This window comes from Bos taurus, chromosome 10 (assembly GCF_002263795.3).
Source record: "Bos taurus isolate L1 Dominette 01449 registration number 42190680 breed Hereford chromosome 10, ARS-UCD2.0, whole genome shotgun sequence".
Lineage (NCBI taxonomy): Eukaryota > Metazoa > Chordata > Mammalia > Artiodactyla > Bovidae > Bos > Bos taurus.
The window spans coordinates 4,333,245-4,405,333 of record NC_037337.1 but is presented as its reverse complement, the minus strand read 5'-3'; the positions used below and the strand labels follow the sequence as shown (position 1 = coordinate 4,405,333).

The following is a 72,089-nucleotide window of genomic DNA, read 5'->3' as shown; positions in this document are numbered from 1 at the left end:
ATCGTGCTCAATACTTTATACATATTAATACATTACCTGTTTAGGCTTTGCCATAGTTCAGTGAAGTGGGTGGTACAGTAATTTCTTTTTACAAATGATGAAACGAGAGGCACAGCTAAGATGCAAACCTGGGTCCATTTTATTCCGAGTCCAAACCCTTAAAAAGTTCGTGCTTTGAAGTTCCACACACTAAATCTTCTTGCTGAATACCTACTGGTAAGTTACTTCACCTCTTTAAGCTTTGATTTCCTGCTTTGTAAAATGGTGATAATTAATAACACCCGAGAACGCTGTCTGCCTCCTACCTGATGGCTACCTCTCCTTCCTTCTTCCATGCCAGTAGAGCTCACCTCCAATTACTAAAGCTGAACATTCCAGATGCTCATGTTCTCAGCTGCCCTTATAGCCAGGGCCTGGATGCATGACCAAATCCTGGCCCAGGGAACCTGAGAGGGAAATCAAGGGGAGGAACAGTTCATCTCTAATAAGAATTAATGCTAGGAATCTACTTTCACTTCCTGCGGTGAAGCCCGATACTACTGTAGCCAACCTGCAATCCTAAAGAGCCGCCATGGACACGCTGAGGAGAGCTCCCAGAAGGCGGTGAGCAGAGGAGTCCGTGTTAACATCATGGAGCAATATGGACAGTACATTTTCTTCCTTATTTAAACCACTTTTAATTGGATATTCTGTGACTCAAAGGTATTCCAAATTTATTGAGTTTTAGATGAGCTAAAGAGTGTACAAAGCACTTAGTATAATACTTGCATACAGTAAGTGCTCAAGAATAGAGGGTCTTATCATCTGCTTGGTCAAAGCTATCTAAGTATGGTTTGTGTTTTGTAGCTTTTGATCGTTAGTAAGATACAGAGTTTTCTTTTCTCTTTTTAAATAACCATTTCTAAATTGACCAAGTCTAGACTTATAAATAATATGTAAACCAAATCACTGATACTCTTTGACTCCTCAAGGGATTAAGCATAGTGCAAAGTAACAGCTGGGGGCTTCGGAGGTGGTGCAGTGGTAAAGAATCCGCCTGCCAATACAGGAGACTCAGGAGACTTGTGTTCCATCCCTGGGTTGGGAAGTCACTCTGGAGTAGGAAATGGCAACCCCTTCTAGTGTTCTTGCCTGAAAATCCCATGGACAGAGTAACCTGCTGGGCTATAGTCCGTGGGGTCACAAAGAATTGGACACAACTGAGCACACAGGCAGAAATTAACAACTGAGTTGGCCCAGACCATTGAGCTCTCAGATATGCTGCCGAATCAATCATTAAATCCAGATCCATTCCAGAACGTGTATGGAAGGATTATAGGCATCCTCATGCATGCATGCTAAGTCACTTCAGTCACGTATGACTGTGTGTGACGCTATGCACTGTAGCCTGCCAGGCTCCCCTATCCATGGGGATTCTCCAGACAAGAATACTGGAGTGGGCTGCCATGACCTCCTCCAGGGGATCTTCCCAACCCAGGGATCGAACCTGAGTCTTTAATGTCTCCTGCATTGGCAAGTGTGTTCTTTACCACTAGTGCCACCTGGGAAGCCCAGGCTACTCATAAAGAGGCTTTTCTGTTTTTAAGTTAAAATCATACACCTGACCATCAAGAACGCACCTGGAACTCCGCTTTCCACCAGGTGAGCACTGTAGAAGTCAGCAGTCTGCAACCTGGAAGAGGGCCCTCACCTGAACTCGACCATGTTGGCACCGAGGTCTCAGACTTCCGGCCTCCAAAATGGTGAGAAATGCATTCCTGTCTGTGCTTTGTGAACAAAAATAAGGATGCACCTATAGTTAGGCAAGGTGGGATTATTACTCGGTGCAGAGAGGGGAACACACATCATGGGGAATGATGGAGCACCTCAGTGAATGGATGTTAGGATAGTACTACAGGACTGGGACTTGGGTTGGGTAATTTGGAGACTCTAAGGAGATGGGGGTTTGTTCCAGATCACATGATGTAAGAAAGAAAGACCAATTCTATGACTGGGCATCAACCAATCTTATCTATAGAAAGGGGAGATTAGACTGAGGATAGAGTTGTCACTGACTAATAAGTAGCAATCAGTCATCTTGGCCAAGCAAGGAGATGTTTGGCATTTTCAGGTAATACAGTGCCTTTACTTCTGCTTGTGCTTAGACAAAATTATGTAGGGACCTTATTTGGTCTCATTTTATTATGATCTTGGCATAACCTTGCCTAAGGTTGATGTTCTGTGAGAGAGATTGACATCTAATAGTATGACATGGCCTCACTGTGAGTGTAATGCAAACTTTTGGATGTCAGGGACTGTCATTTTTGTTTTTATTTCGATGCAAAATGCAGTGATATTAGATGCACGTGTGCTTCTCTCTATGTAATGCTGTATTTTGAAATCCAGAATTAAAATCAGTATGGGGATGGTGTGTGTGTGTGCTCAATTGTGTCCGACTCTTTGCAGCCCCATGGACTGTAGCCCGCCAGGCTCCTCTGCCTATGAAATTTTCCAGGCAAGAATACTGGAGTGGGTTACCATTTCCTTCTCCAGGGGATCTTCCTGACCCAGGGATCAAACCCACGTCTCTTGCGTCTCCTGCACTGGAGAATTCTTTACCACTGAGCCACCTGGGAAGCTTCTACCTGGGATGGTACTTTACTGTAAAGGGAACAAGAGCAAAATCCTGTTGTTTCTATTAATGGTCCATGTTGGAAAGATTCTATAATTCTTTTTGGCTGATGTAAGGAAGTTAGGGTAGGAGTACCCCAACAATAGCAGGAAATTACTTCCCCAGAAAGGGTGTAGTCTCCAGCTAGCCACATCTTCCTTCATCGCTGGACAAAAGATAAAGGAGGAATATTCTACTTTATGTTTTATTCATTCACAATTATTTTTTGACAATCAAATCCAAGCTATCATTCTAAGTTGTTGGGTTTTTTTCAATCTGGTGTTTATTTTTAAAAAGATCTTCAACTGTCCTTGGTGTCTCCCTTTCTGTTCTTGTTCATATATTTAACAAGTGATTACAAAAGACCATGATAATGAGAATAACTTAAGCATTGTTCGGGAAATGGTATTATAAGTTAAGATGAGCTACAGTTGATGTGTTTCAGTTCTAGAAAAATTTTCATAACATGTGGCCAGTTGCAAACTGAAAATAAACCATGAAGACTTAGGGGTAGAAATAATGACAAAAGCTTCTGGATTACAAGTTGGAAAATGCATTTTCACAGGGAAGCGTCAAGGAGACACTTAATGAAAGCATGTTAGTAACTGTCATTTCTTAAAGAAATAAAAATAAATAGTGCTTGGATGATAAAGGGAATAGATGTTCAGTTACTGCCCCGAAATAAGCACAAAACTCTGTCTCACTCCCTCTCACTCCTAATATATGATTTTTAACTCAAGATTGTCTTACTTCATCTATGTTTCAAAAACAATTTTCTTCATTCAGAAGAACTATTGAAACACTTATATTTTATTTTTTATTTTTTTTGAAACACTTATATTTTGAAATCTTTTTCATGTGAGATATCCCATCCTCAAGGGTGAGGATTACCCAAAGTCGTTCTCATTCCTTTTTTTCCGTTTTTTGTGCCTGGCTATATTAAGTTACTGATTGTTTTTCCATTCTCTTCTGTTACATATTTAACTTAGATTTATTCCCACAATAATAATTTATAATCTATTACAAACTTGTCTTGAATTAATAGGTATATATGCAGCTCAACAATAATCTGCTTTATGATATATCCAAGTTGCAAAGCAAAATGAACAGCATTTGACTGTTGCTGCCTTTCCACATGTCCTGACAGAGAGGATCTAGTGTGAGAATAGAGGAAGCTGGTTTGTGAGGAAAGAGGAAGCTAGGCTATGGGCTTGGTTCTGTGCTTGTTAGTGGAAGGTAAGGGTGAGGGCACTACTGCTGGTTCTCACACTTTATTGTGCATCGAAATGACCAGAGGCTGTGTTAAAACATCGGATGCTGAGCCTTACCTCCAAGAGTTTCTGCTTCCTTAGGTCTCAGGGTTGGAGAATTTGTAATTGTGATGAATTCCCAGGTGATGCTGTTACTACTAATTCAGGGACCACATTTTATATTTAAAATTTATTTTATCAACGTATAGTTGATTTGCAATATTGTATTAGTTTCTCTTGCACAGCAAAGAAATTCAGATATACATATATTCATTCCTTTTCAAATTCTTGTCCCACAGAAGTCATTACAGAATACTGAATATAGTTCCCTATGCTATATAGTAGGACCTTATTGTTTAATCCATCCTATATATAATAGTTTGTATCTGCTAATCCCAAACAAATTCCGTTATCCTTTGGCAACCCCAGATTTATTCAATATGTCTGTGAGTCTTTTTCTGTTTCATAGATAAGTTAATTTGTGTCATACTTTGAATTCCACATGTAAGTGATATCATATAGTACTTGTCCTTGTCTTCCTGATTTCACTTAGTACAGTTATCTCTAGGTCCATCCATGTTGCTGCAAATGGCATTATTTCATTCTTTTTTATGACTGAGTAGTATTCCATTGTGTATATATACGTGTGTGTGTGTGTGTATATATATATATACACCACATCTTCTTTATTCATCTGTTGATAGTTGTTTGTTTCCATGGCTTGGTTATTGTAAATAGTGCTTCTATGAACACGGGGTGCATGTATGTTTTTTTTTTTTTTCCCCCATCTCCATCCCTCAGCCTCCTCTGACTCCGGGCAGGCGGGGTCCTCCTCAGCTTCCGGATACCGGGGGGGGTGGACCCAGTACCCCTCATCAATTAGGGGCGCGGACGAGGTCCTCCCCAAGCTCGGACGAGGAGGCGGAGCTTGAGAAAGGGGCGGGGCACGTGGGGGCCCCGCCCACTCCATGTATGTTTTTAAATTGCAGTTTTGTCTCGATATATGCCCAGGAGTGGGACTGCTGGATCATATGGCAATTCTATTTTTAGTTTTTTGAGAGCCTCCATACTGTTTTCCATGGTGGCTGCACCAATTTACTTTCCCACCAATAGTGCAGGAGGGAAGAACCACATTTTAAAAACCTTTACCCTTGTTGATAAATGTCTGTTGATCCCCCAGCTATGTGGGTTACAGGTTCCTCCTTTCCCGTATAACTTCTTACCATGCTGAGATAAGTTGGGGTGGCCTAATCTCATGTCTTCTCTGCTAGCTTGTTATCTGGACCTCTGGTCTAGAGCCTGAAGCTTAGTGTCTTCTTAGGCTGGGTCCTAGTTTTTCAGGCTCTTTGCTCATGTCCCTGAGCCTTCATTTCTCTCATAGCTTAGACTGGACATTGAATCACTGAAACATCTTCTCTTGGCCTTAACTTCTAGCCTGTCTCCCATACCCATGTGACTTACAGTGCCTGTCAACCCTTCTGTCTGCATCAATCATTCTTGGCCTGCCATGTAAATGGTAATCCAGTCCAGTATTCTTGCCTGGAAAATTCCATGGACAGGGAAGCTTGGCTGGCTACAGTCCATGGGTGGCAAAGAGTCAGACACAGCTGAGCATGTGCGCACATGTTCTGTTATCATCTAAGTCTCTTGTGAAACTTACCACCTACAGAATTCTGATTTCATTCAGTTCCATTACTATGATAAATATAATAAATTAGAGTTCCTTGGAACTCAAAGGACACAGAAACATGTGACCTGATTGAGTTTGAAAGAAGCAATATGTGGTTGTTAGTTATCATCAGACCTAATAAGACAATGAGAAATTCAGTTCAGTTCAGTTCAGTCACTCAGTCGTAGCCTACTCTTTGCGACCCCATGAACCACAGCACACCAGGCCTCCCTGTCCATCACTAACTCCCGGAGTTCACCCAAACCCATGTCCATTGAGTCAATGATGCCATCCAACCGTCTCATCCTCTGTTGTCCCCTTCCCCTCCTGCCTTCAGTCTTTCCCAGCATCAGGGTCTTTTCTAATGAGTCAGCTCTTCACATCAGGTGGCCAAAGTATTGGAGCTTCAGCTTCAGCATCAGTCCTTCCAATGAATATTCAGGACTGATTTCCTTTAGGATGGACTGGTTGGATCTCCTTGCAGTCCAAGGGACTCTCAAGAGTCTTCTCCAACTGCTCTGTGATAAATGACCATAAACTTGGTATCTTCAAGTAACACCCATTTATTAGCTCACAGTTTTGTCTGTCAGAAGTCTAGAAAGCAGAGCTGGTCCACTCCTGGGATCCACACAGAGGTGAAATCAAAATGCTGACCGGCCGCATGCTCTTATGGAGGCCTGAACAAGGAAGAACTTGCTTCCAAGCTCATTTGTGTTATTAGCAGAAGGCAGTTCCTTCTGGTTATAGGACAGAGGTCGGACAGAGGTCTTCCTTTTCTTGCTGTCAGCCAGGTACCACTCTCTGCTTGTACACAGCTCAATTCGTTGTAATTCGTTGATTAGGCCCAGCTGAACAATCTCCGTTTTGACATGTAACATAATCATAGGGATGTAATCACATTCTTAGTTTCCACCAGCACTTAAAGGGGCAGATGATTTGATTATACAAGATTGAAAGACACTGGGGTAGAATTCTGACTACTGCAGTCCACCCTCTCCCCCACAACAATCCACATCTGTTTCACACACAAAATACCTGTACCTGCTCCAACCTATCCCTTTTCAATATCAACTCAAAAGTCCAAAAAAAAAAAAAAAAAAAATCTTCTAAATCAGGTTCTGATGAGGCTCCGAGGGCACACTCCCTCTCTAACTGTGGTCCTGTGGAACTACAGAGACAAGTAGTTTGCCCCCACACTCTCAAGATACAATGGTGGGCAGGCACGAGATCACAGTTCAGGGATTCCAGCTCAAATGGGGTGAAAACGGAAAACACAGAGGACTTATCAGTCCAAAGCAGTTTTGACATCCAGCTTGGCTAACTCATTAGGCCTGAAAGCCGGAGAATAATTCTCCTTGACTTTTTGTTTTACTCTCTTGGCTCTTGGTTCTGCCCTCTGAGTAAGGGCTACTAGGGGTCATTCTTAGACTAATGTTACTGTAGTCATGATTTGATTTTTGGTGTAGACTGCATTTCAGGTATCTTGAGGAATTCATGGCAGATACATGGGAATGCATGAAATTTATATTAGTAAGTATAATTCAAACATTTATAAAGCTAACAAAATGGCACCCCAGTTTTTAAGCACAATGATATTAACCACCTATGTCAGTCATTCCCCAAGCCATGAGCTCATAAGATGATGACTTCTAGGAGTAAAGAGCACCCATTAGGAATGGTCACCTGATAGATGACTATCTCAGTGAAGAAACAGGAGGAAATCAAAGAACTGAGAAAACAAGTTTACAGTAAGGCTTTAAATAAAGCCTACTAGTATGTCCTTAAGCCGCCTTTTCTCTAACATAGTCGAATATCGTCAGGAAGAAAAAACCAACCAAAGGTCATGTATTTGGGTACTTGTTAACATCAAAAAAGAGACACCTAAGACCTAATTAAGGACCAGTGTCCAGTACATGGATGACTCTTTGAAGTTATTTTGGCAGTGGCCTCTAAAGCATACAACCTTGGAGACTTCTACAAGAGGCTGCCCTGAATGTGACCCTTAGACAAAGCCACAAGAAGGCTGCTACAGACAAAGACAAAGAGAGAGAAGACCTTTAGTCTAATGATTTGCAGCAGACAGGGGGAAGTTGAGGGAAAAGTTACAGTGATAATGTAGACACTTCACACTTCACATATTAAACAGTGGCCCAGGCCCACTGTGAGCACAAAATGTTCTTTGAGATGTTTTTCAAGTTGCAATTGTGGATTTGTGCTAATATAGTCATCATTTCTTGTCCAGTCTCTCCTGTGAACAAGGGCAAGTATTACAGTGGGTTATTGTTAGAATTACTGCAGTGATTGGGTCGTGTGAAAATTCAGTTTGTAGTGGGAGAGTGAGACCCACTCAGCCAAGCACAGATAGAACAGGAACTCTGGGTTCTGGCCTTGTTCGATAGCCTAATGGCCACCATTTGTGGCGTGCCCTCTGTGTGTAAGACACTGTTATGTGTTTTACAAATGTTATCACATTTAGTTCTCAGAGCAATCCTTAGGCAGCAGGAACTTTGATTCGGTTTCATATTTGTAGACACTGGGGCTCTGAGAGAGGTTGCCATTTGCCCAAGGACATGCAGTTGGTAGGCGATGGCTGCCTCTGGAGCACTCTGCGTAGTTTCCTCATAGCTTGCCCATCATGTTGAAATTACCTGTTCGAGTGTTGCCCACGCGACTATAAGGTCACAACAAGAGGGATTCTGTCTTATTTGGAACCTAGTGCAGGCAACATATGTGTGTTGAACTGAACTGTCAGCCCCTAAAGCCCATGCTCTTATCATCTGTCAGGATGTGCTAACTTCCTAACATGATAAAAATGTGGCAGAGAGATAACCAGGGCTTGGAGACAAGGAGGGTGCAGAGTTCTGGGGTTAGAAGACCTTCTAGAAATGACCTACATCTGTCTTTTCAGAAGAATTCATTCTTGGAAGTCTTCATTCATGCAAATTCTTGCTGATGAAAAACTATTTCCATGGACGATACATAGAGAACTGTTGTAGAAATTCTCTCTTCCTCTAATTTCTTCCCCCACCCAGAGCACACGGAAAGCAATAGAAATTGGACAAGCTATTTTTTACATTTTTCCTATGTTCCTGTCAAGGCTGCTCAAGAGAGCTTTGGTAAACGGGTAACAAGGCACAGAATAGGTCACGTATCTCTACCACGTGTCTGCCACCTGGACCCTGGGGCTATAGCCACCCCTAGGCCTTTTTACCTTGAGAGTGAAGTGACCTGGGCACAAAAACGTTCTGGATATACACTGACCACTGTCTGAGGCTTGACGTCCAGGCCATAAGCTAGTATGGACGCCCGTGGAAGCTTATAACAGCGGGTATGTTTTAGAGAGTGGAATTTCCTGGGTGTCGTATTTACTCAAAGAAGCCAGAAACAGCAAAATGAAAGGGGTCAGTGCAAACCAAAATTCATATGAGCCATCCACTTGCGTTCCAGGGAGACACGGTCACATGTCAGGTCTAAAGGTAAATCTATCTGCACGTGGACAGTAAATCCAGTTCTGGGGCCAGGCCTGAAAAGGCAAGTGGGAAGCAATTAAGGGATACAAACCATGAGCAGGACCCAGGGGGAGGTCTGTTCTCATGGGTGTTTCTGCGGTGGTAGAGGGACAGGCCTGCTAGCTCAAGGCTATGGGGCAGGCCCAGAGAGGCAGAGTCCTTGAAGGAACCAACTCTGTGTAGAAACTCAGCCCCAGGACCTAGAGACCCAGGGGGCTGGGCAAGTGGCAACTTGTAAAGGAGACATGCATTACTGAGAAAGTACCTAGGGGAGGCATGTATTGAGCTGGCCAAAAAGTTCACTGGAGTTTTCCCATAAGATTGATTTTTTTTAAGTCTTTATTGAATTTGTTACAACATTGCTTCTGTTTTCTTTTAATTGGGGGATACTTGCTTTACAATGCTGTGTTGGTTTCTGCCATACAACATGAATCAGCCATAGGTCTACATACGTCCCCTCCCTCTGGAACCTCCCTGCCACTCTCCTTCCCATCGCGCCCCTCTCAGTGGTCACAGAGCGTGGGGTGAGCTCCCTGTTATACAGCAGCTCCCACTAGCTGGTTTGCTCACGGTAACGTTTGCGTTTCAGTGCTACTCTCTGCATTCTTGTGCAGCTTCTCCTCCCCTGGTTGTGTCCACAAAGAGGCTGTGTCCTCTTTGTCTGCGTCTCTGTTCTTACCCTGCAAATAGGTTCATCAGTACCATTTTTCTGGATTCTCTGTATATGTGTTAATGTCCGATATTAATGTATGATATGTTTTTCTCTTTCTGACTTACTTAACTCTGTATAACAGGCTCTAGTTTCATCCACCTCACTGGAAGTGACTGCTTTCTATTTTTTACGTTTTGGTTTTTTTGGCCCCGAGACATGTGGGATCTTATTTCCTTGACCAGGGATGGAACACACACTCCTTGCATTGGAAGGCAAAGTCTTAACCACTGGACCATCAAGGAAGTTCTGGGTGTTTCCATAATATCTTAACAAACAAACATTTTGGCTAACCCAGTAGCATTATGATTCAGAACTTGAGTTCTGGATTCAGATTATCTGGATACCAAATCCACCTGCCACAACTGATCATGTGATTTTTCTTTAGTTATTCAATCTCTCAATCCCTCTGTTTCTCCACCTATGTAATAGTACTCACAGCATTCATTATTAAAAAAATAAAGCAGCAATCCTAAAGCTTTTTTGCACAACCCCTTGCACACTGAAGTACTAAATACATGCTTAGTGTATTGTCTACACTACATGTATAGCTATCAGGGACGTTTTTATAGTGTATTGTCAGTAGCAGCAAATTTCAGTACTAATTAGCAACAAAAAATATCCCATGGACAGAGGATCTTAGTGGACTACAGCCCATAGGGTTGCAGAGTTGGACACGAATGAGCAACTGAGCACACAGCACACACACACACACACACACACACACACACACGCACAATTAGCAACAAAGGAAACTTACGAACAAATTAGAAGAAACTTAGGAACAAATTAGAAACCCATGGTCAGCCCTGGAGCCCTCAGTGCTCTCTCAATGGCCACGCTTTGCATTCAGTGCTCTGGGTGCCTTCCCCAGGTCAGAGGCTCCTGAGTCGTGCTGGTGGGCTTGAGAGAAGGCAGCTTTGAAGTAATAGTCTGGAACTGATGCAGGATGTGAAAACACCAAAGAAGTGAAGGCTGTGAAAGTAAAATTCATCTCCTGGGCCCTGTGAGATCATATGGGTGTTCAGGGTGTGGCAGACAGGAACCTAGGAGTGGATCTGGGGCTCTGTCCCCAGGGCTGGGACAGAAGCCAGGAGCCCCCAGCCCAGGTTGTGGGGTGGTAGGGGACCTAGATGGACTGCTGCTTAGAAGCCATCCGATTCCTCCCTCTTCAATAAAGTGTGGCTCCTAAGACTTGGGTAGGGTGCCATATGCTTGTACCTGATAAGAACCTGTCCTGTCTGATATCAGTATAGGGGGTGACAGAGAATCAACACCAGGGTTCTTCACTTAGGGTGGGACTCATCAGGCTAATTCTTCAGTAAGCCATTCTTGAGACATTGCTGGGATAATCCATCAGCCATAAAGATGTATGCTTGGGCCTGAGCTAAAGAATTCTATAGTGGTTTTCTATAGTGGTTTTAGGTTTTCTGCCCAGTGAGTCCTACTGAGAAGACACTGATGTGATTAGAGGAAGCATGGCTGGGACCCACATGTGTGATGTCATCTCTTTAGAAAGCTGGAAGACAAAAACTTATATGACCGTAGTTCTCAAGCTTTGTGAGCATAAGAATGGTTTCTAAGATGGGTTTACAATGCAGACTCTTGTGCTTCACTTTAACTCTTAGTGAATCTGAATTTCTGAGAGTGTGGCCCAGGAAGCCTCATTTTAAACAACTTTCCTTGGTGATTCTTATTCCTGAGGTTTATGGGTCTAAGAAACAATGATGTAGAGGCTCATTCTGCTACAGCAAGTGGAGATGGATTTTCCATTTTATGAAGGCTGGATGAAATCCAGCCCGATTCTGTTCATCTATAATGGCTTAGATGTGGTTGTAAGGAGTTTGGAGGAGGTGTGGTCATCGGACTCTGCCATAACTGATAAAGATGAGAAAAAATGGATAGATGTTGATGGTAAAATTTCTAGATTCATCAGGCCAACTGGGGATGAGGCCAAGGATTACTGGCGAGGTGGAGCTACTTCTGGTTAAATGAATAGACATCCACATAGGCATGGGCAGCTAGTCAGGGGAATGGACTCAGGAAGGACTCAGACTGAAGCTGAAGCCAAGGCCATCAAACATGGGCTCTTTCCCAGCTGCCCTTAATGTGCTGACAGGAGTGTGCAGCTGACATGGGCCTCGTATCTGGGATGACTCTGGCTTCCTTCATCTGTCCGACACCTGGGAGTCTCTTTTAAGCTATTAAAAAAAAAACAAAACCCAAATGCTCAGAACAGTTTCCCAGCTCTGAGTTATCAACTACATCCTCATCTCTTCAAGAAACTTGAGCTTCTATGCCAGAACTGCTAAACAATACTCAGGTGGGATGGGTTGGGATGTGAGTGGGGAGCCTACCAGGGGCTGGAAGCTGAATCTTAAGAATGGTTGGAATCTTTCTCATCCATTGCTCCTGGAAAGCTAGAGCCCTGACAACTTCAGGAAGCGAAATGACAAAGAAACAGACACTTTTACAACAACGCAAGATTTCTAGCTTGTGATAATGCGACCCAGAGAAAACTGTCAGACTATGGTGACCTAGTTGCTGCCTCCTCTTCTCACATTGTTCAAGGAAGTAAAGACAGGCTCGACTGAAACACACTATGGGGGGTCTGGAAATTTCTCAGCTAAAAGAATTCTGCCCTGCACACTTCTACAATTTTAAGATTCATTTGAGCTTACAAGTTTCCTTTTTAAAATGCTAGTACCCCAAGGATGTCTTCTTGCTTGAAGCAGGTTACTTTCACCAGGCTGCACATCTCCTAAAACCTCTAGGAGGACAACTGCACTGAGAGAAAGTAAATTCTAGTTGAGCTGCAGAAACAGGAAATTGTGGATTATAATGCACTTCAAGGTGGGGAGTGGAGACTTTGTACATTCAGAAGGTCGCCTAGTTTTCCACTCTACCTGGACAGGAAGTGGGAAGAAAGAAAGGGCCATCTCTGGTGTTTTTTCAGCTCCTTGTTTCTCAGTGGGGTTTCTAGTCTTTCCTATTGCCTTTTGACTGGGCTTCCTCCCACTAATCCTTGAAGATCCTGTTTAACCATCACCTCCTTTCATATTTGCCCAAGGAGAATTAGAGGTTCTGTCCTTTGAGCTCTCACAGTTGTATACATATCTTTCACTCTGGTCTGTTTATTGCCACATTTCTCCCACCATGAATTCCTTGAAAACAGGGATCATACTCATTAGCATCTAACACACTATACAATAAGGCACCCCACTCCAGTACTCTTGCCTGGAGAATCCCATGGATGGAGGAGCCTGGTGGGCTGCAGTCCATGGGGTCGCTAAGAGTTGGACACGACTGAGCGACTTCACTTTCACTTCTCATTTTCATGCATTGGAGAAGGAAATGGCAACCCACTCCAGTGTTCTTGCCTGGAGAATCCCAGGGACGGGGGAGCCTGGTGGGCTACCGTCTATGGGGTTGCACAGAGTCGGACACGACTGAAGTGACTTAGCAGCAGCAGCAACAAGTGACATGAGGAATGAACTTACCACAAAATACGCTGGTAAAACAAATTATCAGTGTTAACAGATTTCTTTTATAAGACAGGCATTTCTAAATAGTTTGGGGAGCATATACATTACTATACTATTCTTGTATAACTTTTATATTCACTTAAGTAGGTTCGTTTCATACTTTTCTGAATTAAACTGATGTTCAGTTAGTTACTAAAAATAAGAAGTATTTTGTCATTCATTCTATCTTTTCCCTAAATTAGACCAAGTTAACAAAGTTTACCAAAACTGTGCAAGCTGACTCTTTCATTGAGGCTTCTGGTTTAAGCAGAGAGCAGCAAGAATTAAATATTTGAAAAATCTTCAAAGGAAAACTTTGTAAGGAATACTTCACTAATTATAGGAGATTACATGGACCCCCTCCTGCAAAATCACAAGGTGTCCAGGCAAATTTGGGAAATTTTAATGTACTATTTTACACATACCAAGCTAGCAAGAACTTTAAGAATTTAGCACACTCTCCTGCCACTAACATAGCAGATTGGCCTGACTCTTTGGGAAAATGATACAATATGTATGAGAAGCCAGAAATATGTTCCATAATCCAACTCCTGGAAATTTATCCCAAAGCAATATGTGAAAAGAAGAACACAGCTTAGACATCTTGAGCATGTCTGTCATTCTAGTAGTAAGAACACCCCTTCTCTTTTAGTCCAGTTCCTTTCCATCACCCTTTCAGGATGGGGTGATGTCCCCTCCGGGCTTACAGTGTCTTGGGGGCTTTGCAAGGAGGTGCCTTCAGAGGCACCTGTAATGTCTTGGGTCTCAGGCAAGACCAGTGAGTCAGAGCTGTGGATGCAAGGACACACGGCTTCGCCTCAGAGACAAACTGGGTGCTGGACTCTGCTTCTCCAAGTGCTTCCTCTTTTGACTGTCATCTCCTGGGCGCTTACCAGAATGGGTTTCCTCAGAGGCTGCATCTGGTCCTTTCCCTCCTTCTACCTCTCTAGTTCTCACCTGTACCACCTGCAGGCTCCTTGACCATGAGTCCATGGTTCTCCTTGTTAAATCCCTAAAAGCATTCTGCAGTTTTCAGGAAGACAGTAATTGCTGATTAAACCAGAGTCCAAAACCTTAGCGACCAAAGCAGTCCAAATCAAACCAAGCAAACCAAACAAAGCCGTTTTTCTTTCCAGTCATAGAAGGTGACCTAGGAGATAGGTGCTTAGGACACAACGTAAGATCTTTCCACAAAAAAGAAAAAGGAATTTTAGTTATCTCTATTTAAGAAAACAAAAAACTAAAAACAAAGTTTGGAAGAACAAATACAGACAAAATCTTTAGAAAGGGAGACAATCTCCAACAGGAGGTTGATGAGTAAATCAGATGTTTTTGTTCACATACATGAAATATTATTTACCCTCTTGCATATTTCTAGGCTAACATTTAAATTTTTTCATCTTATGTTTAAGCAGTTCCAAAGGATGAAATTTCCCGCGTATTGTAAAAATGACATTTTAAAGTCACTCTTTTGTACTTTAAAATGTCATTTTTCCAATACGGAGGAAATGGCGGGCTTCCCTGGTGGCTCACTGGTAAAGAATCCGCCCACCGATGCCGGCCTCATGGTTCGATCCCTGTGTCAGGAAGATCCCCTGGATTTTGGCAACCTACTCCTATATTCTTGCCTGGAAAAATCCCATGGACAGAGGACCCTGCCAGGCAAACAGGTAGACACAACTTAGTGACTAAACAACACAGCAAGTAACTCTTTCAAATGAATCCAGTGAAATCCACTATCATAGCAATTATGCCTGTTATCAGCCATTTACAAAATGTATGAACAAACTCTTCTTTACCTTCAGTACATTTTATGTAATTTATTTTTCTTTTCATACTTATAACTCCATTCTACATCCCCATCCCTCAAGAGTTTATCCTAATTTAATGTATATTTTTGTTTGTATTTTATTGATCATCCTATTATATTTCTCTGCATTGAAAATATATTTAATTTTAAATTTCCATTTTCTTCTAGATTGAGAATTATTATATTTACTAGTAATGATGAGGTATTCCAATAATACAAAGTATATTATAAATGTTTATGATTACTAAACATGTAACTTTTTACAATTAGTACACACAACTGCATCTTACAAGAATGAGATAGAATTTAGCATCAAATGTTTTTCTCAATTTTTAATTTTTACAAATCCAAAAAAATGTTTTTACATTAATAAATATATACAGTTGTGAGAAGTGTTGATATGTTGTCATATTAATGTCACTTAATTCTTTGAACTACTTCTAATTTATAAACTCACTTAGTGATCTTAAGGTCATACTTTGCTGTAAGCAATTACTTGCTGTGCAAATCAATCACCTGGCTTGCAGAAGAATTTGTTATCCAGTTAGTGAAGTATACTCTTAGTACAGTCCAATATTTTAAATTGATTAAGAACTGACAGAGGTTGCCTGAGGTTTTTACATTTTGGAACAATGCACTATTTTAAGATTCTAAGTGAGTGAAAGTTATGTCCTTTCTTTTTGACATTTGGGAAATATAGGGCTATTGTGAAAGAGTTGGGAAATGAAACAGGGAGACACCTTACTATATTCCTTTACCAGCATATCCGTTTTAGGAAGTCCTATAGATGCAAGTTGAAGATTTCAGAATCTGGTGTCCTTAAAACTAAGTGTACACCTATCCCTTGAACATCTCCTGGGGGATGCACATGTGAGATTGAAGACCACTGATGTCAATTTTTACATCCCCTTATTGAATTTGATAAGAGAGATAGGTCAGCTCAGGTTAGGCCTTGACTGAGAATCTGTACTCTGGTGTTTACTCTTTGGGAGTATAGAACTGTGGCCTGTAACACTAGAGATAAAACAGTCAATCCCTCTTGGTTGTTTCAATTTTTTATTGATAGCTGCTCTCATCCTTTCTACTCTGTCCTTCTGTACTTTTTTCTCAGTGGTAATAACTTTTAACTTCAATTGTGGGGTAGTGATGTTGAGTTTACATACTGACTGCCTGAGGCAAATGTAATGCCCCACTTAAAAATGATTATTAAGATCATAAAAACTATAAATCTTTAGAGTGTATTAAAAGGGAAAAAGCAAAGTTTGTAGTTGTATGAAATTTCAGTTCTACAAAGCTACATAAACTTCTGAATAATAAGTCAATGTGCAAAAATGAAGTTGTGATTTTTTTAAATAAAATGTCTTTAATGTTGCATTACTTTTAAAGTGATAATGCTGATAACATTTATGAAACTAAGGGGTCAGATAATTTAATTCTCTCTTTTTCTCAGTGGTACCAAGCAACTGTGAGTTTAAGTTCCCCAGGGGACTGAAAACTATTGTGTTTTTTTTTCAAAACTATTTTCTCATCATGATTCATTATGGATGTTATTCTCCAAACATATTTAAACTTCTCAACCGAGTTTAATACATCCCACGTGTTAACGTCACGAATTCCACAAGTTTACTTCCTGATGTACGAAGTAGTAATTCTTTTCTTTCACATTAACTTTTTAGCCTCATTTCCTGGTCTGATTGCTTAAAGTCAAGAACTCGACCATGTTGACTTACACTGGTCTCAAGTTTTATCACTCTTTGAATCTTTACAGTTTTTAAGAGTTTGTATTTTTAAAAAATAAGTTTGACACCAGCTAAAAGGAATCTCTTCCTCAAGTTTGTATCCTGCGTTGTTCTTATTTGGCTTTTTCGAACCCTCCCAACGAGCTCGGTATATTCCAGGGCCCACCAAAGGAATAAGCCGTAGAAGAGGCTAGTTTGAGACAGTTTATGTCTGTGAAAAAAGAGTATAACGGCTACCACCCCTCCGGAGGTTGTGGCCTTGGGACTCGAAGGCCCCCCGAAACTGGCACCCAGAAAGGCGGAGCGCGGAGAAGCCCGCGAGATCTCAGTGGCTGGTCCGCCAACCCCCGGCCGCCGCCGCCTACTTGGCCACGCCCCCTTCCGGACCGCCCCGCCCCGCCCCGCCCCTAGGCAGTTGCTCGCGGCGGCCGCCGCCTTCCCCCGGCCCAATGGCTAGGCTGCCGCGTCAGTGATGTGAAGCCGTGCTCTGGCTTGTTCGGCCCCCGGCCCTCAGCCCCATTACACCATCCGCCGCGGCAGCCGCTGCAACCGCTGCCACCCGTGCAGCCTAGGAGGGCGGGAGGCGGCTCGGCGTGGCGGGGCGGGGCGAGCGGCGCGGCCGGATTCATTCCTGTGGGGCGCGGGGCATGGCGGAGCGGGGCGGCCGCAGGCGGAGCGGGGCGGCCCGGACGGCGGCGCGGACAACGGTTTCACTTTGAAGGGACGGCCGGCAGCGGCGGAGAGGACTAGCCCCCGGGCAGGTAGTGGCGGCGGCGGCGGCCCGGCGGAGCCCAGGCTGCGGCCTGAGGGGCCTGAGGGGAGGCCTGGGCGGGAAGGGGAAGGAGGGCGCCCCCAGCCGCGGAATGCGGGAGGCGGGCTGGAGGCCACGGGCTGGGCGGGCGCCGGGAGCGGGTCGCGGCCGGTCGAGGAGCTTGGGGGTGTGGGGAGACTGTATCTGGATATGGTACAGGTGAAGGTTATGTAGGGGCGATCGTGGTTTGGGGAACTTACGGATCCCTTGGCGGGGAGGATCAAAACGGGGCGGATGAAGTTAGCTAAAAGGCAGCCGGATTTCCTGAGTCTCGAGTAGTTTTAAAGGGAAGAGAACCTTTCGGGTGAGGGTTTTGGCGTTAGCTGGCCGCAGTTTGTTGAGTCCGACCTTTTTTTTTGTTCCTTCTGGAAAGCCATCCAGGCGACAACAGGGCCTTCCAGCCTCGCGCCCTTGGCCCGCTCTCCTCTGCAGATGTGAGAAAGGGAAACATTTCTGCACCCGCGCCTCCTGCCTCTGTCGGTTGTACTCTCCCTGGGCGTGTGCAGAGCAGAAACTAGAACAAAGCTTGGCTGCTTAGGAGGCGAGAAAACCGGTTGCGTGTTTAAATTTACGGTATATAGAGAAGAGACTGCCTCCCACGAAAACATTGGGGTCTCTGTGTGTATCTTTTTGTATTCTCCTTTCCGACCTTTTTCGGGGCCGGGGGCGGGGGGTTGCGGAGTACTCCCTAAAGTATGGCTCCCTTCCCCAGAAGTAGAAATTAAGAAAACCTAGTGTTTCCGCCTTTACCTGTGGAAAATTCAAAACTGCTACTTTTTTTTTCCTTCTTTTTCTAGTTTGGTGCTCTGGTTGTCAGATGTTGGAAGGCAGTAGACAGAACATACTCGCCGTGGTTTTATATCCGTTCTGGGGTGCAGTGGTTAACACTGAACTTTGGTTCCTCTAACTCTTGCCTGGGTCGATAGAGTTAAGCTGGAGCGTTGCTTCGAAGGATAAATAAAGCACAGCCTCTCAACTGGACATAAATGGATCTAAAGACAGCAGTATTTAACGCAGCTCGAGATGGCAAACTCCGGCTTCTCACCAAATTGTTGGCAAGCAAATCCAAAGAGGAGGTTTCCTCCTTGATCTCTGAAAAAACAAATGGGGCCACGCCACTCTTGATGGCCGCCAGGTATGGGCATCTTGACATGGTGGAATTCCTCCTAGAGCAGTGCAGTGCCTCCATAGAAGTAGGGGGCTCTGTCAATTTTGATGGGGAAACCATTGAGGGGGCTCCGCCTTTGTGGGCCGCTTCTGCAGCAGGACATCTGAAGGTGGTTCAGTCTTTGTTAAATCACGGAGCGTCTGTCAACAACACGACTTTAACCAATTCCACGCCCCTTCGAGCTGCCTGTTTCGATGGCCATTTGGAAATAGTCAAGTACCTGGTAGAACACAAAGCTGATTTGGAAGTGTCAAACCGCCATGGGCATACGTGCTTGATGATCTCATGTTACAAAGGACACAAAGAGATTGCTCAGTATTTACTTGAAAAGGGCGCAGATGTCAATAGGAAGAGTGTTAAAGGTGAGTTCATCTTCTTCTTTTTAATTTTTTTAAGTGTTTGCCACTTATTTTCAGGAAGTGTGACACATAATTTTAAGCAGTGGTGTTGAGTAAGCCAACATTGACAGGCCTGTTTTAATTAGGTGTCCCTTCCTAAAAAAGACCTCTATCACTGTTAAGCAGCATTTTCTCTCTTTATTTGGAGTGACTTCCAATTCTTGGAGAGTGGGTTCCCCAAGTTTAGAGCATGTTAGTGGCAGTTGATCTGAGCTATTAGACTTGTGTTTACTTAAGAATATACTTTGATGTGATGCATTATTCTAGGTTTTATTTTTTTAGAGCACCCTTGGAGTAGAAACTACTATATTTAGTGAGTCATCCTTTTGTTTATCTTAGGTAGGCATTTCATTTGTTATTACATCAGGGAAGACCAGGCCATACTGACTTGGAAGGATTAGTATCATTGAAAAGAAGAAAATCTGTTTCCTTATTCCCTACTTATTTTGTGGCCAGTAGAAAATCCTTTCATTAAATATAGCAAGAGGGAAGGCAGGTTTTTTAAAACTGCTACAGTGCTGAGAGCAAAACAAGGACTAGGTTAAGCAGATGTGGATTTGTTGACTAGCAACAGTGTAAATATCTTTGTCCAGAAGAGGAGCTCAGGTTTATGGTTGTATATCCTTTTTTAGGATATTTTTTAACTGTTAAAAACAACTGCTATGATAGTATAATACTGATGCTTAATGTTATTTTCCTTACACGTTTGTTTATGCAAAGGAAAGTAATTCACTGTCTAATGTTGAAAAACTATAAAATTTAAAGGAGCATACATACATGATAAAAAAGAATCATACAATACAAATTGATTTGTAGTGTTTGCTATGAAAAATAAGTCTTACTACCTTTCATTTCTAGACCTCCAACCACTATTTAGAGTGCTTTGTGTGTCCTCAAGATAGTCTATGCAAATGAAAGTATATTTATATATCTCTCCCTCCTCCTTCTTTGTTACTTGATATATACTGTTCTTTCTTTTCTTTTTTTAATTTATGTTGGATATCATTCAACTCCAACACACACAATTATCTCATTCTGTTTCATGGCTACACAGTATTTCATTGTATGAGAGTGCATAATTTATCTAGTCCCGGTTGATGGGCAGTTAGGTCACATCCAGAATAAACAGTGCTGCTATGAATATTCTTGAACAGATGTGTGTCTTTGCACACTTCTGTGAAAACAGCTCTATTGTAAATAAGTGGATTTGCTGAATTAAAGTGAATGCTTATTTGTCACTGTGTTAGTGACTGCCTCTCAGAGCAGCTAAACCTCAAAATTACAGGTCTCTACAAAGTTACTGGACATATTTACTGAAGTTAGTATAATCTTTTAAAAAAAGATTTGTCATAAAAATGATACAATCTCATTGTGATTTTAATAATTTTTTTCCCAACCAAGTATAAAAATCTCACAAAATTCTAGCACTTAGAGATAATCCTCCCAAAGATACTGAATTTTGCGTTTAGATATATGTATGCAATTTTATTTTATATGCTCTTGTGTACCTATTTTTTAGCTTAATAAATGTTATCCTTAATGGCATTAATTATAGCTCTTTAATTTCAATAGCTGCTTACTCTTCTGCTAATGGAGTTTTACATTGCTTTGCTTCTGGCTTCTCACTATAAGAAATGTTTCTGTAAACATTCTTGTAGATTCATTGTTCCTGATTATCTTTGAGGTAGGTATTGAGTCAAAGGACAGCATGACTTATTTTCTGCAACAGTCACTATTCTTTTAAAGAATGATTGTTTTGAAAGAACAAATTACTGCTTAATTGGCCATGTTAGTACTGGGAATGCTTTGAAATCATACCTAGAAGAGAAAGGGTTAAAAGATATGGCTGCATGATAGGCTTGTTGAATTTTTAGTTTGTTTCGGCTTTTTATTCATCATCCTAATGATGTACAGATTGTTGGTAAACTCATGTATTTAAATCAATTTGGAGCATGTTTTAAACTCATGTCAGTGGAGGGATGAGTACTGGTACTATCTCCCTTCTGTTTTTTGAAATTTTTTATGCTTCTAAAGATATACTATTTGGGAGAACTGTACTGTAAATAGCCCATATTTTAGTGAGCATTTTTCCTTAGTAAACTGAACAATATTTAACTCGATTACCTTTGGTATTTAAGAAGACTATTCCTTTAAATACAGTCATCATACAGTTTTGTACTTTAGGATGTATATGCTCTCTGCTCTCTCTTGGCTAATTCTAGAGTTGTTTTTTTTTTTTTTTAATATACTTTTTTTTAAGGTACATGTAATTTTTTAATACCAAAAATTGTTTTATATAGCTTCAGTTTTATATACATATATATACAAACAAACACATATGTATTATTATATGTATATATAATATATCACTTTGTGTGCAGTATTTGAATTTTTGTATGGTGCCTTTAAATTTGGCAGTGAGTCTTAATTAATGAATGTTGGGAGCAGATTAAAGTACATTTGTACCTCCCCCACTCTGATCCTGAAGCTTCCATTCTTTGATAATTACTCTCTCATCTACTATTCAGATTTTTTTCATTTTTTAGTTTTATGGGTTTGGGGTAATAGAAAAACAGGAACCAGTTGAAACTGAGGCAGGAGCACTGTAGAAGGATCTGGTAGAGCATCAAGAAAGGATTTTTTCCCCCCACATTTTTTATCCTCATCCAAAAAATGGGAAAAACTGATAAGACTAGGGGTAAAATGGAATAATTTCTTAGGAAATTTTATTTTATATGTCAGCTGTTGGAAATGGTTCTGAAGAAAGAAAATGCCAGTAGATTATGCTTGGTCTGCTAAAATGTAAAATTCATGTGACTTCTACCTTCCGTTACTTTTTAACAGGCAGTTGGCATTTGAATATATTAGTTAACCTCTTTCCATTACTTTTTAACAGGCTGTTGGCATTTTGAACATGTTTTAACCTAAGGTGGAATTCATTCATTAATTGAGAGTATTTATTGAGTTCCTTGAGTGTGCCAGGCTGTTAGGAAGAAAATGGCAACACACTCCAGTATTCTTACCTGGAAAATCCCATGGACAGAGGAGCCTGGTGGGCTACAGTCCGTGGGGTCACAAGAGTTGGACCTGACTTAGTGAAACCACCAGCTTACAAAGATGAGTAAGACAAGATTCAGTCCTTGATTCCCTGCTCTTGAGGAGCTCATGGCTGGATTGGAGAGACAGGTTCATAAGCAGATACTTAAACCACAATATGGTAAGTGCAGCAGTAGTGTTTTCTTGTCTTAGATTTTTGGAAATACTTTATCCCCAACTAACCCGTTATCTGAAGGGGCAATGGGTTCCCATGGCATTTAGAAAGAGGAGAAAAACTGAGATATTTTATGTGCTTCTCCAGTTTAACACAGCAGTTGATTTTTGAGACAGGAAAGTTGGTTGCTATTTAAACAGAGTCCCTAAATGAGAAGTGATTAGACAAGCCCATCTTAGAGCCATCCACATTTATCTCAGTACTTCATAGTTATAGTCATTTTTGACTTTTTGACTTTAATTGGTCCTTTTTTATTTGAGTTTTTTGTTTTTGTTTTTTTGTTCTGTTTTTATTTGAGGGTTTTTTTTGTTTGTTTGTTTTCAAATGCCAAAAACAAACAAAAGGCTCTGAGTAGGACTTTGCAGATCTATGAAAAACTTAAGTCCTTAATTCAGCTGGAAATTGAGCAGCTGAAAGTGATTGAGTGCTAGAGACCTATAAAATGGCTCTGAGTTGGAGCTGGGGAGACTGGCCCCAGAGGACACACTATCCTTAGGCATGGGTCGATCACTTTTAATTATCCAGGATAATTAAATAAATTGGTAATCAGATAATTCCTGTGCATTTTCTGTCGGCAAGGTATTGTGTCAAGACATTGTGGAGGCTTTGAAAAGATAGAGCACATCACATGTGTTCGCTGTTAAAGGAATAGTATAAATTCATTCTATAGAATTTTGGAAGAGTAAGTGGAAAGGCTTCGTGGACAAGTTAACTGGGCTTTAAAAGGATTGCTGGAGTTCAGATCTGCAGAAGGAATCTGATACAGTTTTTAAGACTTAAGGAATGACGTAAGGAAAGGCACATTGAGAAATATGCTTGGAGGGTACAGAAATTGGAAAGTAGGCGTATTTGGACCAGTGGGCACTCAGGGCTAAACTTTACAAGACATTGATTTCCAGGTAAAGGACTTTGATTTTATTCTTTATGCAGTGGTAAGCCGGTAAATGTTTTTAGTAAGGAATGACTGAGGTTTTTTTTTTTTTTTTTAAAGAGAACCCTATCTTACAACATTCTAATTCTGTTACATTGTGAGCTCTTTGAGGTTAGAGACCTGGTGTTTGTATCCATGTGTTAGAAAGAGAAATCCCGACCACAATGGACATTTGGTCAATAAGCTTGTTGAATGAATGTGTTGCATTTAAGAGAGGAAAGAGTATGAGCTCTTTGATGGCAAGGACTAGTGTTTTCTAGTCATTTTAGTACAGAAACACACACATGAAGACATTGGGACAGTGAGTGAAAAATAAGTGGTACAGGTGGAGCTCTAGAGCCGTTCAGAAAACAGAAACTCATGTAGGCTCATAAGTATAGACAGTAGGTTGGTGAAAAAGTAACTTTGGCTTCAGACCATGAATTTTAAATCATTATAACTAGGCTCAAACACATCCTTGTTAATCAAAATAGGAACCATTACAGTCAACACATTTTTGCCAACGAGTTTGTTTATTCCTATAACATAAAAATTTGTGCTTCAGGACTCAGTGAACTCTTGGAAAGCACTTTCTGCCTCCTCCTTGTTGTGGAAGCATTTTTTCTGCAAAAAGTTGTGGAGATGCTTGAAGACATGGTAGTCAGTTGGTGAGAGGTCAGGTGAATTTGACAGATGAGGCGAAACTTCGTAGCCCAGTTTGTTCAACTTTTGAAGCATGGTTGTGTGACGTGCTGTTGGGCGTTGTTGTGGAGAAGAATTGGGCCCATTCTGTTGACCAGTGTCAGCTGCAGGCATCACAGTTCTGTGCATCTCCTCCATTTGTTGAGCATACCTCTCAGATGTAACGGTGTCGCCAGGATTCAGAAAGCTGTACGGATCAGACGGGCAGCAAGCCAGCAAACAGTGACCACGACTTTTTTTGGGTGCAGGTTTGGATTTGGGAAGTGCTTTGGAGCTTCTTGGTCCAGCCACGAGTCTGGCCGTCACCAGTCCACTTTTCACTGCATGTCACAGTCTAATCGAGAAATGGTTCATTGTTGCATAGATTAAGAGAAGACAACACTTGAAAATACAGCATTTGTGATTTTTGGTCAGCTCATAACGTATCTACTTATTGAGCTTTTTCACCTTTCCAATTTGCTTCTAATGCCGAATAGACCATAGAGGTGCCAACGTTGAGTTCTTCAGTAACTTCTCTGTAGTTTTAAGAGGATCGGCTTTGATGATCCTCTCAGTTGGTCATTGTCAGCTTCTAGTGGCCAGTCACTACGCTCCTCATCCTCAAGGCTCTCGTCGCCTTTGCAAAATTTCTTGAACCACCACTGCAGTGTACGTTCAATAGCAGTTCCTGGGCCAAATACATTGTTGGATGTTGCGAGTTGTCTCCACGGCTTTATGACCCATATTGAACTCAAATAAGAAGATTGCTTGAAATTGCTTTTTCTCTAACATCACTTCCCTAACTCTAAAATACTTCCCTGGTGGCTCAGACGGTAAAAGCGTCTGCCTACAAAGCGAAAGACCCAGGTTCGATCCATGGGTTGGGAAGATCCTCTGGAGAAGGAAATGGCAACCCACTCCAGTATTCTTGCCTGGAAAATCTCATGGATGGAGGAGCCTGGCGGGCTGCAGTCCGTGGGGTTGCAAAGAGTTGGACACGACTGAGCAACTTCACAATAAGTCATTAGCAAAAAACATAAAGTGAGAAATGCATATTAAAATGATGTATAACATAACCACATTTATTTAAGAATGTATTCCAGTATCAAATGGCAGAGTTCAACTGCAGTTATTTTTGCACCAACCTTAATACTTAATAGCTTTAAAAGGATTTGAGAGAGAGTTAGTTCAGGCAGTTTATTTGCCTGTTTATTATGGACATTTTCTGACTTAGGTGCAAGTGGAGAAAGTAGAGAGAAGAATACTTTAAACTGCTATGTACTTACCATCATGCTTCAACAATTATCCACATTTGCCAGTGTTAAAAAATACATTTCCTTCATCCACTTATTTTGTTATCTACAGTAGTTTAAAGCACACCCCAGGCATTATTTCTCTCCCACGGTATAGGCAGTTTTAGGTATAGATGTATTTCAATCAAGATGATTTTTTTTTTTTAAAGATCCTTTTTTTTTTGTTACCCACTGTAAATCCAAAAAGAATACATAAAAGAAAATCTCCACTGTAAATTAAGAATGTTTGGAAATAAGGTAATGGACAAAGATAATGACTTGCCATGTAAATAGGTTATTTGCATACTTTAGGACTTAAGCCCTGATAGATCAGTTGGTAAAGAATCTGCCTGCAGTGCCGGAGACCCCAGTTCGATTCCTGGGTTGGGAAGATCCCCTGGAGAAGGGATAGGCTACCCAGGCCACTATTCGGGCCTGGAGAATTCCATGGACTGGATAGTCCATGGGGTCCCAAGGAGTTGGACATGACTAAGTGACTTTCACTCTACTCCACTCAGGACTTAAGAGTGTTGGAAGCTGAAATTCTCTTTCTCTTTGAGAACTCTAGCTTAGCTCTTGGTTACCTCAGGATACACCTACTAGCAGAGAAGAGTAAAACAGAAGGATTTAAAATTTTCTACTTGTAACATTCTGTGTTTATTTTGATTTAATAATAATATTTACTAGTTGAATTTGTTAATTTTTTTTTTGGCCACACCACACGGCATGTGAGATCTTAGTTCCCTGACCAAGGATTGCACCCAAGTAGTCTTAACCACCAGACCACCAGGGAAGTCCCAAATTCATTAACGTTTTAATCACAGATCAGGTTACTCCCACAAGCCGTTTCTTGTTCATTCCTTTCCTTCCTGAATCCCCTGGCACACTTTCTCTGTGTCCTCAGGGAGACATGGCATCCTGGTTGGGGAAGCTGAGCTGTAGATGGCGTGTCAGTTGACTGGGGCTATAGGAAACTATCCATTGCATTCCTCTGTCCCTGGAGATTAGGCTGGGCGCTCTGCTCCTTTAATATCCTAAAGGGTTCCTCTCTACCCTCCCCACCTGCTCCCTTAACACATGGTGCTGTTGTTGATTAGTTGCTAAGTCATATCTGACTCTTTTGTGACCCCATGAAATGTAGCCCTCCAGGCTCTTCTGTCCATGGAATTTCCCAGGCAAGAATACTGAAGTGGGTTGCCATTTTCCTCTCCAGGGGATCTTCCCAAACCAGGGATCAAATTCATGTCTCCTTACCAATTAGCTGTTGGCATAAATAGCTAATACCAGGAATAAATACAGGAATAAAATGCTTGAAATCAGTATTTTTATGCAGTTGAACTACACACCCCTCTCCTAGTCTTCATAGGTAGACCTCTCTTAAAGACTCAGCTTAGCCCCAGCTGCAGGGTTGAAAAATGGATGCCAAGCACAGTAGGCTAAAGAGGAGGAATGAGAACTGTTTTTGTGCATTTCCAGATGAATCTATTACAGTGAAAGACCTTTTAATTGCTGCTTTTATCAGTCAAAATTTATACTTTACTAAAAACACACTGTGGTTTTAAAACAGCTTTGACACATAACTCACATACTGTTCACCCATTTAAAGGGCGCACTGATTTTTAGTATGGTCGTAGATTTGTGCAGCCATCACCAAAATTAGTCTCTCATCCCCCCCTCCCCCCAAGACCCCTTTCCCATTAATAATCACTCCCATTCTCCTCTTCACTCCATCTTCAACCCCAGGTGCACTCATCTTAGGCGACCACTCATATTTCTGTCTTTGTAAATTTGCCTGCTCTGCACATTTCTGATGAGTGGAATCATACTATGTAGTCTTTTGCAACTTTCACTTAGCATAGTGTTTTCAAGACATCCATTTTGCAGCATCAGTGCTTTTTATTGCTGAATAATCCAGTCTATACATACACTGCATTTATCCTTTCATCACTTAATGGGCATTGGGGTTGTTTCTGCTTGTTGGCTATTATCAATAATGCTGCTATGAATATTTGTGCACGAATTCTTATGTGGATATATATTTTTCATTTCCCTCAGGCATATATGTTGGAATAGGATTTTGGGGTCATACGGTAACTATTTTTTTAAGGAACTGCCAAACTGGGTCTTTCAAAGTTGCTGCATTCCTATCAACATTGAAGAAGGGTTCTAGTTTTTCCACACCTTTACAAACATGCTATTACTCTTTTTTAAAAACTAAGTTTCTATTTATTTTTGGTTGCGCTGGGCCTTTGTTGTCGCTCATGAGCTTGCTTAGTCTTGGCAAGTAGGAGCTGCCCTGCAGTTGCAGCTCGAGGCCTTTTCATTGCAGCAGCTTCTCTCACTGCGGAGCTCGGGCTCTAGGGTGCACGGGCTTCAGCAGTTGCAGTTCATGAGATTAGTTGCTCTGCTGCATGTGGAGTCTTCCTGAAGCAGGGATTGAACCCCTGTCCCCTGCGTTGGCAGGCAGATTATTAACCACTGGACCACCAGGGAAGTCCCCTTTCTTTTTTAACATAGTTTTTTTAGTGGCTCTGAAATGGTGTCTCATTGCGGTTTTGATTTCTTTTTCTCCAGTGGTTAATGATGTTGGGCATCTTCTCATGTGCTTATTGGTCATTTGTATATCTTCTTTAGAGAAATGTCTTCTTATCCTTTGCATGTTTTAAAATTGGGTAATTTATCTTTTTATTACTGAGTTGTAAGAGTAACTTACAACTTTTGTTGGAGTTGTAACATCACCGACTAGATGGACGTGAATTGGCATCATTAACTGGAGTTGGCATCACCAACTTGATGGACATGAGTTTGAGTAAGCTCGGGGAGTTGGTGATGGACAGGGAAGCCTGGCACGCTGCAGTCCATGGGGTTGCAAAGAGTCGAACACGACTGAGCAACTGAAGAGCAATTTATATATTCTGAGTACAAGTCTTTACCAGATATATGATTTACAAATACCTTCTCCTGTCCTGTGGATTTTCACTCTTTTGATGGTATTGTCTAGAGCAATTTGGATTTTCTTTTACAAATTAATTTTTTTTAAAATCTGACTTTGGATCACTTCAATTTGACTTATTGTTAAAAATAGTCTGCAGGGTTTACTGATACCTTTTACTACATGGATAAAAGCTTTCTGTGGATCAAACTATAATCTAGTTCAGTTCAGTTCAGTTGCTCAGTCGTGCCTGACTCTTTGCGACCCCATGAGTCACAGCATGCCAGGTCTCCCTGTCCCTCACCAACTCCCGCAGTTCACCCAGACTCACGTCCATTGAGTCAGTGATGCCATCCAGCCATCTCATCCTCTGTCGTCCCCTTCTCCTCCTGCCCCCAATCCCTCCCAGCATCAGTCTTTTTCCAATGAGTCAGCTCTTCGCATGAGATGGCCAAAGTACTGGAGTTTCAGCTTTAGCATCATTCCTTCCAAAGAAATCCCAGGGCTGATCTCCTTCAGAATGGACTGGTTGGATCTCCTTGCAGTCCAGGCGACTCTCAAGAGTCTTCTCCAACACCACAGTTCAAAAGCATCGATTCTTTGGCGCTCAGCCTTCTTCACAGTCCAACTCTCACATCCATACATGACCACAGGAAAAACCATAGCCTTGACTAGACGGACCTTTGTTGGCAAAGTAACGTCTCTGCTTTTGAATATGCTCTCTAGGTTGGTCATAACTTTCCTTCCAAGGAGTAAGCGTCTTTTAATTTCATGGCTGCAGTCACCATCTGCAGTGATTTTGGAGCCCCCAAAAATAAAGTCTGACACTGTTTCCACTGTTTCCCCATCTATTTCCCATGAAGTGATGGGACCGGATGCCATGATCTTTGTTTTCTGAATATTAAGCTTTAAGCTAACCTTTTCACTCTCCACTTTCACTTTCATCAGGAGGCTTTTTAGTTCCTCTTCACTTTCTGCCATAAGGGTGGTGGTGTCATCTGCATATCTGAGGTTATTGATATTTCTCCTGGCAATCTTAATTGCAGCTTGTGTTTCTTCCAGTCCAGCGTTTCTCATGATGTACTCTGCATATAAGTTAAATAAGCAGGGTGACAATATACAGCCTTGACATACTCTTTTTCCTATTTGGAACCAGTCTGTTGTTCCATGTCCAGTTCTAACTGTTGCTTCCTGACCTGCATAACAAATTTCTCAAGAGGCAGATCAGGTGGTCTGGTATTCCCATCTCTTTCAGAATTTTCCACAGTTTATTGTGATCCACACAGTCAAAGGCTTTGACATAGTCAATAAAGCAGAAATAGGTGTTTTTCTGGAACTCTCTTGCTTTTTCCATGATCCAGCAGATGTTGGCAATTTGATCTCTGGTTCGTCTGCCTTTTCTAAAACCAGCTTGAACATCAGGAAGTTCACGATTCACATATTGCTGAAGCCTGGCTTGGAGAATTTTGGGCATTGCTTTACTAGCGTGTGAGATGAGTGTAATTGTGCGGTGGTTTGAGCATTCTTTGGCATTGCCTTTCTTTGGGATTGGAATGAAAACTGACCTTTTCCAGTCCTGTGGCCACTGCTGAGTTTTCCACATTTGCTGGCATATTGAGTGCAGCACTTTCACAGCATCATCTTTCAGGATTTGAAATAGCTCAACTGGAATTCCATCACCTCCACTAGCCTTGTTCATAGTGATGCTTTCTAAGGCCCACTTGATTTCACATTCCAGGATGTCTGGCTCTAGGTGAGTGATCACACCATCGTGATTATCTGGGTCGTGAAGAACTTTTTTGTACAGTTCTTCTGTGTATTCTTGCCATCTCTTCTTAACATCTTCTGCTTCTGTTAGGTCCATAATCTAGCAGACCCACCCTATTCCTGCTATGGCATATAATGTTTAAATTTAGAATAAAGAGGAATGGAGAATTTTCATTTCTGTAAGATATAAAACAGGTCTGTTTTAAACTTCTATTCTTAACACTTGATATAGTTACTGGACATGTTAGCTATATGGCAAATATCTATGTAGCAAACAAGAAAATAAAGATTCTTTTTCTATTTCTTTTCTGCTCGAAGTAGCGAAGACCAGGAGTATAGTCATCACTTGGACCCATGTTGGCTCACCTGAATCAGAATCTTTATTTTGGTGTGATCTCTGGTGTTTTTTACTTTAAAGTTTGAGAAACACAACATTATTTGACTTATACAAAAAACATACACAAAGTTTGAACTCTGTGAAGACTTTTAAGAAAAGCAGAATCTGTTGAATTGATATTGTTAGAAAAAGCAGTTTAAATTATAATGGACATTTTGCATTTGTTAAATATTTTACAGCTTTTATGAAGACTTTTCAATTCATTAAAAAGATAAATTCTGTTTGCTACTTGGGAGTACTTTGAAAACTGGCAGTTCTGATCCTAGTGAATCTTAAGTAGTTTTACCCAAATTGAGATATTTATAATGCTGTATTGAAGTTCTTGTATAATTTAATTATGGTTGATGGTTGGTGACACCACTTATTTATTGTTTAGTCATTCCCTGAACATCTGGTTTGGAGCAAGGGAACTCTTCGGGCACAGACTAATCCTTACTCAGAATACTAATATGTTTTTGGATTATTAACTTTAGAAAAATCTTGACTCCACCGTTAGGTACCTTTCACAATTGAGCATAAATTCCTATCTCTTTTGAGCCTGCTATCAAAAATTTACAAGTCTCTTTAAAGTTACCAGCATTTAGGATTGGCACTTCACACAAGTCTTTTTGAGGAATACCATCATACTTTAATGTGTGAGCACTTCCCACAATCTCCTTCCCATAGTAGCCATCTCCAAAGTAGCCCAATGAACATGGCTGTGTTTTCTTCCTTCATGGTTTTAAAGCACTGTCTCTGTGTTACTATATAGTTGAAAGCTAGTGTATTTGGATGGTTACTATTTTAACTTTCTTTGGAAATAATTTTTAACACTTAATGTATCATCAGTTTGATTTTATAGAAATGTCCATATAATAGACACATCTTTTGAGAAATCATAAAAAATTTGCCATTATAAATTCAGTACCAGAAATTTTATTTTTTTCTCCAGAAATTTATTTTTTATTAATCAGGCATTGAGAATTGTATAATAAGGTACTGGTGACCCTTGAACAACATGGGTTTGAACTGCAGGGGCCCATCCATATATTAATTGTTTTCAATAATTATAATACACACTGAGGATGAGGAACCATGGATACCAAGGGCTGACTGTAAGTTGTCTACACTTGAATTTTCCACTGCATGGAGTGTCGGTGTCCCTAATCCCCGAGTTATTCAAGGGTCAGCTGCTCTTAATCTTTTTTCTTTAGCTGAAGGTAAATTCATTAAATTTTAATGCTAAATACCCTTTATTTCACTTTTTAGAGAAGATAGGTATTTTTAACTAGTTAACTTCTGACTGTGCTGGGTCTCATTGCTGCCCACGAACTTTCTCTGGCTGTGGCAGGTGGAGGCTCCTCCCAAGTTGTGGCGCACAGGCTCGGTAGTCGTGGCTCATGGGCTTAGTTGCCCTGCAGCGTGTCATGAGGGATCTTAGTTTGCAGACCAGGGATCCAACCCATGTCCCCTGCATTGATAGGTGGATTCTAAGAGGCACATAACCCAGGGAAAATGCCTGAGTTGAATCTTCAGTAGTACCTTCTGTAATCTTCAGTAATGCAATAATATTATGCATTAAAAGTTTAAATCAGTGAAGTTACCTAGCAAGAGTTAGATGTGATCTTACTGATCTTTGGCATATATAGTTTAACACAAACTACTCACAAGGCCATGGTAACTTGATTTTTAAATCAGCTTGTTATATTTTTTCACAGGACCTTGCATTTATAGTGTATCTAATTCTTGAATGAAAGAACAAAGGAAAATATATGCAGTAAATATAACAGACTATTATATACATATATCATTTTATAAAGTACTTACATGTTGAAAATCAGACTTACCCCAGAAATGGGAACATAAATATACATGTCCTGAAAGAAAATAAAGTTTGTGAACAGACATGGGAAAATGTTCTGGATACCCAGGTATCAGTTCAGTTCAGTCACTCAGTGTCCGACTCTTTGCAACCCCATGAATCTCAGCATGCCAGGCCTCCCTGTCCATCACCAACTCCCAGAGTTTACTAAGACTCATGTCCATCGAGTCAGTCATGCCATCCAGCCATCTCATCCTCTGTCATCCCCTTCTTCTGCCCCAGCATCAGGGTCTTTTCCAATGAGTCAGCTCTTTGCATGAGGTGGCCAAAGTACTGGAGTTTCAGCTTCAGCATCAGTCCTTCCAATGAACACCCAGGACTGATCTCCTTTAGGATGGACTGGATCTCCTTGCAGTCCAAGGGACTCTCAAGAGTCTTTTCCAACACCACAGTTCAAAAGCATCAATTCTTCTACGCTCAGCTTTCTTTATAGTTCAACTCTCACATCCATATGTGACCACTGGAAAAACCATAGCCTTGACTAGACAGACCTTTGTTGACAAAGTAATGTCTCTGCTTTTTAATGTGCTGTCTAGGTTGGTCATAACTTTCCTTCCCAGGAGTAAGCGTCTTTTAATTTCATGGCTTCAGTCACCATCTGCAGTGATTTTGGAGCCCCCAAAAATAAAGTCTGACACTGTTTCCACTGTTTCCCCATCTATTTCCCATGAAGTGATGGGACCAGATGCCATGATACCCAGGTATAGAGGTAATATAATTACAGTTAATTTCCAGTGCTAGAAGGAATACCGTAGAAGCATTCTTTTAAAGGAATTTATAATTCTTTTGAATTATAAAGATTCAAAAGAATCTTTTGAAAGATTTTATGACTCCTTTGGAAGTGAATTAAAGATGTCTCTTAAGCTGTCACACATTTCTGGTTCTAAGGTAGGGATTAATTTTTATGTCATTTGTTTATTGAAGTACACTTCATGTACAATAAAATCCATCCTATTTAGTATATAGTTCTCTAAGTTTTGATGAACATAAGCAGTAATTTAATATAGATGGAATGAAATATAGATGGAATGAAAAACTCCTGTATTGCCCCTTTGCATTCTCTCAGCGCCCACCCTCTGGCAATCACTGGTCCCTTATCTGTCCTTACATTTTTTTAGGCATTAGTCTTATAGTGAAAATTCTGAAGCAGTGCAAATGTCCATCAGCAAAGTGTTTATGTAAATTGATAGTATCTGTGTAGTTCATGTAGACTATGTACATGGAACATGACAGAATGACTCACATGTAGGTGAAAAGCAGGAAACAGTTGTATATTTTCTGATTACAACTTTAGAAAAATATACTATGTAAAAAGACTTGGAGACATGACATAGTTGCTTTAAAATTATGCTTTTCGGACTTCCCTGGTGGCACGTTGGATAAGAATCTGCCTGCCAGTGCAGGGGACATGGGTTCAGTCCCTGGTCCAGGAAGGTTTCACAGGCAGAGCAGTTAACTCTGTGGACCCCAACTTCTGAATCTGCTCCAGAGCCCGCGCGCGGCAGCTGCCCTGCCTGCGTGCCACAGCTCCCGAAAGCCGGTCCTCTGCAATGGGAGAAGCAGTGGCGGGCAGAAGCCCGCATGCTGCAGCAAAGAGCGGCCCCTGTTTGTGGCAACTAGAGAAAGGCCGTGCAAAGCAACGAAGACCCAGTGAAGCCAGAAATGAATAAATAAAACTAGGCTTTTGTTTTGGATTTTGGTGGGATTTTTTTTTTTACCTATTGTCTAAACTTGTAAGTAAAGAACTAGGCTATACTTTGAAGATTTTTTTAGGGCTCCTAGGGCAGGGGCATGAAAGTATGGTGGTTATATACTTGTTAGAATAAAGACTATATCCTCCTGCTAAGATTTTACTTTTTAAAGTTATTTTGTCCTTATTTGAAATAATGTTTTGTGATATCTGGTGTTAAAAATTTAAGAATCTACCTTAGCTTTGATATTGTGCTAACTGCTATCTGGGATGCAAAGGAAATACAGGCTCTGTGTACTTTAGGAATAGGCCGTTTAGGTCAGAAAACCTATTTGTGAGGCCAGAACATATGTTACTTCCCTTGTGGCCCAGAAAATAAACAATCTGCTTTCAATATGGGAGACTTGGGTTCCATCCCCGGGTCAGGAAGATCCCCTGGAGAAGGGAATGCCTACCCATTCCAGTATTCTTGCCTGGAGAATTCGATGGACAGAGGAGCCCGACAGGCTACAAACTTATATTGTTGCAAAGTCGAACACAACTGAACAACTACTACAACAACAACAACATATTATGTGGGCTTCTCCAGTGGCTCAGTGGCAAAGAATCCACCTGCCAACGCAGGAGATGTGAGCTTGATCCTTGGATTGGGAAGGTCCTCTGGAGAAGGAAGTGTCATCCCAGACCAGTATTCTTGGCCTGGGAAATCCCAGGGACAGAGGAGCCTGGGGGGCTACAGTCCATGGGGTCACAAAGAGTTGAACACGACTTAGTGCCTAAACAACAGCAGCAGCATACTATGTAATGTATTACACAAGGTATTATATGAGTACTTATCAGGATGAGTGAAACATTCATTCACCAGACAGTCTCAAAATGATAAATTAGTATAACCAAGAAAACCTCTTTGAGCAGCTAAAATCTGTTGAAACATGGCAGAAAAGTTAAAAAAGTAAAGAAGGAGGAGTATATTATAGGAAAATTAAGAGGCACGGAGGTGGAGATAAGCAGGGCTGTTTGTGGGGCTGGAAGAGGTAACGCAGGATAGAGGGATTGGAAGGCTAAGCAGCTTCTCTGTCTTGGGTATAGCAGGTATTGATAATGTCTTTTGGGTCAGAGTGGGTGTTGGTAAACTGTGTCCCAGAGGTCAAATTCTGCCCACCCCCCCAAAAAAAAAAAAAACAAATTCTGCCCACCCCCTGCTTTTGTATTGCTTGAAAGCTAAGATAGGGTTTTTGTATTTTTTAGTGGTTGAAAAAAATGAATAATATTTCAGGACACAAAACCTGTATTTTAGCTTCCATAAATAAAGTTTTGTTGGATAACAGCCATTCTGTTAATTTAACCAATTGCCTGTGGATACTTTTTGTTATATGGTAGAGTTGAGTGATTACAACAAAGACCGTATGGCCTGCAAAACCTTGAGTTGGACCATCTAGTCCTTTACAGATCAAGTCTGTGGCTCCTGGGCTAGATACACAGAGCAGCGTTCATATTGGAGGTAACGAGAAGTGAAGCTGGAGAAGTTGGGTAGGGAAATATTTCTCTTTTCAAAAATCTATTTCCTGTAGTGTTTCTTCTTATGTGTGTTTCCACTACCAAGATTAAACTTAACTTCACATAACATGCCTTCTGAAACTGTAGATGTCTGCTTTGTTGCTTTCTCACCCTCTCACAGATAATGATTTGAGAATCAGTGCTGTAGAATTTTGAAATCTTAAAGATTTTCAGCTGTTTCCTCAGAGGAAGCATAAAAGCTTTTGAATTGGAAAGTAATGTGATTGGTAGACGTTTTGTTACGAGGTTTGATTTTATTAGAAATAACTTATTCACAGGAGTATAGTATGACTATCATTTAAAATACCACCTTAGATATGTGCAGTACATTGAAATGGCAAATGGGAGGCATGGATTTTGATTTTCATACTAATTCCTCTGGTTTCTATTTGTAGAACAAGTTTATCTTCTCTACTTTGCATAGTTACTAATATAAGATTACAAGAGGGCTGCTGCTGCTGCTAAGTCGCTTCAGTCGTGTCCGACTCTGTGCGACCCCATAGATGGCAGCCCACCAGGCAAGAACACTGGAGGGGTTGCCGTTTCCTTCTCCAATGCATGAAAGTGAAAAGTGAAAGTGAAGTCGCTCAGTCGTGTCCGACTCTTCGAGACCCCATGGACTGCAGCCTACCAGGCTCCTCCGTCCATGGGATTTTCCAGGCGAGAGAACTGGAGTGGGGTGCCATCGCCTTCTCCGTACAAGAGGGCAGTGGTTAATACAGTGGTTAATACTGGTACCTTTTTTCTTCATTTATATCTGCTTTTTATTATTCACTTCTAGTTTCTCTAGGCTTACTTTACCTTTTTCTGTATAACTTCATGAGATGGAAACTTAGCTGTTTTTCAAACATCCTTTCTTTTCTAATGTACATTTAAGCATACTTTTAGACATATCCCATAAGATTTTTTATTTAATGTTTTTATGTCATCCAGTTAAAAATATTTTCTGCTATCCTTTGGGATTCCTCCTTTGACCCATGTGCTATTTAGAAGTATATTTTTAAATTTCAAGGATGTGGAGATTTTTCTAGGGTGTTTTTTTTTTCCAGCTGTGCTGGGTCTTTGTTGCTGTACACAGGCTTTCTCTAGTTGAGGCACTCTAGGGCAGGGGCTTCTCACTGCATCAGCTTCTTCTGTTGCAGCTCCCAGGCTCTAAAGTGAAGGCTCAGTAGCTGCGGTGCACAGACTTAGTTGCCTCGTGGCATGTGGGATCTTCCTGGACCAGGGGTTGAACCTGTGTCCCCCTGCATTGGCAGGTGGATTCTTAACCACTGGACCACCAGGGAACTCCCATTTGTTTTTAATCTAACTTGTATTGTGAACTTAGAATATATTCAGTGGTTTCAGTCCCTAGACGTTTATGTGAGTCTCATTTTATGGCCTAGAATGCGGTCAATATTTATATATGCTCCAAGTATCCTTTGCAAAAAAAATGAAACTCTATAGTGTTCATTATGCAAAGTCAAATGTGCCTTAGGAAGTATTACTACAAACAAAGCTAGTGGAGGTGATGGAATTCCAATTGAGCTGTTTCAGATCCTAAAAGATGATGCTGTGAAAGTGCTGCCCTCAATATGCCAGCGAATGTGGAAAACTCAGCAGTGGCCACAGGACTGGAAAAGGTCAGGTTTTGTTCCAATCGCAAAGAAAGGCAATGCCAAAGAATGCTCAAACTACTGCACAATTGCACTCATCTCACACACTAGTAAAGTAATGCTCAAAATTCTCCAAGCCAGGCTTCAACAGTATGTGAACTATGAACTTCCAGATGTTCAAGCTGGATTTAGAAAAGGCAGAGGAACCAGAAATCAAATTGCCAACATCTGCTGAATCATCGAAAAAGCAAGAGAGTTCCAGAAAAACATCTACTTCTGCTTTATTGACTATGCCAAAGCCTTTGACTGTATGGATCACAACAAATTATGGAAAATTCTTAAAGAGATGGGAATACCAGGCCACCTTTCCTGTCTCCTGAGAAATCTGTATGCAGGTCAGGAAGCAACAGTTAGAATTGGAAATGGAACAACAGACTGGTTTCAAATCAGGAAAGGAGTATATAACAGTAGTATATTGTCACCCTGCTTATTTAACTTACAAGCAGAGTACATCATGAGAAATACCGGACTGGATGAAGCACAAGCTGGCATCAAGATTGCTGGGAGAAATATCAATAACCTCACATATGCAGATGACACCACCCTTATGGCAGAAAGTGAAGAGGAACTAAAGAGCCTCTTGATGAAAGTGAAAGAGGAGAGTGAAAAAGTTGGCGTAAAGCTCAACATTCAGAAAACTTAAGATCATGGCATCCAGTCCCATCACTTCATGGGAAATAGATGGGGAAACAGTGTCAGACTTTATTTTTTTGGGCTCCGAAATCACTGCAGATGGTGACTGCAGCCATGAAATTAAAAGATGCTTGCTCCTTGGAAGAAAAGTTATGACCAACCTAGACAGTATATTAAAAAGCAGAGACATTACTTGGCCAACAAAGGCCCGCCTAGGCAAAGCTATGGTTTTTCCTGTGGTCATGTATGGATGTGAGAGTTGGACTATAAAGAAAGCTGAATGCCGAAGAATTGATGCTTTTGAACTGTGGTGTTGGAGAAGAGTCCTGAGAGTCCCTTGGACTGTAAGGAGATCCAACCAGTCCATCCTAAAGGAAATCGGTTCTGAATATTCATTGGAAGGACTGATGCTGAAGCTGAAACTCCAGTACTCTGGCCACCTGACGCAAACAACTGACTCATTGGAAAAGACCCTGATGCTGGGAAAGATTGAAGGCGGGAGGAGAAGGGGATGACAGATGGCATCACCAACTCAATGGACATGAGTCTGAGTGAACTCTGGGAATTGGTGATGGACAGGGAGGCCTGGCGTACTGCAGTTCATGGGGTCTTAAAGAGTTGGACACGACTGAGCGACTGAACTGAACTGATCGTGTTCATTTAATTTTCTGTATCATTACTTATTTTGGTCTTCTATATTGAGAAAGATGTGTTGAAATGTATTGTGAGTGGATTTATCTGATTTTCTTTGTAGTTCTGTTGATTTTTGCTTTATTTTGTTGTGTTTTTATTTGAAAACAAACTTAAAATTATATCTTTATGTTGTTTTGAATTTTATTATAAAATGTTTCTTTATCTCTAAACATGCATTTTGTTTTACAGTCTACTTAATCTGATATTTTACTATCAGATAGCTTTCTTATGGTTAGTTTTTGCATAAGAGTATATATATATTTTTTCATCATTTTACATCAGTCTTTTTCTGTTCTTACATTTAAGGTATTTCTCATGGAAGCAGCATGTAGTTGAGTTTTATGTGTTTGTATTTTAATCTGATAGTTTTTGTATTTTAATGGCACATTTAATTTGTTGTATTTAATATAACTACTTAACGTATTTGGGTTTTAATCTCCTAGCTACTTACTAATTTTTATTTTTCCAGCTATTTTGTAGTCTTTGTTTCTGTCATTTGGATTAGTTTTCATTTTTTTTTTTTTTTTCTGTATTGTAGGATATGTAGTAATTATCTGCATGTATACCCTCTATTATTTTAGTGGTTCTTCTAGATAGTACTACTTTGACTTTTTAAAGGCTAACATAAATTACTAATTTTACCTTTTTCTAAGCAATGCAGAAATCTTAGAATACTTTAACTCGTTACCATCATTCAGTTCAGTTCAGTTCAGTCGCTCAGTTGTGCCCAACTCTTTGCGACCCCATGAATCGCAGCATGCCAGGCCTCCCTATCCATCACCAACTCCCGGAGTTTTACTCAGACTCATGTCCATCGAGTCAGTGATGCCATCCAGCCATCTCATCCTCTGTCGTCCCCTTCTCCTCCTGCCCCCAATCCCTCCCAGCATCAGAGTCCTTTCCAGTGAGTCAGCTCTTCGCATGAGGTGGCCAAAGTACTGGAGTTTCAGCTTTAGTATCATTCCTACCAAAGAAATCCCAGGGCTGATCTTCAGAATGTACTGGTTGGATCTCCTTGCAGTCCAGGGGACTCTGAAGAGTCTTCTCCAACACCACACTTCAAAAGCATCAATTCTTTGGCGCTCAGTTTTCTTCACAGTCCAACTCTCACATCCATACATGACCATGGGAAAAACCATAGCCTTGACTAGATGGACCTTTGTTGGCAAAGTAATGTCTCTGCTTTTGAATATGCTCTCTAGGTTGGTCATACCTTTGCTTCCAAGGAGTAAGCGTCTTTTAATTTCATGGCTACAGTCACCATCTGCAGTGATTTCAGAGCCCCCAAAAATAAAGTCTGACACTGTTTCCACTGTTTCCCCATCTATTTCCCATGAAGTGCCGGGACTGGATGCCATGATCTTTTTGTTTTCTGAATGTTGAGCTTTAAGCCAACTTTTTCACTCTCCACTTTCACTTTCATCAAGAGGCTTTTTAGTTCCTCTTCACTTTCTGCCATAAGGATGGTTTCATCTGCGTATCTGAGGTTATTGATATTTCTCCCGGCAGTCTTGGTTCCAGCTTGTGCTTCTTCCAGTCGAGCGTTTCTCATGATGTATTCTGCATGTAAGTTAAATAAGCAGGGTGACAATATACAGCCTTGACATACTCCTTTTCCTATTTGGAGCCAGTCTGTTGTTCCATGTCCAGTTCTAACTGTTGCTTCCTGACCTGCATACAGATTTCATAAGAGGCAGGTCAGGTGGTCTGGTATTCCCATCTCTTTCAGACTTTTCCACAGTTTATTGTGATCCACACAGTCAAAGGCTTTGACATAGTCAATAAAGCAGAAATAGATGTTTTTCTGGAACTCTTGCTTTTTCCATGATCCAGCGGATGTTGGCAATTTGATCTCTGGTTCGTCTGCCTTTTCTAAAACCAGCTTGAACAACAGGAAGTTCATGGTTCACGTATTGCTGAAGCCTGGCTTGGAGAATTTTGAGCATTGCTTTATATGAGATGAATGCAATTGTGCGGTGGTTTGAGCATTCTTTGGCATTGCCTTTGTTACTTGTATGCTATTACTATCAAGCATTTTTCTTTATACACGTCTCAAACCCTGCTATAATGTTTAAAGTCAATATTTATTTAGATATCTCACAAATAAGTTGGCATTTATTTTCTTTACTGCTTTAAGGCTTCTTTTGTTTCTGATTAGATCTTTGCCGGTCATTTCTACCTATTCTTTTAAGATTTTTCTCTTTGACTTTAGTGTTCAGTTTTGCTGTAGTGTGCCTCGGTGTAAGTTTCTTTTTTATCTAGCCTTCTTGTTTGTAAAACTTTTTAAATTTGTGGCTTAATCGTTGATCAGCTTCAGGAAATTCTCAGACTTTATCTCTGTAAATCTTGCCTTGCCTTGGGCCCGTTTTCTCCCTCTGGAATTCTGGTTTTAAGTATACTAATCCTTCTGACATCCTTTCCTCTGTCTGCTATAGTCTCCTGCTTTCTCATCCTTTTACTTTCTTGCATCTTTCTGTGGATTTTCATCTGACTTATTCTCTAGTTCACTGATTCTCTATTCAACTGTGTGTGGTCTGCTTTTAAAGCCACCCATTGAGTTTTTCAGTTTTAGAATGTTCATTTGGTTCTTTTTTTTAGTTTCCAGTTTTCTAATTCTGAAAACTTTAAATCCTTCTGAATATTCTAAGCATAATTATTACATCAAAGTCTTGTGTTTGATAACTGTATTATCTAGGTCCTCTGTTAGGCTTTTCTCTTAGCTCTTATTTCTCTTGGTTTTTGTGTTGTGGCTCCTGATTTTCTCTTTTGTCCATTATGTTTTATTAGATACCGAACATTATAGATGAAGAATATGTATATAAATAAGTTGAACCCTAGTGTGATAATTGCTTCATCTAAATAGTATTTGTATTTGCTTCTGGCTTTTGATTACATATGCCAGCAATCCCGGATTACTTTAATTCCATATCAAGATGATTTTAATTTCCATTTCAGTTCCTGTGATGACGGGTTTCTTTGCACTTCATCTTAACTCCTAGAGAGCAGCCCCACAGAGCTGTACCCTGAAGTGTAGAGGGATTTCTTAATGGGCTCTGGACTTTAGCATTCTCCTCTAACCCTCCAAGATCAAAAGCTCTCCTCAGTTTTTCAGCTGCCTCTTCCACAATCAGTAGAGGTCATTGGGGGAAATTTCCCCAAATTTTGGACTTAACTATTTTTTTTTATTCTCCTGGATGTTGTCTCCATGTGAGCTCTTACCTACTGTCATACTGTCATTTTTTAAAACACACTTCTCAGCTTTTCTAGTTCTTAGCAGGAGGGGATCCTATTACCGCTGCCGTTACTAGATGTGAGTCTCTTAGTCCTTTAAAAAAATAAAACAAAAACCATTTTTTTCAGCATATGGTGTATTCAAAATATATGTATATTCTGCATTTTTCCAAAACAGCAATTCAGTTAATTAAAAGACTAGCTTTTGCTGCATTTTTATTTTTGATTTTATTACTATGAATGGAGAAGAATGCCATCTAAGCCTTCTCTTTATTACACTATTTCTTAGAGAAAAAGGAAGTATTGTGGATCCTTAATTCAAGAGCGTTTTAAAAATATACTTAGTAGTAGTCATGTTTAATTGAAACTATTTTGAGCAAATAAACAGTAGTCAGAAGTTCTGGGCTCTTGAGTGCTTGGTTACTGTACACATTGCTGAAACCTTCTATCAGACGCTGTGAAATGCTGAGTCAGAATAAATATACAGATGTTGTCAATGTAATCCCTGTAGATACAGAAGACAAATAAGCAGGATGCATTTGTGAAGAGATTAAAGTTCTATTATAACTTGTGCTTTTTTGAATTTTAGTTGTAGATTTGTAATGTGAAGGATTCAGATTTAAACCTCTTTCTAGAACACATCCTGCACCTGGGGTTCCCATGGCCACCCCCACGTTTGGAGTTAACATACAGTCGTACTCATTGCTGAGATTTCTTCCAGTGATGTAGTAAGGACATAAATCTGGATCATGAGAGGAAAGGTACAGGTGGGTCCAGGGGACTCTTGGCAGGCTTGTTTATGCTCTGTCCTTCTTGTGAGAGGTCACTCAGAGCACAGTCTTCTAGCAACGTAAATGTATGCGTGTGATGTTCCTGCCCAGGGAATCCCATTGGGTTGATTAGAAGCTCCATGCCTGAGTTTTGATTGGGTGCTGGTTACGTAGGCATCCTCTGCTGAGCACATATTCAGAATTCCAGCCTCCTGGAAGGAAAGCAGATAGTCCTCATGAATTTACCCTTATCATTTAGGGAAACTTAGATCTTGGAACTGTTTACCAAGCAGCATTCCAGATGCCAGCCAAGGACCATCCTTGCAAGCAGGTCTTTCTAAGAATAGCTGTCTCAGCCAGCTAGGTTAGCTCTTTTCCACACAAATGCCTAAAGTGACTCACTATTGAAATTTTCTGTAAACACTATGTGAATACCAAAGGTCTCCATGATAATTTCTGTTTTGATCATAAGTAGAATGTTTATCATTAAATTTAGGTAGCTAAAGTAACTTCAGTGGTTATTATGTCTTAGTATGTTCCATCCATACAGGGCTTTTTATTAATGTGCCAGTGCCTGTTGTCAGTTTTAATCCATGTGTGGGAAGAAGCGTACAGTATTAGAACATTTCGTACATCTAAAAAGAATGTTTAAGAAACTTAAATTACAGTGGGAAGTAATGCATTATGAAAGGATACTTCAGATGTCTCCTTTTAAAGTTCATATTCAACCACCCATATGTTTTTTAGATTTCAGTGGATTTGTTTTTCTTATGGGAGTTTTTTGAAGAAAGTTCTTTGTTACCAGTATTTTTTACTAAAGCTGAAGTTCACTTGGCAACCTGGAAATACTGAAAAAATAACTTCTCACTCTTAGACTCAAATTGAAGAATCTTAGATACTTATAGAGTAGATTTCTTGTTTATAAATGGGGAATCTGACTCAAAGTTACGTGACTGTCAGCAAAACTGCACAGCTGGTTAATTTCATCAGTTTTTAGTTGTAGAATATACACTTGAAAACATCAAAAAATACCGAAAGGGCCATGGACTAATTTTGAATTCATTTACTAACTTTGAATATCTTTTCATGCCTAATTTGGTCATTTCATTTATTCAGAGAACTTAACCAATATTGTTTTTCCCTTGCTGTGTGTCAGACATTAATTTTAGGTGCTGGGGATCTTTTTTTCTTATTTGGAATCAAATTAAAGAATGTCTCATTGAGGGTGGCTTGGAGCTGCCTACTTTTCTTTAGATTTTAAAGTACACTTATGTATTACATTGTATCCCGGTTCCTCAAAATATGTTATTTCTTTTTTCCTTCTCTAAGGTAATACTGCATTGCATGATTGTGCGGAGTCTGGAAGTTTGGACATTATGAAGATGCTTCTTATGTATTGTGCCAAGATGGAAAAGGATGGTTATGGAATGACTCCCCTTCTCTCTGCAAGTGTGACTGGTCACACAAATATTGTGGATTTTCTGACTCACCATGCACAGACCAGCAAGACAGAACGGATCAATGCACTAGAGCTCCTGGGAGCTACATTTGTAGACAAAAAAAGAGACCTCCTTGGGGCTTTGAAATACTGGAAAAAGGCAATGAACATGAGGTACAGTGATAGGACTAATATCATTAGCAAACCAGTACCGCAGACACTAATAATGGCTTATGATTACGCCAAAGAGGTGAACAGTGCAGAAGAGCTAGAAGGTCTTATTGCTGATCCTGATGAGATGAGAATGCAGGCACTGTTAATTAGAGAACGCATTCTCGGTCCTTCTCATCCTGACACCTCTTACTATATTAGATATAGAGGTGCTGTCTATGCAGACTCTGGAAATTTCAAACGATGCATCAACCTATGGAAGTATGCTTTGGATATGCAGCAGAACAATTTGGACCCTCTCAGCCCAATGACCGCCAGCAGCCTGTTATCTTTTGCAGAACTGTTCTCTTTCATGCTGCAGGATAGGGCTAAAGGCCTGCTGGGCACCACTGTTACCTTTGATGATCTTATGGGCATACTGTGCAAAAGTGTCCTTGAAATAGAGCGAGCTATCAAACAAACTCAGTGTCCAGCTGACCCATTACAGTTAAATAAGGCTCTTTCCATCATTTTGCACTTGATTTGCTTATTAGAAAAAGTTCCTTGTACTCTAGAACAGGACCATTTCAAAAAGCAGACTATATACAGGTTTCTTAAGCTGCATCCAAGGGGAAAGAATAACTTCAGCCCTCTTCATCTGGCTGTGGACAAGAATACTACCTGTGTAGGGCGGTACCCTGTTTGTAAATTTCCATCTCTGCAAGTTACTGCAATACTGATAGAATGTGGTGCTGATGTGAACGTCAGAGACTCCGATGACAACAGTCCCCTCCATATCGCTGCTCTGAACAACCATCCAGACATCATGAATCTCCTTATTAAATCAGGTGCACATTTTGATGCCACAAACTTGCACAAACAAACTGCTAGTGATTTGCTGGATGAGAAGGAAATAGCTAAGAATTTGATCCAGCCTATAAACCATACCACGTTGCAGTGTCTTGCTGCCCGTGTCATAGTGAATCATAGAATATACTATAAAGGGCACATCCCAGAAAAGCTAGAGACCTTTGTTTCTCTTCACAGATGATATTTTGACTGTTAAAGCACGAATTGGTAACAGTTGTTTCATAAATGAGCACTGTTGTGATAACACCAGCATTCATTTAGCTTGATTCCATCGTGCTCTCATTGGCTAAAGCATTGTAAGCATCAAATTTACAGGATTGGTTTCCCAGTATTTAATATAAATATACCATATAATATATTGTTTGTGAATTACTGAGAAATGAAATGTCATATTCAGTTTCTAAAATTGTCTGCCAAAGGCTTATCCATTCTGGTTTTGTTTGTGTTTGGTGTTTGGGACAGAACCATTTTTCAGTGGTGTCTTTATACTTTTTTGATTTGTGAATTTTATACAATTGAAGGTCTTTTTTTCTGCTTCTTCCCTCTTTTCTCCAAACTTCTCTCCTGTTTCCACTTTATTTTTAACTTAACCATTTCTCCTTAGCAGTTTTTCTCCCCTCAAGGGCACATGTTAAGTTGTACAACTTTATGGACTTGTTAGCATTTGCAGTTTACCATAAGTGCTTTATCTTCTCTATGCACGGGCTTCAACTTGACTGTTGTATGTGAGCATATTTCTATGCAGCAGTTGGTCAGCTTCAACTCTGAAACACTGTTAAGTGCGTTACAAAGTTCATTTTATGAAAGCACTCTTGTAGCATGAAAATTTGTAGAGCTACAGGTTAGCTACCAGAGCTTGAGCTTTTTTGTTGTTTTTTTCTTTACATCTGAGATTTCTTTTTCTAATCCACTGAAATTATTGTGTACTAAATTTGGGAAGCAAATCTATTCTAACTCATTAACCCAGTTGAGATTTAGGTCTGTCATCTTAATATATCATGCAGTAAAAGGAAGACTCTTCACAAAGAAACACACCTTTCATGCTATGCCAGCATTGTCCTGCTTGTGCCGATGATGTGATTAAATGTAGAGAATTTGCTTAAATTTAACCTCAGAGTTTATCACACAGCTTAATGGGTCTCATTGAAATATTCAATAATTGAACTGCAAATCACTTTTAGTTACTAAAAGAGCTGAAGCATGTCAGTGGCATGATGCTTGCCAAGCCAGACCTAGGCATCTAGGATAATTAAGGTATTTTAGTCTGCAATTTACTGCCATAGTATCAAAGGTCAGTAACGGCATTCTTTCTTTCTTCAAGCTTAAGTATACCTTTGAAGATCACTTGCATGGATTTCTTTGGTCTCAATTATTTGTCACCAGAATTAAACACAAAAGGTTGCAGTGCTTCCTGTTCCTTTAATGAAAATTAACTTTTTTCTCTTTCTTTTTTTTTTTTTTCCTTCCTTCCCCTTGCTTCCTCCCTTCTTTCTTTTTTTTTTTTTAACAGCTTTGCTAATGCCACAGAAAGGGCTCTTTTAAGAAAAAATAAGTGAAAAGTACTAAAAAAAGTTCAGGTAATTATCATTCAGCACTTTATTGTTACTCAGAATAAAATTTATGATGGCATATTTGCCTTGCCAGTGTCTTAATAAAGTTGTTCTGAATAAAAAGCTCCTTATTGGTTTGAGAAAAACTCAGTTTACCTGTGAGTTTAATGAGCTGGATCACTTGGATTTTTGTGTTGGCATTTTATTCTGAGGGTGGATGTAGTGGTATTAAGAGTTGTCATTGCAAACAGTCATGTTAGGTTTATTTCATCTTTACTCAGTAAAAAACTTGTAATGAAGAATTGTAAATAAATAAAAAAGCTTTAGACTCACTTTCTGGTTAAAAAATTGAAGTTTAATTTTTTAAAAGATACCCTTACTCATTTTACTAGGTTGTACATTTAATTTCACCATTGAAAAAAGTGGTTTGGATATAAATGGTTACTCTCCAAACTTTTGATGAAGAGATTTGCATATCTTGTTTACTGTGGGCAAATTTGATGAAATATTTGAACTGCCACCATTTGTGATTTAGAGAAATATTCTGGAAATATCAGACATCAATTTTTGAAGTCATTTGCCTCTAACTCTGTGGTATAAGAATTATATATGCATAAACTACTTTTTAAAAAAAAAAATGAAAACTTTTAAGTATAGTAAATTTGCATTAGTTAATCTCAATAATTTACAGATGAAAGGTGAGCAATTGGATTTTAAGTGACTTAGTCCTTTTTTGGGGATGGGGTAGAAGGACTTTACATGCTCTTATAGTAAGGCACATCTCACACTACGTTATAGGTGAATTTGAATTGTGCAACTTGAGTATAAAACAAGGATTTCTTTACATTGCATTTTCCCACCTCTGACTATAGGTAACTTAGAACTATTCCTCAGTCTTGATAACTGAAATGCATTATTTCAATTAGGATACAGTTTTGTTTGCCATCTCCCCAAATGCTGTTAGGAGCTCTTGAAAAATCAGTTAGTTTAAAAGCTCAAAATTATCCATTTTATTTTAAAGGAAGTTGTTTCATAAATGTGACCTCAGGCACTGTTTAAGGCCTTTGTCAGAAAGTATTCTCAAAATTATGAGGCTGAATTTTTAAAAAACTTACATTTGTGTTGTTTTTTAAACCAACAGATAAGTAATTTAATACTTAATGACTAATTGTACTCTCTACTGTACACTGTAGCATGGTAATGTTGACTGGCGCTAATGTATATGATTATATTTCCATTAAAGTTCTCAGTTAGGGCCTGATGAATTTAGATGTTCCACTCTTGATCGTTTCTGTAAAAGAAATGGTAATTTTACTCAGATTAAATACCAGTCTAGTTTATAAAGACAAATGGATTATAGATTTTAAAAATAGTCCTTTTCTTCCTGTTAATTGGACAGGGACATAAGCCTACATCAGCAAAAGGTAATTTGGTGCCCAGGATGATTTTGCAGTTAAGTGATTGCTCATTTGTAAAATGACTAGCTTAAGTTTTCAAGACCCCTATCTACTGTGACTTGGGAAAACTGTTTAGGTTATATTTGAAAAAGTAGCTTTTTAAAATCATATAAGCCCAGCAGAAACCCTAGGTTGAATTTTACAGGTATAATAATCCTTGTAATTTTCCCAGAATTGTGGGGGCTGGATGAAATAATAACCATATTCTTGTGCATTTTAACAGCAGTTTTACTGCTTGGACCTTTAACCATTTGAGTTAGCTACTAAGGGAAGTAAAATTAATTGGTTGTCACGGTTCCCCGCCCCCCCCCCGCCCCGCCCCCATATCACTAAACAACTAGTTCCCCTGCCCTTTTGTCAATGCCCATTGTGTGTTTTTCCAAGAAGTACTGTATTCTGGTGCCAGCCAATAAATTGTCACACAATGGAAAATGATATTCATTGTAAGGTTTAATAAAATTAAATTTGCACCAAATACTAGTGTATTATTATTAACTCAATACTTGATTGATATTATCTTAGTGAACTCTTGTCTCAAAACACCCACTGGTAATGTATAGTTAGAACTCAGGAGATAGCGTTTATTATTATACTTCTGTGTGAAAAGCAGGGAGGATTTATGTAGTTCATTCTAATTTTTTTTTTCAAGTTGTAACCGCAGAAACTAAAGATACAGTAAGATTTTTGCTGTGAGATGAATGGGAGAGGGACTGCTTTTACCTCTTCTTTTTTAACTAAACTCAGTTTTTTAACTGAGTTTAAGTATCAGAAGTATGTCATAAATATATTACTATAAAGTTAAGTTTTATAAACTTACTTGCATCACTTCTATAAAAATCTTAAGTAGTCATTATCTTTTCCATATGTGTAAGTTCCCTCATATAAGAAGTTTTCATAGATCCAGAAAATGCATACTTTCTCAACTCCAGGCATAAATTATAATCTTCAGTTACATGGGCTTTCCTCTTTTGAAATTTTGAATTTGTTATATTTTGAATATATTATTGAAAATTTGAATTTATTATCCATAACAGATACGGATATGTCTTTGTCGTCATTTTGACAGGACTCTCTTCAGTGTTAGTATTCTTTACCCTTGGTCCTATGGTCGTTCTCAACTACAACTAGAGATACTTAAAAGGAAATCTTACCAAACTTACAAGGATAAGCATATTTTTAAGGATTTGAACCAAAAAAGTTGTTATATCCTTTTTTCCCTCCGTCTCTGCACTTTGTCAGAAAATTCTTTGTTGAGTAATATTGGGATTGTGGGAGAACTGTGAAGTTGCTGGTTTTTGTGTGCCGTGTTATCTTACATTCTATTATAAGGCTCTTAATATTTTTTCCTAAAATTAATTGTTTTTAAATAATTATCTTAATTTAGTTTCTTAATATGTCTGATTTAAAAAATAAAAATACGGTTCCATGCCTTTAAAAAATTGAAAATTTAAACTTTAAAAAGAAATACACTTCAGACATATGTTCACATTAAAGGATTTAATTTAGTGCTACTAAAACAATTTGGGTGCTTATCAATCATTATATTTTGGTGTAAGTCAAGGAGTGGAGTGGTATAAAGTACTTGACATCGCCAAAAATATGAATAAGATAATTTTCTTGGTGGCTCAGATGGTAAAGAATCTGCCTGCAATGCAGACCTGGGTTCAATCCCTGGGTCAGGAAGATCCCCTGGAGAATGGAATGACTACTCACTCCAGTCTTCTTGCCTGGAGAATCCTATGGACAGAGTAGCCTGGTGGGCTACAGTCCACAGGGTTGCAAAGAGTCAGACATGACTGAGGGACTTAAAGCCCCAGTAAAACAATTAGAATATATTTTGTTGTAAGTCAAGGAATAGAATGGTTTGAGATATTTGAATTGCCAAAAATATGAATAAAAGGTGTTATGGTCTATCACTGAAAAATTACTTTACAAAACTTCCCAGTAATGTCTTTTCTAAAGTGAGGTTTACTTGATTTATTTTAGACATTTGAGCCTTATTATTTTTTTCCTTTTCCAGAGGAAGATTTTGTTAATAGCAGTCTCCCTTTTTGTTTACATAATAGCCATATTAATTGATCCTAGGATTGATACTTCTAAAATACTTTTATCCATATAAATGAATGGGTTTGTAGATTATAAAGCTTTATAAGGATACTTGTGATAATACTTGGTTCTAAAAGTTAGAAGGTACCTCTGTTTTATATATGTCTTTTAAAAAACAAAATATTTAACATGCTCATTACAAGGATTCAGCTGAAGACAACTGAAAAAACTAAAATGACACACAGCTTAACAGAAATCAAAGAAAGGACAGACATCTAAGGAATAACCAAGGCAACACAGTGAAAGAGGCTGACAGTTGGAACCCGGGTTCTTGGGTGGAGGAAGACCTGCTCTAACCGCAGTTTCTCGGCAGGCACTTAAAGGTTGTGGGTGTTTCTAGAATTTAGTAGTGTGTGTGTTCTGAGGCCTGTCGATGTTGGGTTCGATGTTGGGTTCTACCAGGCTCTACGTGGAGAGCAGGTGGTCCTGACGTCACGCAGGTGGACCCACTTGCCCTCCAAGCAGTCCAGCCCGACGTGAGCCTGGCGTCCACGTGGTGCCGGTGCAGGCCTGAGGAGCTTCACTGCGCACGCGCTGCGATGGAAGCTGCCCGGGAACCCCAGGGACGGACCTGGAGTCTTCACGTACCGTTCCCGCTGCACTATGGATGATACCCCACTCATTTGGAAAGCTCTGATGCAGGGTAGGCAAGAATTTCCTTATCTCCAGACTTCCCGGGGGTCACCAGCTCCTACTGGAGCGTCTTGGTCCACGGGCTGTCGGCCCCTCCGCCGGGGGACGTCCCATTCCTTTAAAGGAGTGGCTGTGGGGTCTTGGATCCAATCGGTCACCTTGATTCTTTAATAGCAAAAGTAATACCAGTTCAGTATTCAGTCAATAATATTGAGTTCCTGCAGTAACAGACATTGTCAAATGATTGTTTTACTCACTGGAAGATTTTCAAAGATGATCAAAAAGAAACTATCCCATACCTCCCAGTTATACACAGTTAATGCTTTAGTATTTTTTATTTTTCTGTTTTCAATCTTAAGTTCTTTCAAGACAAATTCTAAGTAATAGATTGTAGCTAAAACTCGGACAATTCTGAAAATAGAGTTAGGTCACAATGAATTTAGATGAGTGTGACCTGTTTATACTGGAGTGTTAAGGCAAAAGTAGGCATATTCTCCATGCCCTTTCAGGCTAATCTTCACAAAAAAAATCAATTAGCAAAATGAGTCCACGTTCTTTGTCAGTCGGTAACAATTCATTCCTGTTTATCTCTGAAATAGCTGATGTTAGGACAGCTTCTAGTCACGTAAATATAACTTATTAAAGAAAATATGGAAACTTTAGCTACATAAACAGCTTATAAAATACATTTAATTCTTTCTGATTTTTAACAGATGAATTACACAAATTAGTAAGAGTTGTAGAATATTTTTATTTCTATGAATATACCAAAACTTTTAAAAGTTTTGGAGTAATTTTAGATTTACAGAGAAGTTGCAAAGATAGTACAGAGTTCCTATATACCCTTTTTGACTTAGCAGCAGCAGCAGCAGCTTTGCCTAATGTTCACACATTACATACATGGTACCTATTTGTCAAGATTTTGTTTGTGAAAACCAAGAAATTAACATTGGTATAGTGGTATACTAAATGTTATACCAACTATTCACAGCTTTCCACTAATGGCCTTTTTCTGTTGCTGGATGAAATTTAAGCCACCACAATTGGATTTAGTCCTTGTGTTTCCTTAGCCTGTTAACAGTTTAGACCTTGAAGTTTTTGAGTACTACTGGTCAGATACGTTGTAGAATGTCCCTTGAATTGGATCTGTCTGATGTTTTCTCATGATGTTAGTGGGACTGTGATTTTCTGGGGAGGAATACGACCAGAGACGAGGTGCCCTAACCCCTGTATCACACCAGGAGTGCGTGGCACCAGCAGGACAGCACTGATGACACTAACCTTGATCACTCGGTTAAGATCGTGTCTGGTGGGTGCCTTTATTTGAGAGTTATATTTTTCTATTCCATAGGCTGTTCTTTAAAACTGAGTTGCTAAATCCATCCCTTGTTTGAGGAGGAGAGGAATTAAGCTCCTCTTTCTTGACAGAGGTGTCTATGTATATTATTTCTAATGGAAAGGAAGTTTGTCTCTTTTCCCTCATTCAGTCATTTTTCAGTTATAGGCTCATGGGTATATATTTTATTTTTTTGTGGTATAATTAAATGCTGTGATTGTTTTATTGCTCAGATTGTTTCAGCTTTGGCCATTGGGAGCCATGCTGTTTGGACATGACCCCCTTTTTCCTCCTTAGCCTGCCTTCCTTTCTGTAAGCGTGCCCCAGACTCATGTTGTATTTTTTCTGCCCCAGCCCTAGAATCCATTTCTCTAGAGCCCTGTTGTCTTAACTGGAGAATGGAATTTACAATCCAAGATTTGATTGTTGGGTGTACTTGTTGAATGTATATTTACACATGTAAACACACATATCTTTAATTATTTCTGTATCTGTATGTATTTAAAATAAACCTGAGTTCAGACTGACATCTCCTACACCCGGTCTGACAGCACAAAAATTTTTTTTTAATTTAAATTTATTTATTTTAATTGGAGGCTAATTACTTTACAATATTGTATTGGTTTTGCCATACATCAACATGAATCTGCCACGGGTGTACACGTGTTCCCCATCCTGAACCCCCCTCCCACCTCCCTCCTTGTTGAATGTATATTTACACATGTAAACACACATATCTTTAATTATTTCTGTATCTGTATGTATTTAAAATAAACCTGAGTTCAGACTGACATCTCCTACACCCAGTCTGACAGCACAGAATTTTTTTTTAATTTAAATTTATTTATTTTAATTGGAGGCTAATTACTTTACAATATTGTATTGGTTTTGCCATACATCAACATGAATCCGCCACGGGTGTACACATGTTCCCCATCCTGAACCCCCCTCCCACCTCCCTCCCCGTACCATCCCTCCGGGTCATCCCAGTGCACCAGCCCCAAGCATCCTATATCATGCATCGAACCTGGACTGGCAATTTGTTTCTTATATGATGTTATACATGTTTCAGTGCCATTCTCCCAAATCATCCCACCCTCTCCCTCTCCCACAGAGTCCAAAAGACTGTTCTGTACATCTGTGACAGCACAGAATTTGTTACAGCTTCCTCCCTTTGCTTCTTTGAACTTCTTTCTCTGTCAATGACAAACCTAAGTCTCATTATCTACAGTTTGTTTACTTATTTTTTCAGCTCCAGTACGCACATGAAGTACTTTTAAAATGGCTAACGCAGTATCCTTATGAGAAATTTACCTGTTAGAGTACAGTGCTCATTCACATTTTGCTTTCTACTTTTGTTGTTAGCTTTATAGTATTTAGTCAAAATTCTGTATCCCAAGGTAGCACCTTTTATCCCCACAACTTTTTTAATGCCTATTTAGTAACAGACATCAAAGAGAGTAACTTTAATGTTCTAACTAGAAGTTATAGCTCTCTAAAACAAAGAAGTGTATAAAAGACATAATGTATAAAATGTTAAAGTAAAAATATATACATTCAACCTCTAACTAAAATTGCCCCCTTTTTCCTGTCTCAGCTGATTGTTCAACCAAGCTCACTACAGTATCTTTTCACTACTTTTGCTGATTTCGCTAGTTTTTTTTTAATGTTAAATTTAGAAATTGTGATTACTGAAATAGAATCAAAATGTCAGTTGGTGAAATTCATTGTCTGATATTTTGAGTAGGCCTTAAAAAATGAGGTGATGTTTGAGTATTGTTAGAAGTAGATGGGAGCAAGTTTAGAGAAAAGTCGTTTATCTTTTTAAGAAAGATTAAAGGAAATTATTCTCCGTGTTTAAATACCGAAACACTTAATTTGTGCTAAAAGCCAAAATAAGGGAGTTGCTGGTAACCACCATAACAGTTTATAGATCTGTGGTGAAGGCACCGGCTTTTCTTTAGACCCCATCTACCTCATCTGCATGCAGCAACATGACATCAAGTTTAAACTTCCCTAGCTTACCAATGTCGGAGAAGGCAATGGCACCCCACTCCAGTACTCTTGCCTGGAAAATCTAATGGACGGAGGAGCCTGGTGGGCTACAGTCCATGGGGTCGCTAAGAGTTGGACACGACTGAGCGACTTCACTTTCACTTTTCACTTTCATGCATTGGAGAAGGAAATGGCAACCCACTCCAGTGTTCTTGCCTGGAGAATCCCAGGGACGGGGAGCCTGGTGGGCTGCCGTCTCTGGGGTCGCACAAAGTCGGACACGACTGAAGTGACTTACCAGCAGCAGCAACAGCCTACCAATGTACTGAAAGTTTAGGGAAAAGAGTCCTTATGACCGAAGGGAAATAAATACGGGAGGAATTTATCGTGTAAATTCACACATTCAGTAAATGTGTTGGCCATGCAGTGAGTGAGGGTATAAAGACAAATGATACAAGTCTGCCATTTAAAAGAGCAATATTTTTAAGGAAGCAAATGAAACTCTTTCAGCTGTATTCTGAAGGGCGGAGGGTTTTTCTGACTTTAGGTAAGAAAAGAGAAAGATCTTGAATTAAAATTGCTTATACGTTACCTTGTACACTTAAAAAAAACGTCGTTCATATTTTTAAGACTGGCTATTTCATCTTTTTATCAAAATGAGGTTTAGAGGAAAAGCGCATAGCCCACTGACTGTTCCTCATCATTTTGACCTCACTGTTGTGTTAAAATTTGTACTTTGTATTTTATTTTGCAGTTTGTCCTTTTCCTTACATAACATTATAGGAGCTGTCTGAGTGAGTGAGAGAATGTGTGTGTGTATGTTTCCAAGCAACGTCTTTTGTATTCTGAACTTGTTAAATCTGGCCCGTGCTGTGCATTCAGAATTTGTGCTCACCAGGATTGAAAATCAGTCAGAGCCTAGCAGGTTCATTAACAAGATCTATTCTCTGAAGTCTGAAATTTCAAAGAAACTTTATTTTATTAAGACAAGGAATTGGCAGAAGAAAAAAGTTGAGTGAGGGGTCAAAAATAAATCTCACAGTTTTAACCTTTTGCTAATCTTTTAAGCCATCTAAAACTGTGTTTTAATTTTAAAACTGATCCAGAAAATTTAACTCCTCAACTACCATTAGAATGGGGGAAATTTGGTTTGAAAACAATTTTTTTCCTTTTTTCTATTTCGTAACCTTTGTTTATAGTCTGGGCTTAGTGTTATCGCAGGTGAAAATGATTTCAGGATATTAATCAAATGAGAATGTCTGCCTCGGAAAACTAAGTTGCTGAGGAAGATATTAAAGAGGATGGGACCCAAGTGTGAATATTCTGATCAACAATAGTACATGTGGGTTTTATTTCATTTTTAATTTAATCTGAAGTTGTCTTTTAACAATTGCAGTTTAACTTATTCACACTTACTTTCTAATTCCTTTGGACTTAATTTCTAGCATCTTATTTTACCATGGTTTTTTTTTAGCTTTTATTTCTCATTTCCTACTTCAGGGAGATTGTGTTCTATGTTTCTTTTTCCCTCTATCTGTTTGGAAGTTTTGCATCCCATTAGAAAAAACAGATTTTTAGTGGCTACCTTTTTGTTTTTAACATGTGCACTGGGTTAAATTGTGGTCTCTAAAGATACGTCCGCCCAGTACCTGAGAATGTGACCTTATTTGGCTTAAGGTTTGCAGATACAACTAAGGATCTTGAGATGAGATCATCCTGGATTAGACTGGGCTCTAAATCCAGGGAAGAGTGGAGAAGGCAGTGTCAGAGGGGCCCAGAACAGAAGGCTGTGTGAGGCTGGGGCAGGGAAGGGCATGGTGCGACGCCAGGTTAAGGAACGAAAAGGGTTGTTGGCAGCCCTCGCAGGCTGGGGCCAGGTTCTCAGAGACCCCAGAAGGAGCCAGCCCTCTCGACACTTTGATTTAGCACTTTGGCTTCCACAGTTGTGAGAGAATGTATTACTGTTGTTTTCATTACATTTGTGGTAAGTTGTTATGGCAGTCCTAGAAAACTAGTCCAGCGTGAGTCCTGAGCTATGCATACTGTAAGGACCTTGGGGTGTTTTAACTCGTCCTTTCTCATCTTGTTGTTTAGTTTCTAAGTCGTGTCCGACTCTCTGTGACCCCATGGATTGTAGCCCACCCGGCTGCTCTGTCCATGGGATTTTCCAGGCAAGAATACTAGAGTGGATTGCCGTTGCCTTCTCCAGGAGATCTTACTGACCTGGGATTGAACCCACGCCTCCTGCATAGGCAGGCAGATTCTTCAGTGTGAACCACCTGAAAAGCCGCTCTTGTCTTCTGTTTGTTTGTTCAGTTGCTAAGTTGTGTCCGACTCTTTGTGAACCCATGGACTTCATCACATCAGCCTGTCGTGTCCTTCACCATCTCCTCAAGTTTGCTCAAACTCCTGTCCATTGAGTTGGTGACGCCATCCAGCCATCTCATATCTTCTAGGTTGTTACAAATCTGAGATAATTGTCCACCTTGGTTTAACCTCCCTCCCATCCAGATGAATCGTTGTGTTGTTTTAGTTTGTACTCATATATACTTATTTACCAGTCTTATTAATAGTACTACTCATTACTTGGGCCCCATTTCTTTTTGAGAAAATTTGTCTTCTTTGTAAAGCACTTCAGATATTTAAAAAACATATATTAAAATACCTTTAATATTCTTCTGTTGTTAGTAGGGGTGGGTGTTGGGTATTATGTCTCACTCTGACAGCTTGTCCCTCAGCATTTTGAAGATACTATTACATTATCTTTTGGCCTCTAATGTTGCTGTGAAGTTCTGTCATTCTCTGTCCCATTGTGGTAATTATTTTTTAAAATCTCATTTGCATTGAGATTTTTCTCTGTCTTCAGCATTTTGCTGTTTCCTTCTTAAGTGACTAGGTTGGGATTTATTTACTTAGCTTGCTTGTGACTCAGCATGAGTCTTCAGTTTGTGGGCTAGCATCTCACTTCAGTTATGGAAAATTATCCATGAGTGGGCTTCCCTGGTGGCTCAGCTGGTGAAGAATCCACTTGCAATGCCAGAGACCTGGGTTCAATCCTGGGTCAGGAAGATCCCCTGGAGAAGGGAAAGACAACCCACTCCAGTGTTCTTGCCTGGAGAATCCCGTGGACAGAGGAGCCTGGTGGGCTCTTTGGGGTGGAAAAGGGTCTGACACAACCAAATGACTAACACACACATGTATCTATGTGTATTGACTCTTCCTCAGTCTGTTTTTTCTTTCCTTCTGGATCTCCTATCAGACATATTTTTAGACTTATCTGATTGCCTGTCTTTTACTTTTTCTCAAATCTTCAGTCTCTCTGTACCAGACTCTGATTTTCTTAAACCTTTCTTCCAGTCACTAATCCTGTCATTTCTATCTAATCTGCTAGCACAACAGTGAAGTTGTAAAGTTTCAATGCCTGTATTTTTATTTTTAGAAGTTCTGTTTCGTTCATGATTTCCTATTCCTTTTTCAGTTTCTACCTACTTATCGCTTTACACGCTTGTGCTCTGTCGTCCCCTGTAGTCATGCCGTCTCGAGTTCCTGGCGTGCCCGCTCCCCTGTGTCCAGTGCTGCGTTCTTCGGGGTGGCTCCTCCTCCTGGAGGTTGTAACGGGGCTTTTGTGGCTTTCTCAGCATTCAGTGTTTCTGCAGGTGGAAGACCTGTGTGTCCGGGGTTTTGTGAGTTGCCCCATGGAGCAAACAGGGCTCCAGAGCAAGTTTTTATATTGAATCTTCGACTTGGGCACCCTATAGGAAGGGCCCCTTCACTCAAGGGGAGTGTCTCCTGGGTTCCTTACAGTCTGTGTGGAGCTCAGTTCCAGCTTCCTGTCTGACTGGGACTCAAGCAGATGCCTCTGTGGGTGCGAAGCCCTCAGCCCCTAGTCGTTAGACATCCCTGCCCCCGTCAGTGTCGCAGCAGCTCACGCACTTATGCTGTGGCTGTGAATTCCCCTCTTCTGAAATTGAAGTGCTCTCCTTTCTTCGCAGCTCACCTCTGTATTAGAGAGGTGGGGGAGGTTTATCTGCCGGCCGCTTCCACGTGTTTGGAGTGAGAGCGGCCTGCCCTGAGCGCACCAGCCTGTCCTGCCTCATGGTCTCCAGTCCTGTGCTGGGTCACCAGTATCAGAGTCAACTAAGGGGTTTTCAGTTTTAGAAATTACAGTTGAATCAAGGGTATTTTTATGTTGACATTCTCCTTAGAAGTCAGTTGCACTTTGTTAATGGACCAGGAAAGCATAGGATTAGAATTGCGACTCTGGGTATGCCCACGGAGTTCTGTTCTGAATATGAGCGGTGTTTTTCCTCTTCCACAATAGAAACCGAAGTTGCTTAGAGCAACCTGTGCTCAGGCCAAGACTTGGGGCTGAAAACCTTTGAGCCACAGAGCAGTCTTCACTTCATAATCACAGACTGTAGGCTTAGCTCAAGTGAACCCTGCTGCAATTTCCAGGGCAAAAAGGAAGATGAGAGTTTGTATAATGTGTTTTCTCTGATTTACTGGAAAAATTCACTCATGGGTTATTTAAGGGTACAAAATACATCTTTTCTTTTTCTTTTTATGTATCTGAAGCACGTAGTGTTTCATGATTGTATGCCTCTAGCAATGAACTAGTATCTCCAGATACCTAAAAGAAGAAATGTGTATTTAATGTATCCTTTCATCATAAACATTCCATTAAATGTGTGTTATATATTGACCCATAAGACACTCCATTTAATATGCACATATAAAAATACAAATATATATATACACATACATACATAGATGTCTATATGTGTTTGTGTGTGTATGTATATATAGAGAGAGAGAAGAGAGAAAGATCCTTCCCAAAGCATGATTAAATATATGACTAAGAAGTAATGCACTTTGTAGGGCTGTACCAACAGCACCACAGATAGGATATTTGTTAGAGTGCTTGTGTTCAAGTCAAGGAGTGACTTAGTTAGTTATAATGCAACCCACTCCAATACTCTTGCCTGGAAAATCCCATGGAGAGAGGAGCCTGGTAGGCTGCAGTCCATGGGGTTGCTAAGAGTCGGGCATGACTGAGCGACTTCACTTTCACTTTTCACTTTCATGCATTGGAGAAGGCAATGGCAACCCACTCCAGTACTCTTGCCTGGAGAATCCCAGGGACAGAGGAGCCTAGTGGGCTGCCGTCTATGGGGTCGCACAGAGTCAGACACGACTGAAGCGACTTAGCAGCAGCAACAGTCTTTAGCCCTAGAAAATGAGAGGCATTCAAAGGTCAGGTGTCTAAAGTTGGGTCCGTCAGATGGGAACATACTTTAAATAATTGTGAGCACATTTGTTTTGCTTGCTTGTTTCCTGGTTACACAGAAGCCCAGGACAGCGCTGCAGCCGCAGGGAAGAGATGGTAAATTACCCTGGTTATCAAACAGCTGAGAAAATAGTTTGGCTCTGGTAGTGAGTGAGAAACTTATGTTTAGAAAATAAATCAAAGCTTATTGGAGATCTTTTACTGCGGTAAATTCATTCAACATACCTTCTTTGTAACATAACATTATAGTGTTAACAGATTAAGCGTTAATTATGGATGTTCAGTTTTCTTAGGTAGCTACTGAATACTGCCTTTTCAAGAAATGTAAAATTTCACGTGATTTTATTTATTCATTCAGTTAGATTCTACAAGTCAGGTCAATGGCAGTGATGAGCAGAACACAAAATTTAAAACAAATAATTTATTGGAGTGTAAAGATTAATACATACTTGATGCATGCATATCTGTTACTAGCCCTGTGACCTTGAGCTTCAGTTCCATAGTTTTCATGAGAGTTAATAATGCCAGCCTCAAGATTTTTCTGAGGAATAAATAGAGAATTTCAAATGCTAAGTAGAATACCTGGCACATAATAATTTTTTTTTTTAATAAATACAAGTAGCTGTTAGTATTTTTTGGTGGAATAGTAGATAACAAATGCTGGGTTTATTTGTATTTTAATCCTTAAACTTAATAGGTACAGTGAGGTTATTTTATACTTGACCAAAAATGTGAATTTTTTATTTTATGAACTCCAAAGCATAAAACTGAAGAGTGCAGCTGGTTTTGGAGTCTAGTAAGTTGTGCTTTCTTGAGAGATGAACTTGGAAGGTATAGTAGGAGGAGAGAGCTTAGAATTAGAGAAGCTTCATTCTTAATTTTGAATCATGAAGAGCCAGGCTGTGAGACCTAATACATCAAAATTCGGTAATATCTGTGAGATCAAGCCCTGCAGTAGCTGGTCCTGGAATGAGAAATGTGCCTAACTTTTCAAAGCTTTGCTTTGAAGGATCCCAATTGTATTGTCTTTCAGACAGGGAGACCTGATTTCTAATTCTGCATATAAGAGGAAATTGGCCATATTTTCAGAATTATGAGCAGATTCCTAATGTCCAAAGGGAATTATGTTCTGTCTTTTATTGCCTGTGGGAGGGGTGTTGCTAAGAAACAGAATTCCTGCTACATTCTGAGGAAGGCAGTTTGTCCTTTTAGTGATGCACTGAGAATAAAACACACTGAAGACAATGTAAATTCAAACTCTAGAGCTGTTACTATCCAAAGAAGACTCCCTTTCTAGACAGCTAGCTGTAACTCATCTGATTAGGTAAGGCTCAGAAAACAAACCTTAAAAGCTTATATGTTGACACACTAAGAGCATGTGTGGCCTGCCAAATCATTCTTTTATGAGTGTTTGAAGGATGAAAGAAAATGACCTACAGTTTGAAGGCTGAAGGAAGCAAGCAAGCACCGAGGACTTCCGGACAAGCACCGAGGACTTCCGGACAAGCACTGGGCTGGACTCGGTCACAGTTGTACCTTGCTGATGCTCCGTGATAACCTGCCAAGTCGGGGCCATAATTTCCACTTTACATATAAGGGGATAAGTTCATCTGAAATGACCAGTCTCAAGGCCATTGAGTGTCATTACTTGCAACTTCAGACTTACGTTTTCTCACTCCAAGTGCAGAGTTCTTGCCACTACACTTACCATCTACTGGCTTCCATTTTTAGAGACTAAAGTAGGGTCAGAGTAAGACCGCAGCTGCAGGGGAGATCAGACAGAGTCTGTGATGCCAGGACACAGGCCTAAATATTCTGGAAGGCCTCGATTTCTGGTTCCCTTGGCCACTAAAGAACAGCTGCTTCCTCATATTTCATCCTCTCAATTACTGTACCCTCAAGTGAATAGGAATTTTTGGCAGAGATCTTTAAGGTACAGAAGTCAGGGAGGTACTGACAGCCTACCAGTGGCCGTGTGGTCTGGTGCCATAGGAGGCTCTCTGAAATGACGGGCCTCTCAGGGCCCACCCAGTTCTGTGTCTCACATACCACCACGTTTTCAGACACCTGTTTTCGCCTTTTTGGCACTCAGGTAAGCTTTCTCTATTACGGTAACTGGGGTCACAGACAGTTCATGGAAATAAACAGTAGGAGAATTCATTCATCCAGCAGGTATTGATGGAGAGCATGCCACGTGAAAGGCAGTGTCATGGGAACTGAGAATCAGCAGGAAAGACAAAGTTCCTCTTCTCAGGGGGCTTATCTTCCAATTGAAGAGAGACATACATATGATTTCAGATATTCTTATGTGCTCTTCAGGAAACAAGGGCAATGTGGAGGGATGGAGATTGAGTAGGGACGGGAATGTGGAGGGGTTTAGAAGACTGGTCTGTAGTTTGGTCCGCTGTTTGTGCTGAGACCTGAGGGGTAGGAGGGAGGGAGTCGTACCACCCTCAGAGGACAGTGTTTGAGACAGAGATAACAGCAGGGTAAGGTCCTGAGCCGGGTGCTCCAGCCTGGTTATTTAAGGGGTGGCAAGGACACAGGCCCCGGGTGGGAGGGGCTGGCATGTGTGTGGTATCGGCCTGCATGGCTGCATGGAGGAATCTGGGTCTTCTTTGGGGTGTGATGGATGGGAAGTCACTAGAGGGTTCTGACCTGTTATTGAATGATGAGTCTGGCCGCTGTTGGGAGAATCAGTTGTTTGAGTGGAAGCTGGGAAACCTGTGGAAGGCTCTTACTATAGTCTGGATGAAAGATGGTGGCACCGGTAACAGGCCTGGAAATGGAAGGATGCAGGCTAACGCTTAGAGGTAGTTCTTAAAGGACTGCTGATGGACTGAGTGATGAGTATGAGGGCAAGGAGTCAGGGACTCTATAAACAAATGCTTGGCAACTTGTAACTTTCTTAACAGTTGTAAAACAGAACACCCAGTCTTTTCTGCCACTCTCTGAAACCCAGCAGCAGTGACTGGCTGTACACTCTACTTGTGAGTGATGATGAGATTTTTTAAACTGAAGCTTTAAGTGCTTTCTCCTTTCATTCCTGCGCTCATGCAGTCTGTACGCCCAGATCAGGCCCAGAACGTACCTTCTATGTGCACTTCTGGAGACCTTTGTCCCTTTGTCCTTAATGTCGGGATTTAACTGGTTGTAAGGTGGGAATTTCCTATGGTCCTGACTGGTAAGTTTGGGGTAGTCTAGAAGCCCAGTCTCTTCTGCAAGTGGGTCCTAAGATCCAGACCCAGGAAGCAAGTGGTATAAATTCTGTCTCGAGGTCACCCTGATTCAAGGCAAGCACACGTGCTGTGAAGAAATCACAGCAGTCCTAGGGGGTGAAAGGGCAGGGAGTAAAGGAGATAGGGTAGTTAAGGAAGACCCCTCTTAGGACATGAGCTTTAAGCTGACGCATGAATATGGGAAAGGAGGAAGCTATCATGAAGATTTGTGGACAGAAGTTTTGGGGCAGAGGACACAGCAGAAGTAAAGTCCTCGATGGGAAATCAGCTCAGATGTTCCAGAAGTAGCAGGAAGACCAGGGTGGGAGAGTGGTAGGACAGAAGGTCGGAAAGAGGAGCAAAGGAGCATGTAGTGCCTTTGAGGCCCTGATTCAGTTCAGTTCAGCTGCTCAGTCGTGTCCGACTCTTTGTGACCCCATGAACTGCAGCACACCAGGCGTCCCTGTCTATCACCAACTCCCAGAGCCTACTCAAACTCAGTGTCCATTGCGTCAGTAATGCCATCCAACCATCTCATCCTCTGTCATCCCCTTCTCCTCCCACCTTCAATCTTTCCCAGCATCAGGGTCTTTTCCAACAAGTCGGTTCTTCACATCAGGTGGCCAAAGTATTAGAGTTTCAGCTTCAGCATCAGTCCTTCCAATGAATATTCAGGACTGATCTCCTTTAGGATGGATGAGTTGCAGTCCAAGGGACTCTTAGAAGTCTTCTCCAACACCACAGTTCAAAAGCATCAATTCTTCAGCACTTAGCTTCCTTTATAGTCCAACTCTCACATCCATACATGACCACTGGAAAAACCATAGCTTTAACTAGACTGACCTTTGTTGGCAAAGTAATGTCTCTGCTTTTTAATATGCTATCTAGGTTGGTCATAACTTTCCTTCCAAGGAGCAAGTGTCTTTTAATTCCATGGCTGCAGTCACCATCTGCAGTGATTTTGGAGCTCCCCCCAAAATAAAGTCTGTCACTGTTTCCATTGTTTCCCCATCTATTTGCCATGAATTAGGCCCTGATTAGGAGTTTGGATTTTATCCTGAGCATGATGAAAACCACAGGAGGGTGTCGAGTACAGAAGTGATGCAGTCAGATTCGTGTTTGAAAATGCCTCTGACAGCTCTAGGGAGAAGAGATGGAGAGGAGCTAGGATGGAGGGAGGCAAGGTGGTGGACGTGGACAGATTTGGAATATGTTTTGGATATGACTGATACATCTTGTTAAAGTTTTGAATATTAGATATGAAGGAATAAGAGGGAATCAAGGATGCCTCCTAAGTATTGAGCCTGAGCAACCAGGTATATATATGGTGGTACCATTAATTAAGATGGGTGAGTGGAGATGGAGGGGGAGTGGAGGGCAGAGTTCTGTCTGGGATATGTTACACTTGGGATCTTATTGGACATCCAAGAAGAAATGTGAAGTGTAGTCCAGTCTGTAACTCTGGGGAGAGACTGGGGCTGGAATATAGCCATCAGTGTCGAGATGATGATGTTTCAAGTCATGGGTCTGGCTGATCTCACCTATGGGGAAGATCTCACCTATGGTCTTGCCTCACAGGCAAGATTCTTGAGAACTCAACTTGAGAATGGAAAATGGAGGCTGAAAAGGAGACTGAGAAAACAGTTGTTAGGATCCTCCAGACAAACAGAATCAATAGGATATGAATGTATAGAGAAGGAGCTTTGTTTATTTCAAAATGTAAACTTTTTATCTCGTATTGGGGTATAGCTGATTCACCAGGCTTTCTTGCTGGCTCAGACAGTAAAGAGTCTGCCTGCAGTGCAGGAGACCCAGGTTTGATTCCTGGATCGGGAAGTGTCCGTGGAGAAGGGAATGGCTACCCACTCCAGTATTCTTGCCTAGAAAATTCCATGGACAGAGGAGACTGGTTGACTGCAGTCCACGTGATCGCAAAGAGTTGGACAGGACTGAGCGACTCTTTCATAGCTGCTTAACCACGTTGTGGTCTTCAGGTGAACAGTGAAGGGACTCCGCCAAACAGATACCTATATCCATTCTCTCCCCAACCCCCTCCCATCCAGGCCGGCACATAACAATGAGTAGGTCCTTGTTGGTGATCCGTTTTGAATATAACAGTGTGTAACTGTGTACATGGCCTTCCCAAACTCCATAAGTATCCCATCACCACCCCCCACCACCACCCCGCCGGCAACCATAAGTTCATTTTCTAAGCCTGAGAGTCTTTAGAGACTAGAGATTTATTGTAAGGAATTGGCTCACACAGTTGTAAAGGTTGGCAAGTCCAAGTGTGCAGGAGGGGCCAGCTGGTCAAGACTGGGGTGAGCTATTGGTGCAGATCAAGTCCCAAGGCTGTCTGCTGGAGAATTCTCTTTCACTTGGGGGAGGCCCACCCACATTAGGGAGAGCAATTTGCTTTACTGATTAAAATGTTAAACTAGTCTAATGTTAAACCTATTGATATAAATGTTAATTCCACTCCAAAACATATAGAAAGACACAGACCAGATATCCAGGCATCCTGTGGCCTAGTCAAGTTGATGCATGAAATTAACCATCACAGTGGTACAGTCAGGTAAGAAAGTGGGTTTCTTGACTCTTGATACTTAACACTTTCTTATGCATATGTATATGAGCTGAATAGAAGTGGCAGAGAAAAATGGCATATTTGAGTCTACTTTTCAGCAAGAAGCATAAGACCCTGAAAGAGACTGTAAAGTCCAACTTTCCATCCAATTTTTCGATCTCGGCTAAAACATTTGCAGTGCTAAGGTGCTCACTACTTCCTAAGATAAAAGATTCTGTTAATTTGACTCTCTGTTTCTTAAGACAAAAAAAGTTATCCTCATGTTGAGCACAAGTCTTCCTTATGAAGCCTGCATAGCTGTCAGCTTCCAGGCAGGTAGTACAGACGTGAAGCTGCCAGATCACCCCTGCCACGGCTTGCGTCAGTTCTGGAGCTTTGTGGAGTTTGGAGAGCTTTATCAGTCCTGGAACACAAGGCTCTTTCTCCCCCGGACACCAACATGCCACCCAGGTAGCTGGGTCAGGATGGATGAAAGTATTGTTTATCTGAAACCACTTACCAGACACTCAGGCCTTCCTGCTAAATCTGCCGGCTGCTTCAAACGGTGAGCATGTTCCCAGATGCCTCTCTGGCCCCACCAGCTGACATCTGTCAAAGCTGAAGGCTGTCAACCCTGACAGCATACGTCTGAGCCAACTATGGACATGCTGCTTTTTTTTTTTTTTTTAATTTCTCAGCCTATGTTTAGGTCAGTAGAAGTGAATAGATTGGAAGAAGGATACACGTGGTTTAGCTCCAAATCCCTGTGCAAACATTAGCTCCACTCTCCCTGGAGATGCTGTAGTTGGGGGGACCACACATCGCTTCTGCTTTTGTTCCTTGGTGACACATTCCCTTTTTATAGCCAGTGGACTCAGCTTTGCCCTAATACCAGCACCATTTTTATAAAAACGTGTGCAAGTTACAACAGAGACATCGATGAAACAAGATGGTTTCTTTGGGAGCGAAGCCCTGGATTGTAAACACATTCCAGAGGCTGCCAGATTCCTGGTGCTGGTGGAGACACAGGCCTCAGAACTGTGCAGATGCCACTCTACTAAGAATCGTTGATTGTAAAATTGACCACAGGCCTAGGAGAGAAATGTCATATAAGCCAAAGGAAGAGGATAGGACAGGATTAGGTCCGACCACTTTAAAGTCTTGCCTTCTACCCGATAAATGAAAGCTCTTAGAAAAGAGTAGTAGTCGTGGAGGAGGGGACTGGCTCAGGTGTTCAGAACCCTGCCAGGCAGTCTCTTCAGCCTGCTGTCTGCAAACACTTGGGTGTGATGCTCAGGCAGAATGTTCGTGTCCTCCACTCCCACATTCATCCATTGAAACCTTATCCCCAGTGTGATGGTATCAGGAGGTGAGACCTTTAGGAGACAGTTAGGTGGTAAGGCAGAGCCCTCATGAATGGGGTTGGTGTCCCCAGAAAAGAGACCTCAGAGAGCTCCCCACCCCTTCCACCCCGGGAGGACACAGTGAGAAGACCCCCTCCAGTCTTTGTACCGGGAAGCAAGCCCTCACTAAACAGAGTCTCCCAGAACCTTGATCTCAGATGTCCAGCCTCCAGAACTGTGAGAGAGAATTTCTGTTGTTGATAAGTACTCAGTCTCTGGTATTTTATTATAACAACCTAAACAGACCGATACATATAACATCTTTTGTCTCTTGTTTTTTTGGAAAATGCAGTGGCCATAACTTTTTCGACATGTTGTCAAAAAAGGGCAACACATCAAAAGAGGGCTTGGTACACAAATAATCACCAATGATATGTTTGATTATTGAGTTCTATTAGGAAACTGGGGACACTACTGAACTGAGGTCTGGCAAGCAGGAACCACTCTGGGTGTGAGTCTTTATTTTCTTCCCTACAAGGCAGTGTTCACCCTTCAAATCTTCCCCAACCCCAGCTCCCCTCACAGGATAATAAACTTTGTCCATCCAGTAATTACAGATGCACCTCAGCATTCACACCTCTTTCCTCAAAAACAGTTTCTCGCAACATAAATACTCTGAGAACCCTTATGCCTTTTGTAGGGTTTGTAGTGACATCGGGCTGTTCAGTTTTGTTGATTCAGTTGTGAACTTGAGAAGAGGATGATAGCTCAAATATCTTTTTAGGCACATATATTCGCGAAGACTCAGACGGACTAACATTTTCACATATTTTGAATACAGTCCTGAACTTAATGAACCATAAATATGAAGGGGTAAAAATAATAAATGCAATAATAAAGAGATTCCTATGTACTGATATCTCTTGGTAGTAAATTGCACTCTGTTTATGGTATATGATAGTATATACAGTTGGCCTTCTGTGTTCACAGGTTCACATTCACAGAGCCAACCAATTGTGAATAGAAAGTATTCAGAATAATAATTCCAGAAAGGATCAAAAAGCAGCCCTTGAGCTTCTTGTGTCCTGGTGACTACTCCCATGGCATTTACGTTGTATTACATACTATAAATAATCTAGGGATGATTTAAAGTATACGCAGGAGATGTGCATAGGTTATAGGCAAATGCTATGTATGCCACTTAATACAGTATAAGGGACTTGAGTATCTGTGGATTTTGCTGTCCAGGGAGGGGTCCTGAACCCAGTTCCTTGCAGATACTGAGGGACAGCTATATGTATATTTGAAAGTAAAAAAAAAAATGACTGTTATTATAATCCCACTGTCCAAGTGTAACAATGACTGAAACTTTGTTGTGTTTACTTTAGTCTCTGATTAGTGGAATTATTAATACCACATCAAACAACTTTCCTTATAAGTCAAACTTTCCCTGTATAATTGTGCTGTTTCCAGCTCTTGGCTCACAATAATGATCTATTAATAGTTAGAAAGAAGCTAATGTGATTTCATTGGTTTACTTCGTTTAAACAGAATCCTCTGTGTTCAGGGCCAGGTAGCTTTATTGGCATGGCCCTTCAGGTCTGAGCGGTATGTGCGTTGTTTAGAAAAAGCAGCTCCTGACCACACCCTATTGAACTTCAGGGTTTCAAGATATGTCTGTAAGTACAAAAAATGACTGAAGTGATTAAGATTTTAAGAGGTTTTTTGGGGGTGGGGGTTGTTAATTTGTTTCTTACCTTTTGCCTTAATGATCAGGCAGAACTGTTTTGAGATCTGAATTATCTGAGTAAAAAGTTCTTCAGTTTTCTGTTAATACTAAGTGGCATTCACTAACAAGTGGAAATGTTCCCGTGGTGTCAACCTCTAGGCACCCTTTGGATATGCTACTTTTCTTTTTAGAAATGTGCTTATGCTACAGATCCCGAGGCCAATGATTCCTTGTCCTCTGGGACAGTCCGAACAGGTGTATAGATAAAGGGGCAGAGCTCTGGGCCTCCCGATTCTCATGGAAGGTGCTGTAAACTGGTTTACTCAGCACGCACTCCAACGCCCTTTTCTCTTGACTCCTGATCAGAGAGGCTGCAGAGCAGAGCATGTCTTTCTCACCCTTCTGGCCCCGAGGGCTCTCTGCGTGTGATGCTGCATCAGCTCAATCCAGGGATCTGTGTGGGACGAGGAGTGCGTGCAAGCTGGCAGGCAGTGGGAGTGGGAGTGGGCTGGAGCGCGGTTCTTTTGACAGGCGTGGTGCGAGAGGCATCCGCTCTTTTGGGGCAGCTGCGGCAGCGTTTCTAGCGTTCGGTCTCTGCTGATGTGGATTCAGTGCATTGGCGGGTAGAGAGGCCTGTGTTCTGCCAACACAGTCACATGCTGTGGGGTGGCTTTCTTACAGTGTTTAGTTCTCTGTTACTCCCGGATTCCACAAACTTCTAGGAGTTTTTCAGTAACCCCTTTTGTTTACCCTAAATAGAAAGAACTCTCTTGACCTTAAATAAGAATCAGGTTGTAGAATGACATCTCTGGTCTTGAACCGTAGTAATTCTCCGCTGTTTGGATTTCTTGGATAGAAAAAATTTCCCCAAAAATATTTTGGAATTCCATTAGTGTGGCCAACGTTTCTTTTTCCAAGAAGAGATATTGACAATACAAAGTGAATAATTTGCTATCAACCATAATTTACCTGAAGAAATACTTTTGAAGACTTAAAAAAGTAAGGAAGGACATAGATGCAGAAAAAAGGACAGCTTTTAAGATGAAAAAAATTTGCATTATGAAAAGCCTCACAGAAACATCCTGATATTTTCTTTTATTGCCCTTGGTGAAAGGTATTCTTAGGAAGTCACCGGGCAGGACACCAGTGGTCTAGAAGGAGTCCACACACGCCAGCCCCCCGCTGACTGTTCTTGTGTTAGTATTTATTTATTTATTTGGCCGCTCTGGGGCTTAGTTGCAGCACATGGGATCTCCTGTCTTGTTGGGGCATGCGGGACTGCGGGATCTTTACTTGCAGCATGTGGGTTTTACTTAGTTCCCTGGCCAGGGATCAAACCCAGGACCCACTGCATTGGGAGCTCTTGGAGTCTTAGCCCCTGAACCACCAGGGAGGGCCCGCCACTGATTTTTTTTTTTTTTTCGGTGCATGAAGTTTTCTTGGAATCCAACCAGGCTCATTCACAAATGTTCCTTCCCTAGGACTGTTTTCATGGGCAGCAGCAGACGTGAATAGTCATGGCCATGACTATAAGGCCTAAGTCTGAAATACAGCTATCAGGTCCTTTAGCAAAAATTTGCCAACTCTGAGTGACTTGTAAGACTCCTTCTATCTGGAAGAGTCTCAGAACCTTGAGTACTCTCTTTCAGAGCACATCCTTTGTATTCCCTAGAATCGTTGGGGAGTCTACTCCTTCAGCAAACTTTGATTGAATATCTGTATGTGCAAGGCTGTCTTCTAGACGCTGGGACACAAGAATGAATTGCAAAGACAGGTTCTCTAACCTCACAGAAATCATGTTCTAAGCAGAGATGGATGCTAAACAATTACATGAAAAAATGAAAAAGACTATTTCATTGAGTAATAAATGTTTCCATGAAAATAAAACAGGTTTGGTGATGATGAAGACTGACCCAAGAGGAGGATTAGTGTATTCAGTTTGGGGGTGAAAAGAGCGGGTAATTATCAACTCTCATGTTACCTTATGCTGAATGGGTTAGACCATAAAGGTCCTAGTTGTAAATCACGTAGAAGCACTTCTGCCTGGACCAGTACGTACTTGTGAGTGGCGCAGAAAAAGGAGATGCAGAAACAGCTAATCCAGAGAATGTAGACACAAGTTACCAATAATCTAAGTTCCTCGACCTGAGGGAAATAGATCAGATGACAGAGAGCTACAAAACTAGATCCTAGCTCTAGGTTTTAGACTTTTTTCCTGTATCAGGACACAAAAACAAGTTTAAAATCAAAATGTTTTACTCTGCACAGAACATTGTGGTATAGTGTTTGAGTTGAGAGGGACATGTAATTTCTCGTACTTTTCTATACTTTATGTATTTTTGTAAGGCCACTGTGGTGAAGGTGGGGACATTCTGTGACCAGGTTGAGAATCTCCTAAACAGAAAATAAAAGGTGATGCTAAACTGGCAGACAGGAGATTTATAGAAACCTTGTTCTCTGGAGAACTGTGGTTTCACATTATAAGCGATTTCATTTATTTTGTTGGTATTTCTCATTATTTAAATAATAAGGCATGCTCTTCTACCTAATTCAATGACACAAAATAAACCAGCCTAATTAGACTCATCTATTCCAGCCTGAATTTCTGGTCGGTCAACTTTGGAAAGCAAAAAACAAAACCAAAAAGTCTGAGTCTGCTTTTCTGAACTTTAACACTGGTATAATACCTTTTCAGGAAGGGGAACACCTCTTGTTTATCCTTTGATCAAATTCCTCAGATCATAACCAATGCTAAAATACAGTCTTGACTGGCACCCTGCCACGGGGCTTGGAAGTGATGGTATAGAGTGGACTTGAAGCCTCTGATCTCTTGCTTGTTTTGAAACAGAGAGCCCCGTATTGTAAAAATGGCAGAGTTCTTACGGTCCCTGGTTGAGCATAGCTAATTCCCAATCCGTGGGAGCATGTTTGTATTACAGTGATCCTAATTTACCCATAAATAAATTATTCTCCTCTGAAGCCCATAATAAATATAGTTTTAATTGCATGCCAACTGTTAGACCCTAAAATTAGATCGCTTCGGTCCTCCTTTGCCAATGGGAGGAGGTGTTCCGGAATATTTGAGTGGAGATGTTCTGTGGTTCCAGAGGCACTTTGGGAGAGAGGAGAGGCAGAGATATTCTGGGTGAATGTCTGAACAGATTTCAGTTGTAGAAGCCTGATTTCTGGGTCAGACAGAAGCCATGTTCAAATGTTATTCAGCCATTTGAAGAGTGGTATTCCAGCCATGCCTTTGATCATCTTGCTTCTTTTGAATCCCCAGGGTCCATTTTCATAGAGGAATCCAAAGAGGGTAAGTCAGAAACTGCCCTCCTGCCCCGTCCAGCTTTTAGTCTGCCTTCATTAGCAGAAACAGTACCCATTAGAAAAGATGTTTGTGCCCTGGTGACGAAGAGCCTTCAAATAGAGTCACTCTCTAAGGGGAAATGTAGGACAATCTTACAAATTGACTTGGGCACAAGGGAATATAGGCCATGTGTGAAATTAGGTTGGCCCCGATAGAAGTGAGGTTAAGGCGCTTGAGGGGAGAGTCTGAGCTACCCCACCCGCATCCGTACCCCTTCCCAGTCCCCTCCAAGCAGAGCAGCTTGCAGGAGCTGAGTGACTTCAGGCAAGTACTTAACCTCCTGACACCTGTTTCTTCAGTTGAAAAACAGAATAACAGTCCTTTGAACTGCAAGGACTAAAGGAAATCAGTCCTGAATATTCATTGGAAGGACTGATGCTGAAGCTCCAATACTTGGGCCACCTGATGCAAAGCTCTGATTCATTGGAAAAGCCCCTGATGCTGGGAAAGATTGAAGGCAGGAGGAG

At 40.7% G+C, this 72,089-nt stretch overlaps 1 protein-coding gene across 4 annotated transcripts; it reads left to right on the top strand.

The window, feature by feature from the left end:
- The first annotated feature begins 17,308 nt into the window (after positions 1 to 17,308).
- Positions 17,309 to 46,917, top strand: FEM1C (fem-1 homolog C). Of its 4 annotated transcripts, none has more exons than XM_059890608.1 (3): positions 17,309 to 17,621; positions 18,045 to 19,201; positions 43,907 to 46,917. In XM_059890608.1, exons 2-3 carry the CDS (start codon positions 18,658 to 18,660, stop codon positions 45,214 to 45,216), a joined length of 1,854 nt encoding a protein of 617 aa, XP_059746591.1. In that variant the 5' UTR covers positions 17,309 to 17,621; positions 18,045 to 18,657; the 3' UTR covers positions 45,217 to 46,917.
- Positions 46,918 to 72,089: the final 25,172 nt, after the last annotated feature.

Bases quoted from the DNA above. Each gene is read 5' to 3' on its own strand.
- FEM1C (XM_059890608.1), top strand. From the start codon at position 18,658: ATGGATCTAAAGACAGCAGTATTTAACGCAGCTCGAGATGGCAAACTC. The intron at 19,202-43,906 runs GTGAGTTCATCT...TCCTTCTCTAAG, and splicing joins CAATAGGAAGAGTGTTAAAG to GTAATACTGCATTGCATGAT.